The 59,486-nt window shown below is 39.9% G+C and overlaps 3 protein-coding genes across 5 annotated transcripts in view; 2 read left to right on the top strand and 1 right to left on the bottom strand.

Annotated features, from left to right (window-relative positions):
* LOC131892718 (transcription factor sma-9-like) overlaps positions 1-8,726 on the top strand; it is a 9,892-nt gene extending 1,166 nt beyond the window's left edge. Inside the window, exons 2-10 of one of the 2 annotated variants that reach the window (XM_059242550.1) lie at positions 262-2,134; positions 2,464-2,673; positions 2,750-2,897; positions 3,961-4,124; positions 4,231-4,437; positions 5,272-6,020; positions 6,209-6,415; positions 6,555-6,929; positions 7,817-8,726. In XM_059242550.1, coding sequence (XP_059098533.1) covers positions 269-2,134; positions 2,464-2,673; positions 2,750-2,897; positions 3,961-4,124; positions 4,231-4,437; positions 5,272-6,020; positions 6,209-6,415; positions 6,555-6,929; positions 7,817-7,901 — 4,011 coding nt within the window. In that variant the 5' untranslated portion in view covers positions 262-268 and the 3' untranslated portion in view covers positions 7,902-8,726. The remainder of the gene's footprint in view (positions 1-261; positions 2,135-2,463; positions 2,674-2,749; positions 2,898-3,960; positions 4,125-4,230; positions 4,438-5,271; positions 6,021-6,208; positions 6,416-6,554; positions 6,930-7,816) is intronic. The other variant, XM_059242551.1, reaches the window with a different exon arrangement.
* Positions 8,727-14,187: 5,461 nt separating this feature from the next.
* On the bottom strand, positions 14,188-16,496 carry LOC131892719 (uncharacterized). Its single transcript, XM_059242552.1, has 2 exons — positions 15,692-16,496; positions 14,188-14,965 (listed from the first exon to the last, which is right to left on the bottom strand). Exons 1-2 carry the CDS (start codon positions 16,351-16,353, stop codon positions 14,422-14,424), a joined length of 1,206 nt encoding a protein of 401 aa, XP_059098535.1. The 5' UTR covers positions 16,354-16,496; the 3' UTR covers positions 14,188-14,421.
* An 8,769-nt stretch (positions 16,497-25,265) lies between these two features.
* On the top strand, positions 25,266-31,362 carry LOC131893417 (uncharacterized). Of its 2 annotated transcripts, none has more exons than XM_059243440.1 (3): positions 25,266-25,598; positions 27,696-27,903; positions 30,855-31,362. In XM_059243440.1, the coding sequence occupies exons 2-3, from the start codon at positions 27,865-27,867 to the stop codon at positions 31,278-31,280; spliced, it is 465 nt and encodes a 154-aa protein (XP_059099423.1). In that variant the 5' UTR covers positions 25,266-25,598; positions 27,696-27,864; the 3' UTR covers positions 31,281-31,362. The 2 variants fall into 2 exon arrangements, with proteins under 2 accessions (XP_059099423.1, XP_059099422.1); XM_059243439.1 differs by having other exon boundaries at positions 27,611-27,903.
* The last annotated feature ends 28,124 nt before the right edge of the window (positions 31,363-59,486 follow it).

The raw sequence follows: 59,486 nt of genomic DNA, 5'->3' as shown, positions 1-59,486 counted from the left end.
GGGGTCAGATGAGAGCTAATTTTTCTCGAGGGCCCCGCCAAGACTTTAATCTAATCTTGATTAAGTTTTGCAACGACGTGATGATGTATTGATCTGGGCCACAATAACATTGATAGCAAAGAATGAATCGAATATTATAAATCTGCTTCATGATTTACTCAAAATTCATTGCGTCATTGAGGAATGTCTTGATTCTTGTAGCATGTCATCATGACATAATTCTCGAGCCTTAATGAACAATTTGCTTGTGTCTCTCTCTAGATAGATCATGAATCGAGGACAAGAAAGGGTCCCGCCTTCCCATCAGCAACAACATCATCAACAGCAGCAGCATCAACAACAACAACAACAACGACAACAACAACAACGTCAACAACAGCAGCAACAACAACAGCAGCAGTATCAACAACAGCAACATTTGCAGCCCTTGCCCGCCTATTCCAATTCCAATGCGGCTCAATTGGGCGGGGGTCTGCCCTTGACCCCGGTTCCTGGCACGCCCGTGGGCAACATCCCCCGCTCCATGGCCTCTAGCTCCATGGGCGGGGGAGTGGGCGTGACCATGAGTCATCACATCATGCCTCATCCCGCACCCAGATCCTCTCGGATGCAGCTGAAACACCCTCCTCCCTCCAAATACGCCCAATACGCCAATCTCAGTGGGAGTGAAACCGACGTGTCCACCTCCACCGAGAATCTGACGCAAGAAGAGCGTTACCTGCTCCGCCATATGGAGCGAGAAGAGCCTCAAGGGGAGGAAAATGGCGACCCTATGGCTCTGTTGCACAGCCGAGGGGTGGGCTCGTTCCTCTCCGGCGCCTCAGCCGCCATTGGGCCGGTGTCTGACTCCCAGATGTTGGCCTTGATGCAGCTCAGACACGCCTCCTCCTCACGAGTAGCCACCTCTCGTGGGTTGTTGGACTCGCCCAGTGGGTTCACGCCCACTTCTTATGACTCTAGATCTTCACTCCAAGACGAGATCATGGCGGCCAAAATCGCGGCCTTGACTCATGGCACGCCCGTGGGCAGTGGGAGTGGCCCGAGCACGCCGAATAGCTCCTCGATGAGCATGAATAAACTGAATCCTTCGGTGTACTCCCATCCCAACAATCAGGATCCGCTCTTGGCCAATCCGAAGAACTATTTCCCGGTTCTGGGAGGGCGGAAACCGGCCGTGGAATACACCTCGAGTGGGGCGTTTTTCGATCCCAAGGCTGTGAATAAAGGGAAACCTTCGGATCGACCTTCATCCGACATCATCTCTCAACTCACACGGGAAATGAAACGACAACAACAATTGGACCCATCATCGGCCAATGCGATTTTCTCGGAGAGCTCCGATCTGAGCTCACATGGAGGCTCCAACACTCAACTCCACAAAGTGTCTCACACCACGAATCCCACCTCCATCAATAACAGCAATATCATCCACACTAGCATTAGCAACAGTAGCAATAACCAGTTGGTGGCGACGAGAACAACGAGTGCCTCGTCTTCATCGGGTTACAAATCGGATAACTCCGAGTCCAAAGAACCGGTGATTGAGCATTTCCAGAAGCGAAACAATACACGCTTGGGGGTGAATGCTCCCATGGGTTCGAACACCTCTTCCACCGGATCAGTGGCCTCGATGCTCACCCGAGGGAAACGGGCCCCGGATAAACTCACGATCTTGTCGAGATCTCAACCGGATTTGTACTCTTCCGTGGAGAATTCCGAGCTCAAGCAACAACAGCAAGAGCTGTTGTTGCTGCAACAAGAAGAACAACGATTGATCCAAAAGCACAAGCAATCCCGAGAATTGGCCCGACAGAAGGAAGAAAGTCATGAGTCTCAGGGCGTCTTGCAAGGGCCAATCAATGCACCTCCTACTCCTGCTCCTCCTCAAGGCAATGGAGCCGTCAATTATTTGAAGATGATTGAAGCCCTGCAGAATGAGAACCGTGATTTGAGAGGGGAACTTACAGAGATGGTGAAGAAGGTGTCCAAAGTGAGTCTTTTGGAGCAGGAGGTCACCAAGATTCATGCAGCCTACCAATCATTGTTGAAACACTCGGAAAAACGGGAGGCCTTAGAGAAGGCCGCCAGACAGAAACTTCAGACCGTGATTATCAACCTCTCCGATGTGAACAAGGTAACTTCCAGTGGCTATTTACAATATGAGGAAGTTGGTCTATTTTATTGAATATTTTTAGCCCGTCACTTTAAAAGAGTGACACAATTGAATCTATAAATTTACTTTTTTGTGGGGGGGATCTCGTTTAACTAAAGACTAGTCATAAATGGACGTACCATAAACGAATCCTCTCTTGTCACTGTTGTATCTGTAATCAATTTTCCACACAGGCCGATCCCTGTCTAATGATTTTCCCATAGAATTGATGTGCATCTCTTTTATAAATCAGATCTAAGGGCCTTCTAATGGTCAAAACTTGTCTTTGAACGCGTTCACCAATCTTACAGGATCTCACGGAGAGACATGAGGCCATTATGGGACAGTTAATGTCGGGCGATCCTAAGAATCAAAATATTCCGGGTCTGGACAATATCCTGAGGGGCGAGATCGCTCGAAAGGACGCCCTGATCGCTCAACTCATGGGTCAGAATAAGATGCTCATCACCACCAAAGAAAGGCAAGACATCGAGGTCACGGCTCAACAAGAAACGCTAGAGGTGAGATCCACCACCATTTCAGAAGCAAACGAACTATCGGAAAATAATGGATTGATTTCTCCTTGGCTCGATCTAGGAACAACGATCTCACATTCAGATTCTGGACACGGCTTTGTCCAATGCCCAAGCACAAGTTCTCAGGTTGGAGGAGGATAATCGAGTGAAAGAAGGCTACGCTGAAAGAGTCAAACAGATGACCAGATCCTTAGAGCAACTCCAAGCGGGTAAGAAAATGTTGATCCAAACTTCCCAAGGAACTGAGATTGTTTGTTTGTTTCTTACAAAGTCACATAGCACTAGGGCAGTTCAAAAAAAGTGCAAAAAATGCAAAATAAAAACATAATTTTCGTTGTTTCTTTTTTGACCCGAATTCAAAGCAAAATTATTAAGCTTAGAGAAAAGATTAAAAATCAGTGAAAGAAGTCAAGGTTTTGAGTCAAAACAAAGAAATATATTGATTTAAAAGATTGTGCGCATCATATCGCAAACATCATTCGTTCCTACCCTACCCTCGAGTATGAGCGTAAGATCGCCCAATTTAAGTTGCTACAGGAGGAGCTCATGCTGCAACTTAATCATTATCTTTAAATAAGAAACTTGGGCTTGAACCAAGTACAATAACATTAAGGAACGCAGGAACACTGCGGCTGCTAGCCTCCATGTAATAAGTGATAGAGAAAACAAAAGAACTTTGATGTTCGCATTAATTTTTTGGATTAAAGTTTAACCATTTCTTGTTTGATTCGAAGATTTCGCTTGTTTTCACAATCCTGGACAACATCATTTTTGAAGTCTCTAGTGGGTATGATATACCTTTTCAGGTCAACTTCTCGCCAAAAAGACTAACTCGAAAGACGCTTTTGTTTCATTTTTCATTGGTTGATTTGAAAACTTCTTCTCATTGACGAGCTAGCTCTTCTATGTACCTCTAATGAATTCAGTTCCCTTTTTAACCTGAGCTTTACTTATTTGGATAAAATTTCGATGATATAGTCTTTGCCCCTTAAAAGCCGACAGCAAATACAGGTCGTAAGCCTACTTTATACCTGTCAATCCTTAAATGGATTATCACATTTTCGATGCGATTTAGGATCGCATCCCATTTATTGGCAAAGGATTTAAGCCCCTCTATCAGCTAGAGAAAGAACTGAACGGACTCGCCTTCCGTTTCGTATTAGAACTTTGAATGGTAAAACGACAGGTTTTGGCCAAGGAAAATTGAGTCAAAATCCTTTTCGTGAGTAAAGCAAATCGAATCACTCCGCTTTCTTCCTCTCTTTATGTCAGCATCGGAGAAACGTGAAGCAATGGAAAAAAAGTTGAGGGCCAAATTGGAAGACGAACTGCGAGAATATCGCGAAGCCGAGCGACTCAACGAGCGAAGATTCACGAATCTCGGTGATCAAGACGTGGAGGACCTCAACATTAAACTCAGTCAAGCGGAAGAGAAGGTATTATCATTTGAGCCATTCATGAAGAAGACCAAGAGCCCCCCCAAAAGACCCATCTGACGAATAAACACTCGAACGAACCCTTGTTTTTCCTTCCCAATTCCAGATCATCCGATTGGAATCCGAGCGAACTCAGTGGGAGCAACGCTATTTGGAGGAGTCAGCCATGCGGCAAGTGGCCATTGATGCGGCTTCCATCCCCAAAGATGCCCGTATTGCGGCTTTGGAGAAGAACTCGGCCGAGTCGGAGAAGTTCATCGCGGAAGCTAGATCTGAGAAACTCAAACAGTTCGAGGAGATGCAGAATTCACAAGTGAGTTAGTCAGTTCATGGGCTGGATTTATTTTAGTCCAACGTGGTTGATCTTTCCGTTGGGTTTGACTAATGTGTGTTCGGGACAACTTTGGAATGACTGGATTTGCGTTTGCATTTTTCGAATTTGGTAATATTATCGTATCCGACCCGTCATATTTTTACAAAATATTGACAAGTTGCTTGCATCATGGAATCTTGTGGCTTTGTCGATCAGTAATTTGGAGAGAGACTTGAACTGTCTCAGCGAAAGCAAAATAACGAAACAAAAACTTGTTTGCTACACCAAATAGTGTCTTAAAATAAACTACGTTTTCCATTGTCAAAGGAAAACAAGTTGTTATTTTTGCCGGATTTAGGACCAAGATAATGGCCCATATTTTTTTTAACTTTGCCGATGATGTGATTAAATTTTCAGGTGAAAGGCTTTCAACTTTGTCCTTGCTCTCTTTTGGTGGTTAATCACTGCCAGTTCCTCTTTATAGAACCACTCCAAAACTGGAACATGTTCCACAGATGTTATGCTATGTAGTGCATTATATCTGTTTTCTCATTTTGGGCTGATTTTGAGAACCATCATCATAAACCTGATGCTGGTAGAAACGAAATTGAAACTCTGATTTCGTTACGATTACGATTCGTTACGATATCTTGTGAGATATAACCGTTGTATAGGACTGAGAACCAGCCACCATTTCAAAGTTGTCCTTTGTGTTTGTGCACCACCTTGCTGCTTTTTCGGGCTACTAAGTGATTCTGTGTGTGTTTTCACCCGCTTTCCACTCTCTCTTTTCTCTCGAACTTGTTCTCCTTCCTTGTGCAAACAAATCTGCAGAGGAGATTAGCCGATCTGGAGAATCACATCAAGACCCTGGAGATCACCATCGCCGAACAGAGCGGCCTGCTCAGGATTGCCCAAAGCAATCAAACATTACTGGAGAGCCGAAACCTTCTCAGTAGTGGGCGAAGTGCCACTCCCACAAACCAACATCTGATGGCTCACCAACAACAGCTCTCCTTACCCACGTTGAAAAGTCAATCCTTGTCACTCCACGCCTCGCCCACTCACTTGCTCCATGCTCGCCAGTTGTCCCATCTGACCACGCCCTCGGCGAGCCACGCACACTCGCTTGCCAACAGCCCCGTGGCGAGTCACGGCAAGCAGTTGTCCACGCCGGCTTTGGGCTACAGCTCGGCTCCCATTACTTTGAGTCGGCCCATGGTGGGAGTGAGCCACGCCTCCTCCCGGACATTGGCCGCACTGATAGCCCAGGAGACGGGGTATGGTCAGCACCAGCAGCAACAACAGCAACATGAATTGAGCCGGCATTTGAATGCCACACCCACTCGGTCCCTTTTGCACCAAAGTGAGGAGCAAATGCTTCTGAAGCCCACCGCTCGACACTTGCCTGGACTCCATTTGTCTACTCGTGATTTGTTGAGGTCGGCCACGCCCTCAGCCGAGCTCATGAGGTCAGTCACGCCCCTGCAGGTGGATATCAATACGGGTAGAAGAGACTCGGCTCCGGGAGACGTCCTCGCACATACATTTAATATCCACTCTAGTGTCTCACCAGGTTCCACGTAAGATTGCTTTCTTTGTGTTTCTTGATCACGCCCATTTGAGCCAAATTATTATTTTTTTGTCTGTGTGTGTGTCATTCTACTGCTGGCCGTTGAAACTGTATTTCCAAGTAATCGGGATAGCGTAGCCCAGTACAAACTTTTATCGGTCCCAGCGGACTCTTTTAAGTTGAATTGTATGCTTTCAGTCGGATGAATAGCTCTGAAGTCATTCATTCGGAGTACCACACCCTTTCGAGGCCAATCTCATCATTGGTTGTGTCGGTCGCGGCTTCCTCCGCTCCCAACAATCACCAGAACACGCCTGTTTACTCCAGTGGGATGACTGTCACAGGAGGAGGCACCATGCCCGGCAAAATCTCCATGGCAGCCCTGAGAGAAAGTGCCATGAACAAGTAAGTCGAAGGGCACGACATGATTGCGCTGCTCGCCCCATTTTTTGCTTCGATGTCCCTGTTTCACGCCCTGGATTTGACTAAAGCGCCCTGCATGACCCTGATAAACCACCTCGCACCCTCCTCGCTTTTGTTTCAGGTCGAGTAGCAAATACACGGGTGTACATAATCCTCAACCGCACCACCCACAAAGTCCTCAGACACACGCCAAATCGCCACGGCATCGCCATCAGAACTCGGCCCCTTCCTCCACCCCATTCCCTGTGCCGCCTCCTCGACAAAGTCAAAGTCACACCCACCACCAGCAGCAGCAGCGAAATCATCAACAGCAACAACAGCAGCCACACCATCATAATCATCCTGTGCCTCCAGCCCCAGCCCCTGCCCCTGGATTCGGCGGAGGTAGTGCCCACTATCAGACCGGTCACAGCTTCATTGATGACTCGATTGACTCGATCATGGGACCGCTTACCTCCACCCACATTGACAGTCAGAGTCCCAATCATTCCGTCAGGTAGAGTTCGTCCTCACCCGAAATGGCGCCCCTCTCTTTCTGTTGATTGGTGGATGAGGCCAGGTTTCCATCTGGCATTTTATATTTGATTGAAGCATTGTCGAAGCATTTCCTTGATAGAGGGCTTTAAATGAGGGATAAATTGTCAATCTGAGAAATTACTTCTTGTTCACTTTCACCAAAAGAAAGGCTAGCGAGACATTTGTATCTATCTGAATGACTCTTTCTAGCCCAAGATTAAAGTATGGCGATATCTCATTGCGTTTTGAAATAATGAGATCGAGTGGTTCCCATATCATTTGAATGCGTTTGTAATCCAAGAACCACTCAGATTAGAGAACAAATAATCGTGCCAAATTTTGTGACAGCCATGATTTGCCATTTTTCTTAAAGAAATATGCAATCAAAAAAGTCTAGGTGATAACTATACCTGACATGATTGATTCAGTTCACGCTTAAGACGAAAACATAGAAAATATCCACTGGAATTTGAACCTTCTCCTAAGATCACCGTTAGCCCACGGGATCTCCAAAAAAGCGCTGTAATGAAATGCCAACTAATTCAGAGCCAAGTAAATATCGAATTATTAATTCATTTTGATTCACGTCCCGAAATGAAAAATAAGCCAGGACCTCACGTCCAACATGGTTTGTTACTTTCCTCCTCGTCTCCAATTGGAGAAAACCGATGATTTCCTCTCATGCACCTCCTTTCATTCCGATGCATTTAAGAAAAAGAGACCTAGCCCTTTGCACGATTCCTGATGTATAATCGAGCCCGAAGAAAGGTTTTCCTTATCCATCGGATATTGCTCTTTTCAATGCAACCGTCTAAAAGCTTCTCGTCAAGAAAATGTGAATAATAATTCGTCTTTCTCTCATTGCAGACACGACCATCAACACCACCCACACCAACCCCATCATCACGCACTCGATGGATCCAATACCTATATGGAAGTTTGGGACATTTAAAGCCAATGGAGGGTTGCTCCCACACAAACCCATTTGCATACAATAGTATCAGATGTATCAAAATCTCCACCCTAGTTACCTTCGCTTCTTTGCCTGCACAATTGTACCAAATTGTACCCTCACTTTGCCTTACTACCTAACCATGCTCTTATTCTCTTAAGGTGATTCTACATAGGTCCATGTGAGCGGAAGCTAAAGAGATATCTGAATGATTACCAAAAAGGTTTCGCTGGAGAATGATGAATTAATAGTTAGGGCGACTAAACCCTGGGTTTTTTTTGTTTCTCTAAATTTGGAAAGCTTTATCATGACCTGTGTAGAATAACCTTAATGCAACGAATTGAATCAGTACCACGCACCACTTGCTTCGGAAACACGAAAGTTGCAAAAAATCTGATCTTTCCCGCACTTGTTGAGAAAAAAAACAAATCTGAATTGTTATCTCATATGCCACTAAATAGTTCGTAGAAGAGCAATGCAATCCTGAACGAGCATTCGGATTTGTCACCAGATCTGAATGCTGATGATATCACCCAGATCTGCAATATTTGTGCCTAAATTTCAAGACGCACGCTGTCGCAAAAGAAGCCATAATACCCATGTCAGCCCTAGTCATATGAATCCATAAAATACCACTATTTGAGACCTATCACTATAATTATATCTATCCCATGTTGAACTAGTCAGTTGAAAGGGGTTAGCCCAATCAACCCTGAATATCTTGCGAAAAAAAGTAACTTATATCCTCGCCCTAATATTGCCATATTTGCCACTATGAAGTCATCATCCTCGTTCCATGAAATACAACGGACCTTCATAGCCAAACTTCCTGTTACTTGCTCTCTGTGAGTGTCTTTCACTTTTCCGTCTCAAAGGAGCTAATGGCAAAAACAGAAGAAAAACGTCTATCGATTCTCCAGCCTTTACTCCTGGCAGACAACTAGGATGTCCGAGATAACCTTTTTTTTGTTCTGGTTTTATATGATCTTGAATTTAGTACCAGGGCTTTTATGGATGCCCAAGATCAAATTTTCATGTACTATAAAGATGCCACATGTTTCTCAAGGTCTTGTTCGGATATTGAGTCTCAATAGCTTGTTGATATTCTGAACTTAAGAGTGTGTAATGATATTTAGTTACTAAATGTTGCATAAACAAGAGTCTGTGAACAAAGAGGCTTAATCATTACTTTAGAGAAGAAAGAGCCGTGCTAAGTTGTCAAATAAATACCGACACGGTACATGTGTACTCAAATACATCTTGGTATTTTTCTCACTGACAAAATCATAGGGAACAATTTTCTTATTTTGCTTCATATACTTATAGACCGGATTAAAAACTTGCACATGCTTAAAAGCCAGGGCAGTATATTGTTACTTAATTGCAGGTAACGAAATTACAATAATTCGTTCCGTTTTCGGAAAAGGAACTGTCATGCCAATGAATTTCAACATGGCGTAATTATGACAACCCAAAAATCCAAAAATTACTCGTTCCCTTTTTCAACCTCCAAGGGTGGCTTTTTATTTTTTCGTTTCTGTCTCAACAATTGAGGAAACTTGTGAAGCTTTTAGGCAATTTTAAAGTAAATTGCTATTTTCATATGGGTCCTAAGTAGGGAAGATCAGGTCTAAAACCTTTGCTTGCTCTTTGCAACATTGAAGGTAGTTGGAATTTCAAATTTTGTCATATTTGCTCTACAGTACTTTATTGTTTATTTCTCGATCACATTCCGTTGGACCAAAATCAGGGCATTAGTAAAGAAATTACAAGTAACGAAATTACAGTAATTCGTTCCTTTTTTCGAAAAAGGAACTGTAATTGCATTACATTCTAAATTTGTGTAATCGTAACGACCCAAAAACTAAAGGAATTACTCGTTCCTTTTTAAGCTTCCAGAATGTACATTAAATTTTCGTTCATCTAGTGACTGCTGAGGAACCTTAAGGCTCAACAGAAATTGCCATTTATTGCTAATTCCATCCAACATATTACGATCAAAGAAAGTCAGAGTTGAAAATCTTGCTCTTAACTACTCTCAGGGTGTCCTTGGTTTCGAATCTTGTTGCCTTTGCCACTTTATTGTTTGCATCTTATCTTCTCAATCAAATTCCGTTGGACTGAACAGTTGATTCAGCGCTATTGTCAAGTGACTATGAGACCCTTCCAAATGCCTTTTCGATCTGTAGATATTTGTTTCCCATAATAAGCTCTCTTGTCATTACGGACTAATAGGGTGGCGTCATTCCTTATGCGTTTGTAATTGTGGTGAAGGATAGTCTTTTCTGATTAAGTCAGACAGTTTTTCCACCACTGAAAAGCCGCATCACGTCGTTTCATTGCTGCAATAGTCTCCGGTCGCAGAGCCGAGCAATAAATCTTGGGAAGTATTAATTGTCAAAGAGGGGCAAATTATAGCCTTTTAGCCTTTTTAGCCTTCTTCTGCCGGAGTCATTCTGTGGACATTGAGAAACCACTATAGTGAAAGAGGAATGACAAAATTGAATCAACGAGTGCTTCTTGAAGTCTCGACAGTATCAAACGTTAAAATATATATCATATGATTACTTTTTGATCAAATGTGTTAACTGTTTTTGGCGAGTGGTAACTTTTATGTCCACTCTCCCCATCACCAAAATGGATAAGTCTTTTCTGCCTGTGGTTGGTCCCCCCATAGTCACTGGAAGTACAGTCCGACGTGACCTTCGGCCTCCTGCGCGGGGCAATCATTTTATTACTAATGCTGTCAGACTGTAGAATGCTCTCCCCGCTGAATCTCGAATTGTCCAAAAAATTAGCTCTTTCCAGTTCGCCATCAATCAGTGGCTGCCCATCTATCCCTTGTGCTATGTTATTTCGATTTTCATGCACAAGTCATTGATCCAAGCCTGATATGTGTACCATGTACCAAAGATGAACTCACCTTAAAAAGTACTTGTACGTATAAATACATTTAAATCAAATCAAGAACTCATTCTCAAAACCGGATGCTAAGATATTCTGTCACGGTGTTCAAAAAGCCCTATCAAGTTTCCAGAGAAATTCCCATACACAAATTGGCATTTTTCTACCCCAAAAAGTCATAGGGAACAACTTTAACTTTATTGTTTTATGGCATTCTAGTCCACATAAAAAACTTACATACCTAAAAACATTATAAAAATTATTATTTTCAAAAACCTACTCAATGTAAATTAGGAGCACACTTAGTTAGCTCTTGAATGTAATTTACGATATCATCTATTTCACCGCTACTTAGTTACATCGGATTTAGTGGTCCAAATTTCATCGTTTTAGCCCCAAAATGCCCCGGTTATATGTTAATTCAATGTCCCAAAGATATAATATCGATTTTCATTATCGCAAAAATAAAAGATTATTTTTCCATTTCTTGCATAATTTCAAATTAACTTAAAACCCTGCACAACCAGATCTAAAACCCTCAAAAAAGCAGATTTTTGAAAAATTATTTTGAAAAGCGTCTAAGGTTAATTTAGATGAGTGGTCACTGAAAATTTCACAAATATTAATGAAACATTAAAGAAGCATTTTTGATCAGTTTCAACAAAGTCTTCAAGAAACGACAAAATCTATAACATTGTTTGTTGTATGTATTGTCTTCAAAATTCAAGTGAATGCATAACTAAGTGAACACATGATGATTGTAAAGCACATTTTCAAAGATTACACTTTCAGTGTGTTTTAAGTGTCATTATATAGCATTTTTAGCTATTATGAGACTATGTAAGAAGAGGAAAAATAATCTTTTGTATTTGTGATATTGAAAATCGATATCAATTCTTTGGGAAATTGAATTAACATATAACCGGGGCATTTTGGGGCTAAAAAACGATGAAATTTGGACCACTAAATTCCATGTAACTAAGAAGCGGTGAAATAGATGATTTCATAATTTTTATTCAAGAGCTTACTAAATGTGCTCCCAACTTATATTGGGTGGGTTTTTGAAAATTTTATTTTTTATAATGATTTTAGGTATGTAAGTTTTTTATGTGGGCTAGAATTTCAGAAAGCAATAAAATCAAAATTGTTCCCCATGATTTTCTAAGGGAGAAAAATGCCAAGATGTGCTTGGGAATTTCCATCAAAACTTTAAAGGGTATTTTCACCACTGTGCTGTCTTATCAAAAAGGGCCATTGCACCAATGTCTATTGCTTTCCTTGAAATTGTTTCTGAAATTTTCATTTCATCAGTTGTATAGGGTTTTGGAATAGATGGCTTCAAGGTGAAAAAGAAATTACGATAATCTGACCGCGATAACGCTTTTGTGCTGGAGTTAAATCCGAAGAGGCAAGTAGGGCAGGGCGTCTCCTTCCCTCTTTTCTCTAGGCTAGCTTCCCCTGAGGACCCTCATGTCTGAATTAGTACATAAATCCAAAAAAATCCATTAATTTGATAATGCATCTATGGTAAAGGACTAGTGCTTAAACAAGTGAAAACCTATATTACCTTAACCATTCCTTGATTACGCTGAAGGGAATTGAATGCCAGATTCGTTTGAAATGATGCCAAATTTGTCATTTTTAACAAGCTGCTTTGTCAAGAAACCGGCCAATTGAACGGTAGATGGTCACAGCTTCGGAAATTGATGGCGCAAACTTGAAAACGTCTATTGAATTGACTGTTTCTAGTTGAGTACAATTTGAGGCATCTGAATTGCAACCTAAAGCCTTTGAACAACCTAACCCCTTCGTCATACTGAAAGATAATTAATTAATTGTTTATATAAATGTTGTATTCTTTCAACGCTTAGCAATTCAAAAACCTCAACATAAATCAAATGGAATGGTTTGAAATCGTGGAGCATAGATGTTATTTGCACAAAATTTTATTTTCCGTTGAGATTAAGTGATTAAATTGGAGATGAAATAATGACCACAATCGGCCGTGAGTTCCCAAAATTGTTGCTTCGCATTGCTGGAATCTAATTTTGAAAGTGTTAGCGGTAATTCAATAAAAAACTCGCCCCAAAAAATGCCACTCTACTAATAAGCTGGCACATTTGAACAGAGGGTTGCCACACAGAAAATAAGTTACCATAAAGTTGCTGCTCAAAATCACACTTGCGTAGAAAATCAACCAGTTGCCATTTTGCCTAAAAGTGGCACCCAACGTTGCCATCTAACTTTTCCACATGTTCAACCATTTTAAGAACAGACAAAATGACAGTTTTTGTCCAATCATATGCATTGTGAGTCAAAAACGGACGTCAACTACACAGGATATGAAAAAAAAGGAAACACAACAGTGACCCATTTCTAGGTGGCCTAGCTGACTTGAAAGATGTAACCGGATCAAAAAGGCCTACGTATTCCCTACGAAAATTAGAGGGAAGCAAATTGAACAATGAAGGAGCCTGAGAAAGAAGAGAAGTGAACTTCATTGTTCGAACTAGCCTGGATTCTTGAGGACTTGAAGGTGCTCTCAAAACGCACATTAAGCCTCTACGGTCACTAGAATTGACCCTAAATCCTGGGTTGGGACAAAGCTCATGTATTCTTTTGAAGATGTACAGTATCAGATACCTTTCTTACCTTCTCTGAACACTGTACAGTCCCAACTTTTCTAGTCTCGCCCAATATGAGAGCTCTCTCATTCCTGTGATGTTCCTAGTGAAACATCTTTGGACTTGTTCGACCTTTTGCGAACCTGCTGAACGCATTGGAGCCCAAATGGGTGAAGCATATTCAAGATGTGGCTGGACAATCGACTTGTACAGAGTTAGCATCGTGATGCTGTGTCTGGACTTAAATGTGCGATATATCCAACCACACATTTGAAAAGCTTTACAACTGGATATGCTCATCGACCTTTCCATTATTTTGGAGGACTACACCTAAATCTTTCATAGATGAGACCTGCTCAATATCTTTACCTCCATTATCTAGGGGTGGAGTATTCAAAGGAGTTGACCCAAAGGTCATTGAGCGGAATTTCATTCCGTTCACGGCCATATTACTCTTAGTAACCCAAGAATATATTATTTCTAGGTCCTTTGCAACGCTAGTAGAATTTGGCCATTCCTACCAGAAACTAACTTTGTATCGTCAGCATAAGAAGAGAGACGGACAGTAACATTAAGCTTTTGAAGCGGGGCAACGAATATCATAAAAAGGAGGGGCCTATAGATGGAGCCCTGGGGAACATCTGACTTGACATCATGTATGTCACTAATAGATCCCTCAACCTTAACAATTTGCTTCTTATCATGAATGAGGCTTCTTATCCAATTGAGAACCTTGCCTTGGATCCCAATGTCATGAAGATCTTTAAACATTTTTTTTATTATCCTGAGCATTACTAGTGGCCAAACTAATAGAGAAACACTTCCTTTGGAGTTCAAAATGCCTCAAAACTTCAGACCATGTGGTCTGAAATGAGGTAAAAAAGGAATTATCACATGAGACGCTGAAAAAAGTCCTAATTCAGTTCAACACATCAAATGATATTTTTGGTCCATATCTTCCTCCGGTTGAGCTTCCTCCTGCCTGGATAGTCTTAGCATTTATCTCTGGCGCTTTTCGTCATATACCAATCAATGAGAATGTTGTTCATCTCCGTCAATTTGAACAAGGACATTCCCAAAAGAAGCCCCACATAACCTCCAATTTCAGCCAACATGGACAAAGGCGAATATAGAAAGTATTCTGTAGTGGTCTTGATATCTCTTCGGAAATAAAAAATGGCGCGGCCAATATTAGATTCCTCCTCATTCGCCATCCCTGTTACAGGGGGGCCAAAATACATGTTAGTAAATAAACAGCTGTTAGGGCAAATGTTCTTCTGGTTCCGCCGGTTAGCTTGGTAGATCACGGTCACATTCTTCCGATCCTCTTCCACTATGCAAATTTTGGATTTATCTGGCAACCATGGAACTGTGCAGCCAACTTGTGCCAACATCAAATCCCTCAGAGTTTGGTAAATACACGTGTCATAATCAATCTTCACGTTTACACAAGATCCGTCGTCCCCGAGAAGTTGGACCACCTCATGATTAACAGCAATCTTGACGAAATGTCCTGTATCGACATCCACTCGAGATCTGATAAGAATATTACAATTTAGTTGATTAGGGCTATGGGTTGAACACATAGAGTGGATTGTCCACTGACCTGCTGTAAAAGTTCATCAAGTGGAACAATTGCTTATTAGGGAAGGAAGAAAATGTGTTCTTGGCCCCATGACACGTGCCCATGCATTGAAATGTGCCCGATCCTTTTGAGGCAGGTTCAAACCCCATTAGAAATTGGACCACCAGGGGTCTCATAGCTAGGGTTAAAAACCTCAAAGCAAAAAAGTCATAGTATTAAGAAGAGAGAAACGAAATTTGTTCTACGTCAGCTTCCCCTTTTTGCTTAGGTTACGTTATAGAAAATGAGTTTTGTTCAATCTTAACGGTAAAATAGCAAGAAACGTTTAGTACAGAGGGCGTATTTTCAGTTTGATCGATTATCACGTCAAAGAAATCTTAGTAAAGAACTTTGATTGTCTTATATTGATTTTTTTATATTATTTTGATTTGAGGCTATAGAGGATGTAAATGGCGTTAATTGAAACTGCTGACAGCTAACCGAATCCTTAATGATACAAGAGTAACAATTGGAATTATTAGTTCAATTATTGGTTAGGTAAAAAAACACTTCCATATAACATCACGTCACTCCAATATACGAGTATAATTAGTTCAACATGTTGTACCGCTTTCAAATTCCTAAACCTCGAGCTCTTACAAAGAGTTTTATCATGAAACAGAATGGCTCTTATGTACCGTGCATTGGGACTGAGAAACTGGCCCTTATGATGGATGAAGATATCGGTTTTGGTCCGGAAATCAAAAACAATCTCCAACACCCCCGCTTCAACGAGACAATCCGGCAACTCCAAGGCGTAGCAATCCCCGTTATAATAGTATTGCTCGATCTGGAACAAGCCTTGCCCGCAGAATGTGGAATTCCCATACAACATGAAACTGTTCGTTCCATTAATCGGTACCTCGGCATAAATCAGAATATCTTCCACAATCTCTTCCACCCCCACCACTATATCCTCGTAAAAAGTGACGGGGTCTACCGTGGAGTCATTGGAAGTCCATTGGGAATTGAATTGGATATCGCTCTTAGTCATGATCCCGTGATACTGAAGCCGATCCAGTTTGTACGGATATGAAGGACAGATGGTCATAACTGGGAAACTGGTTCGAGCCACGTGGACATATTTATCCCCGGTTCCGGTGGATGCGTCCAAGTATTTGATTACGCATTGAGAAGCTTGGAATATGAGAATGCCCACGCAAACGAAGAGGATGGTGAAGAATTGGCATTGTTTGACTCTACCCCAAGTAAGGTCAGGACTTGGTTCGCTCTTGGGATTTGGATTCGAAAACGAGCAGAGTTTTTCTGCATCGTTGTATGGAAGGACAAACACTCTCATCCCGGAGGGAGCCCTGACGAAACTAAAAACCGACCCGAGAAAGCATATTCCACGCTTGCCAAGAATACCATATTTCGACCACAGTTGCTCACAATGGCGAATGGTGCAAGAGGACTGATGAATAATTCTAAATCCAATTTAGGATGAAATGAGATATCCGATCCGTCCAATGTTCTTCCAGGTCTGCAGAGGGGCTGCCACTGCAATGTCGCTTAAAAAGAAAGAGCTAGAATTTACTTGCTTTGAGATGCAAGTCTCACTTTGAAATTGGTACACGTTTCAGACTCTCGTGCAGAGAGAGCAAAAGCCACGTATGATTAGTGCTCAAAGCTATGGTTTCATGGTAACAAGGGCCCTTATTTGCAAACGTCAGACAACCTGAACAAAACGGGAAGACACACGGCAGATTGCTAAACAAACCACTTGTGACGTGCCATGAAAGTGATTTCTTTTCCGGACATTACGTGACCCAGGACACTAACTATATATTAAGATTTTGAAAGAGTTAGCCAAAAACAACACAAATGCATTATAATTCATTAAGAGAGAGAACTCTGCCCAATCTGCCCTTCATGTGGTAGAGGCTGACTCACAGAGCGCCCTCTGAAGTGCAAAACCTAAACCATTTTTCTTGCAGCGTAAGAGGGCTATGGCAATGCCATTTCCGAGTAAATTCAATTGCCATTAATTGTATTTGAAAATCAAAGTAATTAACTAATTAATTGCATTTAAGCCGATGTAACTGACATATTTTGAATACAAGTCCTTCGCACCAATATTTCATTGATCCATCAATGGATCTAGATTTGGGTCCCACTACATGACATTGTAACATTACTTTTTATTCTTCCTGTTAATATTGTTCAGACTTTTCAAAAGAATAAAATGATTTCGAAATTGGTTGTTCACTAAAGGAATGTAATTTCAAAACGATTACATAAAACTATATATAAAAACCCAGTAATTGTAGTTAATGATATTTTAAACCTATCAAAATCATCTCAGAGAGAATTGACAAGTCTGTAAGTTTTGGAATTGACATGGACTCAGATGGAAAGGTGTTTTTCTTCACTCCAAAAAACAGTACTTTCAAAGCCTTTCTTTTTTGTGGACTTCCTTACCGCTACTCGGATTGGAGTACCAGCACTTCAAGACGAAAAATGTATTCATGTTACTTAACTTGTAATTTCATACATTATTTGATTGACCAACGAATTACAGTTGGCGGATCTGGCTAACCCTTGAATATAAGTTTCATCGGGAATTTGAGTCAAACTTGTCCAAGTCTGACTTTATTTTTGATTGCACACAGATGCAAGTCGACTTTCAAACAAATTGCTCTACCAAAAATAAGCGTCGTGTACCATTAGTCTTAGCCTAACGTTTGTCGGTTAAAATGCCTCTTTCAACTTCAAAACTCGCTCTATGGTCATCTATTTTGAAGAAATTGAATCCGTTGCAACGATTCTCCTTTTTGCAACAATTGTGAAGCGGCCTGAAGACCAGACATCGGCAGCTTTTTTTAAGGTTCAACAAGCAAAAAGGTGTTTTGATTAGTTCAGTTTGATTGCATATAAACCTTCATTTCAAATAAAATTCATAATTCCAGAGCAAATTAGAAATATTTTCGGACTTACTGAAACCTATCTGATTTAGCAGGGTGGAAGAGCATTTTATGTGCTGGCAAGACAAATCAAGTTGCAGAAAATATCAAATTGACCATTTTGTAACGTTTAAAAGCAATTTCATGCTCACATATTAGGTACTAAAATCAATCTCAGTTCGTTTTTTCAAGCTCTCTCGGCGTGCTATAAAATCTTCAAAAGCCCCGCTGCTCTAGTGGCCTTGCTTAAATACCGTTAATGACCATGGATCTAAACACATATTTACAATCAAATGGTTTTTTTCTTGTTTCACCGATCCCTTACCGTAAAGGATCTAACTTTGGACTCATTGAGCTGTAAGGGGGATATTGACCGGGTTGTTTTGAGGAATGATTTATTTATTTCAGTCCTTCACCACCCTTTCCAGTGGCGCCCCTTGCGGAGAATTTGGACCCTATTTTAAGCCCTTTTATCCATTGGAAGAACGGAATGAAATGTCCAAATTCTATAACTTTTGGAAATCCATTGGGTGGCTTGCAAATTTGTGGCGATCAATTGGAAGAAAATTGGCGACTAAAAGAGCGCCTTTAAAGCAATATATTTTGCAATCCTCGAATGGTGACTATGAACACCAGCAAAAGTAGCCGCTAGAAATTAAATCGAAAAAAATGAAAAATAGACATCTTCTGACTAGTTCTTTTGCATTAGAAAATGTAGAAAAAGTAAATAACTTCGATTGGTGTCTGCGCGAAGGAAAACAATATTACATTCTAAATATAACACCGACTTTGGCAGCTGAAGGTGGCCAATACCAAAGCATTCATTAGATCATGGGAGCCCAAAGAGATGTGAAGCATTCCAAAAGGCGTGTACTACATCTGGAAATGATAGTAAACTGGGGTCATTTGCAAAAATAATGGTAATTTGGAAACAATATTCCACGGGGACGAGCATCGCCCGATACTAAAAATCAAGAACGTTCATCGTTTGTGAGCAGATATGTTTTTTTTTCTGTGCCTGAGGTACATATTTGGTTCATTCCATTATTAACGCATTGTCCAAACCCTAGTACAAACAAGTTCATTATGCATGAAAGCATTCGTAACATGTTGTGAATGGACCTGTCGATGATGGAGACGAATTGAGCCATCGCCAGCTCATCAAAGGTTGCCAACATCGGATTCATCGCTCATTAGTTGTCAATCGATTTGAAATGCCTCAGCAATGTGCGAAGAGGCCTCCATTGTCATTGAGGAATATAAGTATCAATTCAAATGACGAGGACAGTAGCAATTTAGATGATCCAGATTGGGAAAGTGCCAAAAGGCGTACTCGTATGTTTCAATGGCAAGTTCCTTGAAACCATACTTGAAATCGATGGCTCCTATAGATACTTGTCTTCGCTATTTTACATTGTACTTTTACTTATAGTTCGTTAGTGAGGGAGTGAATGGAGGTCCTCGTGGTTGATTGATCAAGATAATATTAGGTTTACATTCCCAAGGGCACTCATTGTGCGGAATATTCGGCTTGAAGTATTTGAAGCGCTTCAATTGTAAAGAATGTGCTTGGAACCTTGGCTTTAGCTCAGCTGTTTAATGAGTTGCATTCGCATGGATTTTCAACGTCAAGTTTCCATTTTACGAATTGCAGACAACCAACACCTAAAAGTGGAGATGAAAGTCCTGACCCTAAAGGAAAATCGAGGCTTTCGGAACCAAAAAGAATGCATCCTCATTTTGATGTCAAGTGGAACACAAAGCCGTTCCTTTCTCCAATCCCGTAATATGTTGTAGGGACCAAGTTATCTTATGCATAAAGAGCGAAGAAGGAAGACAAACGGTCCTCGATCTGATCCGATCCGGCTCAAGAGCAACAGGCATTATAGTATAGTTCCAGAAAGACTAACGAAGCTATACCTGACAAAAAGATTGTTTGTGATACGGAACGCCATTGCGCTTAATTTCGTGCGTTATGGCTCTTGTGTTTGTGGTGGTTGTGGTTTCTTTGCTTTATTATTTTGCCCATTCTCCATGCGTTTACATTGCACTGCGCCAACACCTTTCATTCTTTTTCATAACGCTATTGCCAAACAAAGGTCTGTAAAATAAATCAGTGTCTAAAAGGCCACTACGAGGTGAGATCAGGAGCCTAAATTGACAAAGCTCATGGAGAGCTTGGACGTTAACCGGTATCAAACTTCTCTCACCAAAGTGGGGAGCACATGCTTATTCTGAGTAACGTCCAAGTCTTAACACGGAGATACGAGCATTTAAAAACTCACTTCTGGTCTGGCAGAGCAGAATAGATGAACTGACTAATTCAAAGAGTTTTGGTGAGGGGGAGGGGCAAAATTGGAACCCTGGATGGGAATAGGGTGACGATATTTTGATCTGTGAGCGTAAGGAGCGTGCCACTTTAAGACAGGATGTTGTTAAAGTACAATGGTTACGACAAGCAAAAAGAGAGGTAAATGGGTAGAAAAGAAGACATCATTGGAATGTGTGAGGCTTTTGAATCGCAGACTTCATGATCTTCTTACTTGCTTTGACCCTTGATTTGAGGTTTTCTCAGTTCCGTTCATCTGGGCCTGTTCTAGGGAAGACAACCAATAGATAACTAAATGTATGGATTGCTTAAGGGCGCTGTAATCGCAAGTTTTTTCGTCTCAGCTATCGTTGAGAGTCAAAAAGTTCAATTTGCAGTAGAGATAATCCTGAATACAATGGTAAAGATCTCAATCGTTGACGGTAGGTCATGTCCAAATTCTGAAAAGACATCCCAAATACACCCTTTGCCAAGCATTTGTAATGGTTACCGATCGTTCCTCTACTGATTGAAAAATGTTCAAATGAATTTCAATGTGAAGCAAATATTTTATAGACATCCATGCTAAAAACTCTCTTTGGCCCTCAAAAGGCAAAGCAATTTTGATCCTTTTCCCTGTCACGCTTATTTTCTCTTCCAATTTCAAGACAAAAATTATGTATTCGTGTATCTTTTTGGCATTCCAGAGTCTTGTGTTTGCAAAATCAGTGGCTCGTTTTCAACCCACGACACCGACTGGCGTCTTCACTATGTTCTTTTCGAAACTCTGCGAATTCGCCCTCCCCAAGAATTTGTTTTCCTCACATTCTTTCAGCGAAAAGCACTGAGCCAACCATGACTGGACAATGAGATCCATGAAAGTAGGATGAAATCGAGTTAAGCCTTATGAATTTCTTTCAGTGGCTTCGCCGAAATGCCACTGGCGATTTTGTACCAGTTCTTGAGAGACACAACTAAACAAGGATGTCTTTTGATATGGAGAGTGATCCTTTGGAGGATAACTAATTTTAGATTTTGAGGAAGGTTCTATTTATTTTGTACTAGTACTACATCTAACTCTAGCCATTTTGGAAAGAAATGTCTACGAGCGCCATCTAGTGGTAAGTTTAAAGTTTTGATGGAATATTGACATGTAGCTTGATGAGGGAAGAGATTATTGCCTTACAATCAATCGTAAGTAAAATTGACAGAAATTAGCTACATTGGAGGGCGTTTTACGTTAGTGTTTTCCTCAATTTACGTTTCATTAAATGGAAGAGGAAAAAGGATGTATTAAGATTGTGATTCGACTTTCTAAAAGAACGTAGTCACACAATTTTCTTTTTTTCAATTGATTTTGTTTTTGCTACTTTCAATTTTGTTAACCTTTCACTTACGGTGACATGACAAAAATGTGCTAGCAAGCTCATTTTTGCATATGTTACTATGTTTGATCTAATTAAGAAATATATTGGATAGCTCTTTTTTATTTATGGTGTTATCATCCTTAAATATTATGTTCCTATAATGGGAAAATTAGAACCTTCATAAACCCTAAATCAACAAAGAATGAAGCACAAACCTTTGGCTATATAATGCATATTCTTTATTCTTTTTTCATTACATTGCTCTTGGTAGCAATGTAAAGTTATTAAGAAATATCTGAAGAAGGATTTAAACATTCTTGGTTGCCTTTTGTACCTACCAAGAACAACTTTTGAACATTTTCATTCTCATAATTGTCTTGCATGTTGAGGAAAAAGAGACTATAATTATTCAGCAATACTTTCCCAAACAGGTTTAACCATTATTTTTGCTTTCCCCACGCTCTTATAACAGTTACTGCATCTTTTAATCATTTGGCTTATGAATTTTATGTTATTGATGCCATTTTTCATCAATATCACTATATCAAAAAGGAGGATCTCCCACTTGGGACAGACTACCTATCTCCTTTGGTTGAGCTTTTGCATTTTCCCAGCAAGCGGATCAAGAGATATACAAAAATAGTTTAGATACAAAGTTAGTCACAAAGCATTTTTAAAAGCATTTGTGAGCTTTGTCCCAACCCAGGTTTTAGGGTCAATTCTAGTGACCGTAGAGACTTAACGTGCGTTTTGAGAGCACCTTCAAGCTCTCAAAAATTCAGGCTTGTTAAAACAATAAGTCCTCCTCTCTTCCTTGTTTCTCGGGATCCATCATTGAACAATTTGCTTCCCTCCGATATTTGTAGATGTTTATCCGGTAGCAAGATTTAAGGTAGACTTGGCCAAGTTTTTGACTAAACTTCCTCATTAACAATATAGTGTATATCTTCACTCTCCGAATGCTTAACAATGAATGATGCTGACAAATGCCTTCCTTATTGCCATTCTTTACATGCGTTATCAATATGACACTGTTCAAATGTGGGGAGTGATAAAAAGGATATAGATTAGTCTGTCTGGAGCGTCCGGAGCGAATTGTCAACATCAGAACTTTTCAACAGTTTGACATGGCATCTGAACCAAATACTTCGCGGTCTAGCCACCCCAATAGCCCAAATGACAGTGACGACGAAAGACAACCCAGGTCATTTCACCGCCAGCACTACTGTGACGGCTCGACCTCCATTACCATTAATTATAATTGTGGCATCAATGGAGATCCTCATAATAACTGTGGTTCCAATAGATATCCTCCAATGGCTTTTTCTTGTTGTGCCAGCGCTGAGTGCAGGGGAAGATGGAGGCAAACCAGATCCATTGGGGACAGAAACGTGGGCGATATTCTTGGGATTGACCCAAGCGATGCAACATTCCTAGAAGAAGCTGGCTTTAGAAAAGCCAAGCAAGTTGTGGGAATGCTCATGAGCTTCGAAAGTGATCGAGAAAAATTCGAAAATTGGCTCCAAGGTCTGGGTATATCCCGACGCAATGCAGAAATAATATTTAATAGCATTGTAAGATATCTCGACCATCTATGACCTATGTTTGTTTTGTTTTGCAAATTGAAATCGAGAATAAAGAAAATATCTCGTGCATTGTTGTGTGTGTTCTTTTTGCTCTTTGGCTGTGATGTAGATCTATGGATCTACAAGCCAATTAAAATTATTGGCTGTCTAGATTTCCCTTAACATGGCGTCATCTACTGCATTGATGAAATCTGAATGCGCGAATTTTAAGGATCAAACTAAAATCACGAAAAGTCATGAAAAGCAGAAGTAATGCAAAAAGTCGCCAATCAAAAAAAAAGTATTTAAAGTCATTTATGCCCCTCATGCATTCGTCGTTTTTTTAGCTAACAATTCGCCAGTGTGAGCAGCATTCCTTCGCCAGTTTGAAGGACTCAAAGGACATCAACCGAGCACGCAGTTCATGGTGCTTATTCATTGACCTGTCCTGTGTTGAAAAATGAAAGTTACCAGGTCTTTCAGTCCACCTCCCCTGGTGTGTAAAAGTAGGGTCCATCGCCGTGCAAACTGTTTAAAAACCATTGTTCAAAATAGAATCCCACAAACATTTTTTCCCTCTCATCGGACAGACAAATTGCGCATGGCAACTCTTTTTTGGTTCTACAAATCAGACCTATCGTGTAATTCCCAAGACATATGCGAACTGATGAATAACTCTTTTTGGCAATTTGACGACTGCATGGTGAGATGGGGAAACTTTTGACCGGCCAGCTCACATTCCTTTGAAGATAGTACACTGCCTTCGGTGATTTCGGAAGATCAGGCAATCGGGTAGGCGGTCTCCGTGATGAATCATTTTGAAAGTTGGGTACATACATACACACAAGATGAGCAAAGGGCTCCCAAACAAGTCTTGAGGAGACGGAGCCAAGAATGCCCCCGAGTCCTCTTTCAAGTCAGTTGAAGACGAAAAAGAAGGGAGAGGCGAGAGTTGCAAACTTGCACAGGTGGATGGATGGATGGTTGGTAGGTGGAAAATTATTCCGAGAGCCCTGCGATTGCTACACGGACTGAAAACGTATCCTCAGGTACATAATGATACAATACACATCGGACCAATGGTTGGTAAAGCTGGAGGAAAAAGAGCTTGACGAGAAAAACAAAAATATCTGTTGAAAACAATGAGTGACCTGCACAATCTTCATACTCTTCTGATAGAACTGTATAGTCAAGCAATAATCAAATCAAAATTGAGTTGAAATATCTATCCTCTCAGGCCTTACAATTTTAAAACGTTGCCCAAACATCCTTGGCAATTTAAGATTTAAAGAAACCCAAAGGAGCATGAGATAGATTCGTTATTTTACCTGAATCATAAAAATAAAGCCTAAGGAATATGAGCAAAAGTTACTTGATAACAAGGTTGCTTATCATTTCATTTATTAATTAATTGTTATTTTTGTTAATACTTGTAGCAGACTTTTAAACCGCTACTGGAAAGCAATCAGTGAAAGAGTTATCATTTCATCTTTATTTATCTTTACGATAATGATGTAACTGAGCCAACAATGAATTTGAGTTGTCAGATCTGCTTATTTGTAGAATGTTAATAATGTTCAAATTTGATTTTAAGTATGCGATTTGAAATCACAAATTCAACAATTCAATAAAAACGCGCCAAAGTTTTAATCGAACTCGTTTTAGAAACACTTCTCATAAAGTACCAAACAGTATGTGTAAAATATCTGATCAAACAGAAAGGAAAAAAATTAATGACAAGGTTTCGTGGGTAAAGATGCGTAGTCCTTACGGAACTCAAATTTGTGCTCACTGAAACCTAGCCCTGTAATTTTTTGACCACAAAAATACTTTCAAATTTTAACATCTTGTGAAAAAAAAAATTACTGATAAAATGCCTTAGATGTCTTGAATTGAATCCTAATTGCAATGATAAAATACTGCAAACAGTCCCTGACCCTTAAACGACGAATTCAACTTAGGAGTGCTTTCGGTTTTATGGCGTTCAAGCAAGATCTGGTTTGGCTTGCAAGCCCACCTACATCTGGTCACTTGAACATGAATCCTGGAGATTTGAAGCGATGGTGCGTGGATTCCCGAGGAGGGCAGAGCACTCAACCTGCTTCTACGCACATTCACGACGCAGTACATACGTACCTACGGACCATCTACATACATGGGATACCAAAAAAATCACCAGGCCCACAAACCAGTCGTCATTTTAGGCTCGCCGTGAGCCCACTCTTGTCAAGAAAGAAGTTCAATTATCATCTCAGTGAAGGAAGCAACCGACAAATTCATTCGGATTCACAAGGAACTGAAAACGAGATATTACCGTCGGAAAATTGACATTGATCCCAGTTTTGTCAGTTCGAAACCAAGTGCCCAACCAACCAACCAACCGACCAAGCAATCATTTGAAGGTAAATTTTGCAAATCCAAGTGTTCGTCTTGAAAAACGCTTTAAATAATTATGTGTGATTTGAGCTCAATGATTTTAATTTCATTGATGCCAGATTTTTAAACGATTACCACTTCCATTTTCGAGGAATATGTCGACTCTTTCATACATTCAATGTAGCTCGTGAATTTTTCAATGTACCATAATCCCTAAAGCATAACATATTCAACTTGGAATGATCAATACCCTCACAAAAACAAAGTCTCCACCAAGGTTTCTGTTGATTCTACTCCGTTGAATGTAGCACTCTACTGCAACATTCTTTTAAACCCAAACTCTAACCTACAATGATTCAACTTCTTCAAGAACTCTACAGATGTCACGTTAATGTGCTTGCGGTCGGTTTGAACAGGTAATTACACCAGATTAGAATGAATGAATGTTGTCGAAAAAGTCTGTGAAGTTTCCAATCCTCTTAACGAGTTCTCTGCAACTCCACAACTGATATGAATAGGAAACAGGATGGAGGGTTGTTTTCGGGAGGATTCTAGACTGCTTTTGAAACGTGATTAATTGACGACCACCACAAATTAGATCATATTTTCTCCGAGTAGATTGGCAATCACTTTCACTTGAAAGCAGATGACCAAGGGGGATATTTTCTCGGCTGGAAAAGTCCGTCTTTTTTTCACACACTTGTAGAAAACACGTTTTCTTTTCTTCGTGCCACAACAGACCCTTAATTGCACTCGGTGACAAGACAATCAAGACGAACAACAGCTTTTTGCAAGCCACAGTCATGCACTCACCACAACGAGATAGAATTTATGTCTTCACTTTCTTGATCCTATGACAACTCGAGTAAGGAAGATGGCCAAGATCGTAAATTGAAGTGAAATCTATGGCCTCTTTGGGAGTCTCCAGTACGTTCTTAAATATGCGAAACACCTTCAATCTGTTGTCCTTCTTTACCGATGACTTCGTAAAAAACAACGTTTGGGAAAATGTCTTGAAAATGTTCAAGTAAATACATTAAGCGAGCTACTTGTAGGATACTTATGGTTGACACTGCAATCCACTTAAAACCATTAGACAAAGCATGTTTTCTCATTCAGTAGCTTCCGGCATTTCTATTACTTCTTAAACCTAAGTGAAGTGTCATTGTAGAACAAGGATATAGGAGCAACTGTCATTGAAGCAAGGCAAGTTCATGAATTCAATAAGGCATGAGAAAAATGATAGAGCTATTAAAATGACTAGGCCCGTTAAAACGGAATGGTTTTGATATTCTCAATTAAGCATTGTCCAAAATTCTAACTGATTGTTCATACATTGTTCCATCACAGAGATGTTATCAGGCATGCAATAATGACAAAACATGATAGAAAAAGGCTTTCAAAATAGAGGTCCTAAATATTTTACTCCTCAACCAGATTAATGAAGTTTTTTTTTCATGAAGAGTGGAAAAAAGGCCTTGATCGTAGTCTAACCGGAGGCTTCATAACTTTGAAGAATAACCTTTTTAGTCAACGATTCGTGCCACTTTGTTTCATGCGGCAAAACCCATCTAATATTTAAAAATAAGTTTCAACTTCTCAAGGTTTCACATGACGATCTGAAAACCATAAGAGCTGGGTAAATCCTACACCAATCACTATTAATCCAGTGTGCATCAAATTCCTAATATAATATTATTTTTGTTGAAGTAAAAACTCTGGAACACATTTTTGACATTTCAACAAAACTATGTTTAATTTTTAACTTATCATAAAACTAACCAAATCTATTAGAATAATCATGGTACTACGTTCTTCAATTCTTCATTGAACCATCTCAATCTCCAAAACCGAAACAAAATCATCCCCCTGCAATTAATGTGATTATAGCCAACTTGTGTCCCCGTTTTTGTAGCAGATTTTGGATTGCCTTTGTCGTGTTTGTATTCTTAACTGTCTGATGCACGGAAACCGGATTAAACGAACAACAATGTGTTCAAATGACCTTCCACATTGACATTGAACCGTGTCTTTTCAGGCTCGAGTGGTTTTTCAAAAAATCGCTTGCTTCTAAACCATCTAACAACAATCAAAGAATAGATGAGTCGTCTGTCTCATTATAGAGCTATCGACTGCACTTACCGGTAATAGTACGAACAGCCATTCCCCTCTTCGATCGTCAAACAACGTTGAATAGAGGACAAGAGGAATTCCCAAGATTTTTAAAACCTTTTCCCACTTCCTCCTCAAAGAAGAGCGACAAGAAAAAGCGGACTTGCCCTTCAACTCACTATGTCTAAATATCAAAAGATCATCGCTGTCTTTCTTTTGGTAAGTGTCTTTCTCGCTCGCTGCTTAATTCTTCAATGCATTAATGGCGTGGGTGAACATGGAAGGGGAGGCATGCTTCCATTCATGATAATGCTTCATCAAACTCAGTTTTTAAGCTTGTCATAAATAGCCGTAAGGATACTGAAACATCGATGTCTCTTCTAATAGCCTTAATATATACAGGCGATTATGACAAACTTGAAAGTAGTCGTCTTCTTCATACAAAACCTACCATATTCAAACTTGAATGCGCTTCAGATCAACTTCCAGTTAAAAAGTGGGCTCCTATCGCCAACAGAACTTGACTTAATATCGATGGGAAGGTCGGAGTCCTTTTCTCTGGATGAATCACCATCCATCTTCTGAAGATATTCAATGAAAGGGATGATGATGAGGCCTGCAAATGGGACTGATTTCAAGGACTCGGCGGAAAATCGGAAGATTGTCTTCTTTCAAGTGCATTCCATGAATCCATGCACATTACTACATTACTGCCACCACAATCAAGGTTGCATCCATCCGTCTGGATCTGAATGGCCACTTCATGGTCGTTGAAAGTGGCATTTTGACGAGAAGACGCTAAAATCTTTTGGGCCGGGATTCCGGGATTTCACACTTTGATGCTTCTACATGCTCTTGAAGGCTTAGTAATGGGCAATTTTTAGTTATTTAACGTGCGCATCCTAGATAGTTCAATACTTTCTGCCAGTTTCGTTGCTGTCAATGTCTGTTTCAACTCAGGCACATCAAAAGACCTTTTTGTCATTGTTGGCTGTGGCGATTGAAACGAAACGTTGGATTATTATGTAATGCCATAAGGTACAGGGTGGAAGATCAGGTATCCCAGAGCATTGAAAGCGACGCCAGAGTTTGTTGGTGAACAATGAGCTGCTTTATCGGTGAAGGTGACGTAAGCTCAATAAGGAATCCGAGGAACTTTAAGGGCCTCTTTGGGCATGAAGTGAATTAGAAGAATGAGGCTGCTGCCCTTCGTTTCCTTATCGTTTCTGGGGCTTAATGCCAAGACTTGGGACAATGCTGAGTTAGTAGTACGTTTGTCATCGGACGTGATGGACTAGCTGGGGGTTTTGAAACAGCTACTAGTTTATGATTTTATCGATAGAACCACTCGCGTGTTAGCGAGCAAAAAAGAAATACGAAGGCCTTTTCACCGAGTGAGTTTTAATGAAGTTCTCGTTCAATTATTGTTTTAATTTTTTATGAGAATTATAGGCAAGTCAATGCAAATTGCAAAGTTACTTGGTCAACGTATAAAGTACGTACATGATTGTTTGGCCCTTTGCAGAATACTGAAAGTTGTTGAAATTATACAGGAAATCGTTTTAAAATCAGAATCTGTTGCCAAAGGTTGGTTTTTATACACGCTTCAGTGTGACGGAAACATAGCGCACACTTTTTGTGGTGCGAAAGGACGCAGACGGTGAACTGAAGCCGTCATATCCCATTAAAACCCAGTTTGGTTTTAAAAATGATCAACTAAGCATCTCACATTTTTCTTAGAATTGTGACACTAAGAAATCGTAGCGTTCTTGGAAACCTTGATTATGGAATGTTTTGGTTGCTGTTCTCAAGTCAAAGTAACTTAGGGAGCAGATCTATTTCAATGCTCCATTGTCTAGTGACGTTGTTGGTAAAACGTTAAAAACGTTAACCATGTCAACTTTCACAGAATATAAAAGCTTTAGTTGTCGCCTAGGGGACAGAACTTTAAGCAACATTTCATAACCTGGATTCGAACTCGAAACCTTCCAGGTTATCCAGTTGTAATACAACATACTTCTCTCATACGTCATCCTTGAATTGGTGAACGTGTGACTGAAACCAATACAACATTGCTTTGGCATTCCAGGCACATCTCCATTCACGTTTTATCGTTAGAATTCGTATGGTTCTTCTGACGTCGTTAAAAACCCAAAGGGATTGTATTGTCGGTGGTGTCTGATTCACTAGTAGCTTTTGAGACTGAAATTGCATGAATCATGAATTTATTGCTGCTCAGAGCAAATCCAATATCGCCATTGTGTGGAAAAGAATGGCTAAATCATAAATGTTCAACCCAAAAAGTCAGACCTAATTTTGCACTAAAAACTTACACAAAGACCTTATTGTGGTGTAAGCAAAACCATTTTGATTGTCTCTTGGGTACAATAAAGTTAATGAACAAGGATATTTTCTCTCATAAAGGCTTGGTTGAGGTGGGATCTGAGTTTTATAACAAATCCTGAGGAAGTTGATGACATTTAAAAGTTGATTTAAACATGTTTTCTGACACCAATCAAGTCTAAGGATGGGCAAATACTGCATTCAAAAAGGGCAGGTGTTTAAACATTTAATCGTCATTATTTATCAATTAGCTTGCCAGATCCTTTTAAATTAGATTGCTCGTTGATTTCGATCTGAATGAATCATTACTTGGTTTTGAGTCAGTTTTATCCAAGATTTAATTAGATAAGTTTTGGGTAAGGCTTTAGACATTAAAGAAAGGAGCTACCATGTAAGAGTTGTCAAAAACTGTCATTTCGTGTCTTTTGAAGACAAAGAAATTCAAATTCTTTCAAATCTGCCAATAGATGACGCCACACACTTTAGTGTTTTCCTCTCATTCCTCGTCAAAACTACAGCAAAGAGACATAAAAAACGCGAAATGATATACTTTACCTCAAACATCTAAATATAATATAGCCATATTTCTAAACTCTTGCAGTTGACGTCCAATTTAACAAATTCGCCATGTCATTGCTGGTGTAATACACAAACAATTTGACCATAAATTTCACCCATTTTTAAAAAGTATCACATTACGCTCTCACATGTTCCCCATCTCCTCTTTGGTTCTTTTCTTCGAGGTCTTCTTTTAGTCCTCAACTTTTAGATAACACCATTCTCATCTCAATTGTCTAAAGCCTTTGTCTCCTTATTATTTTTTCTAGTTGGCCGGGATTGTGATCTTCTCGTTGAGCATCGTCGGGATCGTCCACGCCCAATACACCCTTTCCCAACACTTGTTCATCGTGATCCTCGTGTTCACCATCTTCACCGCCATCCTCTTCCTGGCCTCCCATTGCATGACCACGGGCAACGACAACTACAACGTCAATCAAGGTGCGGCCAACAACGTGGTTGTCAAGCCCAGTAAGAAGAAGACCGGGCAAATCAACGCCGGATTCCCAGGAACGGATCCCAAAGAGAACAAGACCGACCGATGGGTCTCCAACTACGTGCCTTATGAGGGTTATCCATCAGGACGGAAAGCGGAAATGAACGTTGTGGATGAGCAGAAGAATGGATCTTCCAATTGGAAGAAGAACTATGTTCCCCATGAGGAGGAGGAGAAGAAAGATTCCACCAAGGATTGAATGCATAGATAATATCACTCTCATTGTACGTTAGATTTACCTATCTACATGAACCATCTCTGAATAAACTGTCAGAAAATAGGCTAGGATGAAAGGTTCTTACAAGTTGAAAGCTGAAAGTTGGAGGACTTGAATCCAAGACCGGAACACGTTCATTTAAACTTGGGAAGACCAGAGAAGATGAAAAACTTCCTGCCACCTTGAAGGTTGCAATTATTTTTCAACAAATCTGCAGATTATATTACTTTTGAGGTATGGAACATGTCTCTCGAGTGGAGAAGGATCATCAACATCCCTCGCTTGAAACTTCGGAGCGAGAATGATGGGGGTAACTTTGTTCGAGTGCCAGTGAATTGTGGCAAACAATGAACTTGAGATCATTTTTAGAGTCCCATGTCCCAAGAAGCGACTACTCGAGTTATGAAAGGACTCGATGGATCTTGAGAGGGAAAGGCAGCACTTAAACTGTGAATGACTTGTACTCAAAAGCTGAGGCGAGATAAGGTTTTTGGTAGAATTGTGTTAGCAAGTAAGATAAGATAAGAGTTGTGTAGTGATCAAGAATGGGGGTAATAATTTGATTTTATTGCATGTACACATTCAACACATTTTTTTAACTCTTAAACATGGCTGAAGTCATGCACGTCTTCAGCGGAATTTCCAAGTCTTTTTCGTGAGCTATTTTTTTTCAAAAAGAAAATGTCTTTGTATATGATTGGACATCTTTTATTTTTAAGACAAGAAAAGTGACATGATTTATGAGTGCATTCTTTGCCTCACTTTTCCCATTTTAAGTAAGATTCTATCGATTTCCCCTCTCCTGAACTTTGGTGATCTAAGGTTAGAAATCATCCAAAACGAGTTTTGATCCAAAAGCCACGGAGATGGGTCGTTCTAGATAGAGGAGGCAGTGGTGGCAAAAAGCGACTCTGAAGGAATTTCTGCCATTTTCTACCATGTCATAGCAGAAAGGGGCGGAAAATGGCAAAAAATGGCAGACAATGGCAGAAAATGGCAGAAAATGGCGGACGTTGGTCCAAAATGGCCACCTGTGCTCTATATGCTTGAACTTAATGAAAAAACAATTGTCAATGATATAAGACAAAATGGCATGATCCCAGCAAACCAAATGGGCCCAATTTCGAAGCGCACATTTCTACACTAAGTTAAATCTGAGCAATTTCCTAAGCATTGTGATAAATGAGATTTTTTTCTACATAGCAACTAAATTATTATCCACGAGCTTCAAATTGCAAGCTTGTCTCTTTTTGACGTCCCCTTCTGAGTCACAAGGTTCAAAATTACGAGAATATAAAAAACTCAACTGCATCAGTTCTTACTTCAAGATTTGTCTTTGGTGTTTTTCAATTTTTTTTCTTAAATATAATTTTCAAAATATTGCCTGTACATAACTTGTCAACGAGTGCCAATTATAATTGAATGGTACAAGTTGAGAGTTATTTTGGCAGTCAAAAGTCGCGCGGGAGGAGAGTACCTAGAAGCCAGGGTGACCCAAAGACCAGCTCCCAAAATCTAAAGATTTGTTAGCAAAACCCACAGACGCGGGGATTGTTTGAAAACAGACCTACAGTTTGAGGTACAAGAAGCTAGATTGTCAAATTAACGCCTCTGGACATAAAACAGGCCCAAAAAGGTAGCTGGTTTGGAAATTGTCTTCCCAAAACTTCTGAAATGGTCTTCCTCTCAATCTGGTCAACCTAAAGAAATTTTTATCAAAGTACTGTAAGTTATTTATGCTTAAGTGAAGCATTTAATCAATATCAGATTCAAGTGGTCTTGGAGAGTAAACTTCAATACATGAGAAAAGGAGAGCAAGACAAGGCTAAATACCTATGCAAGGCGCTTTGTTCAACACATCACTTCAGTGGTGCGCCATGCAGCTTTGAGCTTTGTTGCAACATCTAAACCCTAGCTCCCCCTGTTTTTTTTTTTTTTTTTTTTTTTTGGTTTGGTTTTTCACGGGCTTTTCTAACCGCTACAGGGAATGCAATCCCCAGTACTATTAAAATGAAAGATTATAATTCGTCTATTTATTACCTTTCAATTTTTATATGATATTTGGTCTTACCAACGAATTTGAGTTGGCAGACCGAGCTAATCCTTGAATGTAGGGTTGATCTGGAATGCTATCTAAAAAATGTCCAAGTCTGACTTGAAAGATGCTACCGGATCAACAAGGCCTACGTATTCCTACGAATATCAGAGGGAAGCAAATTAAACAATGAAGGAGCCCGAGAAAGAAGAGAGTGGACTTCATTGTTCGAACTAGCCTGGATTCTCGAAGACTTGAAGGTGCTCTCAAAACGCACATTAAGCCTCTACGGTCACTAGAATTGACCCTAAACCCTGGGTTGGGACAAAGCTCATGGATACTTTTGAAAACGTACAATATCAGATACCTTTCGTACCTTCTCTGAGTACTGTACAATCCCAACCGTTCTAACCTTTCCCAATACGAGAGCTCTCTCATTCCTGTGATGTTCCTAGTGAAACATCTTTGGACTTGCTCGACCTTTTGCAAACCTGCTGAACTCATTGGAGCCCAATGGGTGAGGCGTATTCAAGATGTGGCTGGACAATCGACTTGTACAGAGTTAGCATCGTGATGGTATCTCTGGAGCTTAAACGTGCGATATATCCAACCACACATTTAAAAGCCTTACCCACCTTCAGCTGGATATGCTCATCGAACTTTCCATTATTTTGGAGGACTACACCTAGATCTTTCATAGATGAGACCTGCTCAATATTCTTTACCTCCATTATCTATGAGTGGAGTATTTAAAGGAGTTGACCCAAATGTCAATGAGCGGAATTTCATTCCGTTCAGGGCCATATTACTCTCAGTTACCCAAGAGTAGATTCGATTTAAGTCCTTTGCAAGGCTACGGAATCTTGGCCATTCCTACCAGAAACTAACTTTGTATCGTCAGCAATAGAAGAGAGACTGGCAGTGATACTAAGCTTTTGAAGCGGGGCAACGAATATTATAAACAAGAGGGGCCCTAAGATCGAACCCTGGGAACACCTGACTTGACATCATGTATGTCACTAAGGGATCCCTCAACCTTAACCAATTGCTTCCTACCAGAAATGAAACTTTTTAACCAATTGAGAACCCTGGCTTGGATCCCAATTTCATGGAGCCTGTTAACTAAAAGCCCATGATCTACCTTGTCAAAGGCCTTGGCAAAGTCGAGATAAACTACATCAACTGATTCATGACTCTCTAGTCCTCAATAACCCGCTCAATATGTTCAATCAGTTGGGTAACCGTGCTAAAATGTGCTCGGAACCCATGCTGGCTAGGAGGAAGGACTTCATGAATATCAAGAATTCAACAAGTTTGAACTTCATGATCTTCTCAAAACACCTTCGCAATATTCGAAGTGAGAGAAATCGGCCTGTAATTTACTGGGAGCGACTTATCTCCCCTTTAAAAATTGGAACAACATGAGCTAACTTTAGTGAAGATGGAAACTTGCCCTGATCCAAGATGCAGCGCATCAAGTACGAGAAAACAGGAGCGAGAACCAGTGAGCATCTCATCAGAAACTGAGATGTCACACCATCAGGACCAGGAGAGCTCGGAAAGCCTCAAGTCCCTTATGGCCTCTAAAGCATCTTGATCTGTGATTACAAGATCATCTAAACGCTCAGCTTGACTAACCATGTCAATCTCAACAGACTCATCTTCAGAGCAATGAGCTGTTGCTTCCGAACTCAGTGGGGTTGAAAACACACTAGAGAACTGATCTCCAAGCATGTTAGCCATAGTCCTTACATTGCTAATGGCTGCCCCATCAACCTCAAAAGGCCCAACAGAGTGTTTCATTTTTCTCTTAGAGTTCGCATAAGAGAAAAATGCCTTCGGATTCGACCTGACCTCCTGAACCACCTTACTCTCAGTTTGTAACTGGTCATATTCGATGGAGGCCTTAATCTTACCCTGAACTACGTCCAATTTTTTTGGAGACTAGCCACAATTACTGGATTCGAAGTGCTCTTCAGCCTTTTGCTAGTTTGCAACTCTTTTGAAACAAGTCTTCCTATATTTTGGAATTTTGTCCGTGTACCACCTTCGGAACACATTCAGAGATTGCTAAACTGGAGCAAATTCCTTAAAAACTGAAACTAACTTATCAATGGCTGCATCTATGGACGATTCCTGTTTCAGAATTGAAATCAGGTCAAGTTCTTCTAATCTTTCTATAATCAACGGCCAATGTTCATCTTTGAACTTGAACTTAGCCAAACGACCTTTTTGGGCGGTTTTACTCTAGAGCACGCCGGCTTTTGACTAATGGTCGACCCTATCTCAAGAACATGATGATCTGACAGATTAGTAGGTGTCACATGGACATACTGGATCAGATCAGGGTCATTGGAAAAGACCAAGTCGAGAACGCTATTCTCTCTAGTGGCTACACCAACGTGCTGGAGAAATTGCGCAAGATCGCGAATTCTTCCAGCTTTTCGAACGACTGAGATGTCGATTTCGAAATGGGAATATACCCATCAGGACTAACCTCCCACTCTACAACGCTAGCCGGAAAATTAAAGTCCCCTACAAAGAAACCTTCGAGCAAACTGCCAGGTCCAACTCATTCCAGTGAATTGGAGAGCTGACGAAAAAGAGCTTGCTGAACAAGAAGGGGGTCTATACATTGTAACAATAGACAAATCAAGACCTCGAAGATGACAAACTAAGACCTCTACTTCTCCATTCGACATTTGTACATGACTAATGTGCAAATCATTCCTAACATATAGGCATACGCCCCCATGTGGGAATATGGGATTATCAGGGCGTATCCTATCACAACGAACTAAGTTGAAAACAAACAGGTTAGTTCTTCATCTAAGACCCCTGGCGAAGCCAGGTTTCTGTTATAGAGATGAATGCAATCTCTCTCTCAACGGTAGTTCTTCTAAGATCTTAACTTTTGTGCTGTCTTTTTAGAAATCAGACAATGCACGTTCAAATATAGCCCCTTACGGCCTCTCTTTTGACGACACAAGTTCACAAGATCTTGGACCATCCTCTCCAACCGTAAAAAATCCCTCTTATCAACAAAGCTACGTTCTACTGAAGGCAATGCATGAGCTAATGGATGGTGGGTTTGAGGAATGGGTTGGGCAGCTACATTTGAATAGGAAACGTATTTTGGGAATAGGGGTGGGGCAAGAATATTAGGGAGGAGAGTTTTTATAGGAATATGGATTGGGTATTTGAAGGAAGAGGAGGGAATTGGGAGAGAGGGTGGGGGTAGGAGGAGAGGGAGGGAGGAAGCTAAATGGGTTAAGGAAGGGGGTGGGGTGGGATTAGGTTTAGGAATAGGGTCAGCTCTAAAACTACGAAACTGAGCTATCCTATTTCTCGGCTTTCTTTGCGTCCCTTCACATGGACGGAGGTACACCGTACATTAAAGCACGTCTTAAGTCTCATGGACTGACGGCACATGTAGGGTGAAAAAAAGGACAATCTACCTTTGAACATCCCTTCTACTATTGTACTTCTCAAGGCCGAACTTGAGAATTTTGACACCATTTAGGGTGGTCAAACTGACAGCCTTTTCCTTCTTCAGGACAAGACTGCTTTCGATAAACAGGACAGACTATTTTCTCTACAACTGTCTTATCCTGCGCTTTTTCAAGAGGAGCTACTACTTCAACTTCTACGTTGGTCAAATTAGTCGACTTCTCAACTACTGGGTGAGCCTGTTCTTCAAGCAGCACCCTGGTTTCATTGACCCAAGCAACTAAAGCCTCTATAATAAACGGCTTATTGACTATGGAAGGATCCTTTCCAGCTAAGACCAGGTCCAAACATTGTCTAGCCTCTCTTGCTGACTTTTCCTAAAATAGCTTCCATCATGAATGCAGGAGGAACTATCTATTAGTAACAAAATCAACAGGCCAAGAAAAAGAGAAGAAAAGAACTAAAGAAGCTGTGCAATCTTGTCCTGAGATACAGGACAACAGAGCAAAATAGGAATGAAATACTTCACATCAAACTAACATACAAATCAAAGATGGAGATAGTAAACAAGAAGTAAGTGACGAGAAAAAGCAAGGAATCAAGAACATATGTAAACTAGGACATCAACAAGAAAACACAGAAATAAACTCAAACTAACTGGTCGAACACAAAATAAATCAATACAGTAATGAACAATAAATTCTAACTCCAAAGGACCAATACAATCAAACTGAAGAACTACACATAACGATTTGGAACTAGAAAAACTACACTACAAATCAGAAAGAAACTGCTAAAGCTAGACATAAACATAAATGAGGAATAAACTTATTAGGTTTTAAAGTAATTACGTCTTACCAAAGAGCCGTGAAAAACCAAACCTAATTGAGTGAATGAATGGCAATTCCCATTCATTCACCCACACACAAACACCACGAACACTACACGTGCACAGCAACCAAGGAGCAACAGAGGAAGTCACACCTTGGTTCGAAATTTCTGGGAGATAAGAACGAGAGCAAACTAAATGCGTCTGTTCTCAGCGAGCTCCAAAACAGGAATGAAAAATGAATTAAAACATAAAAACGTGATCTCGACTTGTGCCATTGTGAAACCGAAATCCTTTATAAGCACCATGAATTAAATGCTTTTCTTACAAAAGTACCATTGTTCTAGCATTTTCCAATTCCAATTGGGATTTTTTAGCATTGAATTTACCCCTGGCTGAAAAAAAACCTGGTCAGCCTGGTTCTATATTCAGAGAATCACGTAACTAGATGTGTTCAAAACCAATCCCCATTGCACACACCAAGCAGCCGCGAGGGAGCCAAAAAAATCTCTAGTGAAAACGTATGTAATTATGATAAAAAAAGTGAAAGGTTCAATGTGTCAGAAGATTTCTATCTTTTGCCATTTTCTGCCACTTATCTCGGACCAATTTCTGCCATTTTCTGCGAGGTGGTCAAAAATGGTCTGTAATAATTTCCCATCCCTGAAAGGAAGGGTAAGAACAATGGGCCTGAGAACCATTGCCATGGAACGTGAGAATATCCAGCCTTCAAGGCTTAGATCTAATTGAAATGAATGTGTTGCATGTAGAGCCAAGGGATTTTCTTGGCGATGTCTCTGAAATTATTGGGTAAGGTATATCTCCGCTGCACTTTCTTGCCTCAAACAGGAACCCTCGAAAATGGCCTGTCAAGCTTAGGGTGAAAATTACCAGTCGAGTTCAGCTGTCAAACCTCTTTTTATTGGTCTTGGTAGTGTCCTGTTTTCCATAGTCCTTCGATCAGTTTCATATTTTTATGCTTACAAAGGCGGCACAGTAAACAATCATTAGTTAAAGATTGGCTGATGTCGTTAAGACCACCCAAATGTAAGTTCAAGCATACACGAAGGACTTAAGTAACAAAAAACAAGTATCCGCTACAAAAAAGTAATAAGTTACCTTTACCGTTATCCTTACTCTTGGGGGGAAAAATATGGCTCGAAATTGCAAAATGGTTAATACGATTTATGTTTTGCAATTCAACGCTTAGGAAATTTTACATGAAACGAATGTCGACTATACGATGGTGTGAATAGGCAAAATATTCCACCATTGCAGGCCGTGCCCCAACTTAACTTGTTTTTTCTTTTGCCATATTTTTCCAGCGCTCCTTTTTGTTCCTGCGGGTCAAAGCATTTAATTTAAATGAAAAAAAAGATATTTTTGTAACAAAGAGGGCCGCAAGGCCACTCAAGATGTAGTGAGTAGATTGGTTAACATTATACTGGTTTTGTATTTCTCATACGACGGTATATATAGTGAATTTGGGCTAACGCAGTAGCTCAATTAGCATCTCGCTACACTTTTAATATTTTGGCAATTTTCTCCAAAAAAGTGAATATTTAGACGTTTTCAATCCTGTGGGTAATATCTTACACATTTTTATCATATTTTGGCAATTTAAGAGCCAAACACGTGAATTCGTGTTTTTGATCCAACTCTAAAGCGCTATTGAATCTTTATTTAAAACATCATGGCCTCTAGCAGAAATATGGCAAGTTCATCAAGAGGGATGACCATTGAAGAGAAAAGGAAGAAGGGTATAAATGAGCTTTGTGCTTTTTTATTGAAGTCTGGCTATCCAGTAACTAGAGTAGTTATGATGCAGATAAATTTTCTACTATGGCAGATTGATGGTTGCGCTATCTACCGGGTGTTTCATAATGATCTGGATTGGTCCCACATGGTAACCCCCTGGAGGTTAGGCAACAACAGAGAATTGAGCTTTTAGCGTTTCATAGACATTTTCAGAAATTTAAGAATGTTAGGGCGGATACACCCTGGGTCTAGTGCTGGAGCGACTCCAGTTCTTCACTGTACTGAAGTCGAACAAAAAGACTCATATGGCAACGAGCTCCAGGGCTAGCGCTAGACCTACTTCCATCCTCAAACCGGATTCAATCCTGGTTTTCAATCCTAGCGTAAAGCCGCCCTTATTCATTGACATGTCCTGAAATCCACTTCAAGTGACCCTCAAACAAGAAGAAAAGTTGAACTTTGTTTGATTGGTACGGAATGTGATTAACAAGCTGGGCGTTTACTAATTAGCTCCTTCTTAGGTCAAATCAATCCTATCCTGAGGAAGCTAACAACTTGAGTGATATTCTGCTCTCCATCTTGAGTTCTCAAACTTTTAACTTTTTAACTTCATAATTTTACAAATTAGTTGGTAAGTATCCCCGCGTCTCGACTTTTCTTGCTGATTGCTATGCCGTTAGTTTAATGAGGCCATCACTTTTGGTTCAGAAAATTGCTTAGTTTTGAAAAAAAACGCACATGTATCTATGAAATGTCATTTGAAAAAGAATGTTATTGTCGATGCGAATCGACAATGTGTTGACATAAATTCTAGTCCTTTGCCTAGCTTCTCTGTCCATATTACAGAGCTCAATCCCTTAAATAACGTAAGGCTGTATCCTTCTGACTTTTTAACAAACAAACCTACTTGGGGAAAAGATTCTTGCATTGTTCAAGGTGCCTCTCAGACCAATCAGCTTGACCAGCATGTGGTATATATTCAATATTGCATGGTTATAATCCCCTAAACATTAACTGATTCCCCCATGAAACCATTTTAAGAAATGTCTGACTGTTAAAGGAGAAAAATGTTGCACAGGCCAAGTGGGTTCCAACTTTCAATACAATGTATCTCCAAAAACTGCCATGATAATAGAGACTGAGCTATTCAAAATTGATGGACGAAATAGATATGCAGGCAGTTGTCAATATATCTGTTACCTATTTTGTACTTTCATGTCAAACAAATTTCTAGAAAAAATGACAAAAATTCAAAACTCACAATTGTCCCCAAAATTCCCCAAAATTCCCCAAAATTGTCACAAATTTATCTAAAGAGATCCAAAATAGCAGATGTATTAATATTGTTGTGCTGAAGTGGCTGAAATTGCATAATAGATTGGAGAAAAATGTCAAATATTGGTGACAAAATTTGAAGATTTGCAGATGTATCCGGGAAATGCAAGTTTTGGCCGGCCCAAGTAATCATACTAATGTGAGGCGTGAATTGTACGCTATGTCTCTCTTGAACCAACTCACAACATTCGGGGAGTATGACATTCTTGTTTTAAAAAAAATCAAGGCCTTTTCAAAATAGAGGTATTCCTAGATTAGTGTTAATAAATATTCTCAATGTATTTATTTGTTTCCAATATGAAGTACACCGTCAGATTTCTATTTTTGAACTAAAGGAACGGGGGCCAGTTTTTTATTGATTGAAAATGTATGTATTGAGAAAAACGCGCAGAAAATCGAAACAAAGACATGGAATTATTGGCCAGTTATGTGCAGTCAGTTGAAATTTTCATCTATAACGAATTACGAAAACATGATATTCGTTGTATCTTTGTTGATTCATTTAGGTTGTCATTGTTTAGCAAATGCCCTAATCATTTGTACACCATCATCAAAGTGTCATGATAGTATTATAATAAAATCTAGCTCTTGTAACTGTTATCAGTTTGTTCTTAATTTGGGTTCGTTGAAATTGACAGTTTCAACAAATAGTGAAGTACATGTAACACTTTGTCCTTCCGAGCTTAATGCAAGAAAAGCCCAGCTTTGCAAAGTTCCACGGAAATGTGCAGGGAAGGTTTTCGTAACCCTACTTCTTTTTTATTCCTTTTATCGATCCATCTTAAACGCGTTTAGAAGGGGACTTGACAAAATAAAGTCATCAAGATCTCTCTCCCGGCAAAATGGAGGCTTCTGAAAAATAGAACTTGTCTGTCTTTCTGAAATGAGGGCAATAAGGACCAATGACGTGTATACATATTTTATTAGTATGAGAATTAATCGGATGTTCCGAATGCCATTTTTCTCTTCGACAAGATTTTGCAATTCAGATGACATTAAAACAATGACCTGCATAGAATGGTCTTTTAAATTGTGACCACCCTGGATTTGATTTCTCACGACAAATTAAACAGGAAAAGGCATTACAAAATGAGGGTGGAGTATTGAGATTTGCTTCTTTGAAGTAAGTTGGAGGCAATTAATTTCATTTCGGACAGGTTTGATCGACCGTATTACGTTTGATTTCATTTTGATTGATGGCCGCAAACGTTGACAAAGGTTCGGCCTTATTAACAACAGACTTTGAAGTCCCAATCACAATGTTGGCGAATCAACAATTAATCTTACTTGAACTACATTGAGACTTTCCTACTAAAATAAATGTCCTCGGGTTCTTTTGGGCAAGAGCTGGTGCTCGCTCAATGAAATCCATAAAAATTAGTTTCAGCTTCCTGATATTTTAGTTTTAGAAATCCATTGAAATGTGATAACAATCAACTCAAACTAGAAAAAGTGGAACTGAAAAGATACATCAAAAATTAGGAGGATGCAGTTCGTGCGAAGGTTTAATAATATTATCTTTTTCGATTTAAATGCGGATTTGGTTCACAGTAATCAATGGACAATGGCAATGAATGTTTTTCCTCTGTTTTGTGAATACCAAAATATTTTTCAACTTTTTCATTCCTCTTTAGGGTAGAATTAGACGAAGTTGATTCCATATGATTCACCTTAAAAACTCTTGTACACAATGGAAATTCGTCAACTTTCTTCTAAATTATCTTTTGCCTAGTTTGTGGTTGAAAATAGCAACAACGTGTTTTTGCCCCAAAAGTGGCGGAAATAGTTTAAAACTTAAGTTAACATAAAAAACTGTCTTTCCGAACTCTATCCATGACATTCATCAAAAGAAGTCAACAATTCCACATTCATTTCCTTGAACCAATGATTCACTTGTGACATTCCATGTTCAAATTAATTTTCAAAATCTTTAGACAACGCATGTCATATCAAATTCCTTTTGTACGAATGATTTGCAGAGAAAAACAAAATTACACACCAAAATGAAGCCAACAGTCCTCGTCTTTCGAAAAGAAATGGTTACATGGATACGCGACTGAGATATTACTTTGTTAGATATAAATATCCAAATACTTCCCAGAATGAGTGGCGAAACCTTGGAATGAAATCTTGAATGGAGTTGGAACCCCATTTGATCCTCGGGCCCGGCTCTAAAATCGAACCCGAATGGAAAAGCTTAGAGAACAAATAAATCAATTTGTTTCTCAATATTTCGTGCGAAGGAGCAAAGAATGATGACGTAAGTTTCAGAGCTCTGGGAGATGTAATTTGTCACCTCTAATCAAGGGTTCTTCTGAAAGGTGAGGTTTGTGAAAAATGATCTTGATCAGTGAACCTAGTTAACAAGATGAACATGTGTCTCATCAATTGGCGAGTACTGCGGTCTCAGGGCTGAGCCGTGCCCGACCCACTAAAGCAACCATCATATAGAGCAATGATTGAAATATGAACTGTCCCTGTCCGCCATCTGATTATTTTCCCGCCCTAGGGTGAGAATTCAGTGACTAATTGGCTCTTTAGAAAGGTCGAGGTTGAGTATGAAAGCCGGGAGCTCTTACAAGTCATGAGACTGTGCTTTTGGCACATTTACGCGACCCTTGTTTCGGCAACTATTGCCTTCAAATTAGTCTGGGTCGAAACAACGCTTTTTTGGAGGTATTCCATTAGGTAATGCCGCACATATTGCCTTTTACACTAAGAAGAGCATGTAGTCGAATGGTTTTGTCAAAATAAGATGATTTCCATCTGCCCAAATCAATTTGAAGTAGAAGTAGTGACTACTGATGTGATCTAATTTACTCATAATTTGGAAATTTGCCAAATTTTTTAATTTCCCAAACAAATTAGCAAATTTCCAAATTATGAGTCAATTTGATCACATCAGTAGTAGTGACGCAATTTATTCACCTTCATGGCACAGAGCTTCCGAATACGTGGCAAAACGGGCATAAATAAAACACAAATGTAACACAGATGATACTCTCTACAACATTACAATCAAGCGAAAAAATGGTGGCATTTCGTTTACACGGAAGAACTCAAAGAATTCGCGGGTGGAAAATTTGTTTAAGTAGACAGTCGTTTTCACCACCTGAACTCTGAGTAATATGGAAGTGCAGTTAATGGTATAGCTTTGGAAGAATGTGTCCAAGGATTTTGTGTTGCTTGGAAGGCAAGTGGGATGTTCGTAACCACCAAGGTGCATCTCATCTTAGATTGTCTACCTTCTTTTGTCACAGCAAGAGGCGGGAAACATAGGGAACAACTTGTTGAACAGTCCAATGAAAGCTATCACGCCCAATTTGACTAGAACCCTGCCCATTATTCCAGTCTCTTGGCTAATGCCAATGACTTTAACAGTGTCCATGCAACTTTACGTAATCCTCATCTGTGAACTTATCTAATATTTGAATTCACTTTCCTTCATCAGCTGGTACATACATTTTGCTTTTTAGTGACACACATTTCATTGGCAAGCGTGGCCGGACTTATGAGTGAGTTTGTCACTGACTGCGTTCGTTGAAGACCCCGCAGTCATAGATCGTTATTACTGATCAGGCGGTCACCCTTCTCTCTTTTGGTGCACAGATCTGTTGACGCAAAATTCATTTTGCTCTGCACTGAGGTCGGGCCAATGTGAGATCTAGTTATATGATCTGCGATAGACCTCCACTTGACCTGAGCGTAGTAGCGGCACAGATCAATTAAGGACTAGATCTTGCATTTGCCCGACCTCAGAGGGAATCTCGTAGTATTGATTCACGGACACGGCACACTTTCTAAGGCGTTAATATAGTATATTCTTTTTGGACCAAGTATAGGTCTACAATAGCGGTAGCTTTGGCCTATTCCAAAACAGCATAATGGCCCAGATGAAATCGATCTGTGGTTTGACATAGTGATGGGATTGAATCAAATTTCAAATTCAAGGTTGCCAGAAAACAGGTAACGCAAAACTTCAGTTTGAGCAGAAAGCAACTCTGGTTTGACGGAAGAAAAATCAGGTTACTTTTTGAGGCTAACTAACTGGTCTCTGACATTTCACCAGTATTGTCATAGGTAGGGACGGGCACAATGTGCAAAACAGCAAAGCCTTTTTGAGACTAAAGGGTGCAAAAATAAGCCAAAAAGTGTAAAAGGCCATAAAGTGTAACAAAAGGTGCAAATAAAAAAGGAGGGATATCCAAAGCTATTATTCAAAGTAGTACAAACTTCACATCAATTTTGTCTCAGTTTTGGACCAAATTGATAAAATTTTAGGCCAAGGATTGCTCCCCCTTGCGCATTTATCCTCTTTTCCCAGCAACAGATCTGCAACATTGATTTAGTTTCTACATTAATCCAACTGAAACAAAAATTGGGATTTTTCTTCCTCAAAAAGAGAAGATCGTTAGCCTGGAGGAGGTAAGGAAAGCAACTAGTTTTTTTGTGCTGGTTAACCATCTTAGCGCCCTGCTGAGCTTGTCTCTTTTTACTTGAAACTGGCTCTTTTTATTTCAGTTTTCCCTTGTTTCTTAACCAAAAAGAAGTATTTTTGGCCTCCACAATTTAATAATTGACGTCAATTTTTCAAAATTCAGCTTTTCACATCTATATTTTGGCGGTAGCTTTTGATTCCAAACTTTGAAATCAATTCTAACTCCATGAAAGCTCTGATTTCAACCAAAACAACAGTTTTCGGCTAAGTGTGCAAAAGAAAAGAAAAGAGGTGCAAACAAGGGTGGAAAGTGTAAATGTGCAGAAAAGTGGTCTTTAGTGACAAAAATGATTTTTACACAATTTTCCTGTCCCTAGCCATACAAGCCATCGAAATTCAAATTGGTAGCCTTAGTCGCAACCCACGTGATTATCAATTTGATCCCCATTAGTAGTTTGGGGAGGTTCAGTAGGTTCAGTCTGGTTCCAGCATGCAGTATTGGTGTCTTCACTCTATCTACTTTCTTTTCTTTTCGCTGAAATCGGCGGCTCATGTCAGGGTTAAACTGTCCCGTTTTCAATGTGCGATTGAATCCTTCCCGTTTGTCTCTGGTCGGCCAGGAATTCTTCTTTCGGCCCTTCCAGCACCCGCCCACCTCCCCGCCTCTCTGGAGGACAAGTAACAGTTGTCGGATTTGATTGAGGCAGATCCAGCACTTACCCACTCTAAATCTCACTTTTAAAATCAACGAAATTTGCATTCGGAGTCTGCTTGGGTTGTGTTGAGCAAGATATGGCCGGTAAACGTTATTCTCCACCGATTAGTTGGCGGTGCTACTTTTTTAATTTTAACCTAACCTTATCAAACCTAACCTAACCTTACCTAACCTAACCCAACCTAACCTAACACGAAATTAATAGCCCTTAAACTCTTGTACGAGTCTGGGTGAGTGGAAGATCAGGATGCCTCGGATTTACGTATTCTGATTTATTATTCTAGACTTCTTTAGACTTCTTGACATCTTTCAGTGTGACCGATTATCCTACAACTCTCTTTCCAAACCTTTCTAACAGTTTGTCACAAAATTAAAAATGATCACCGCCAGCTAATCGGTGGAGAATAACGTTTATCAGATATGGCCTGGGCTTCCCGTGCTAGATGAATGGTATTTGACCAAATGATTTGAGGTGGTCATTGATATGAAGTCATACTAGTGTTCCATTAGGCCTGGTTGACTTTTTCAGGTCAAAGAGCAGGGCAGAGCTATGCCACAGTGCTTGTAAGAGAATGAAGCGCCAAATTTGAATATGATCTTTGACGAGTTATCCTCACTTAAAAACTTCTGACTCAGATGGGTAGGTCTAAAAGTAATTTAAATGAATTGTTTTGACTACATCTTTTTGCATCCAAACCCAAAGTAATCCACTCTTCTACCTTTCAGAAATTCGACCAAGCCCAAATCATACTTTATTTTTTGTGTTTGGGATGCTAGGGTCGGAGAGGCGAACCTTGCCAAAGCTAGCCATCACATTGTTCTTATATACGGGCATGTGGGAACCCTGAGGAGGCAGCTACCCCGTCTCTAAGCACAACAATGAAAAAGGGGCACGATGTTCTTGGTCGAATAAATGAAAGACAACCTTTTCCGTGACTTCACAGGCACTTATTTTCAACGTCAGACAGGCCAAACAAAGCGAGAAGACGCACGGCAGATTGCAAAATAAAATACTGGTGATGTGCCATGAAAGTGATTTCTTTTCCGGACATTATTTTACTCAGGTCATTGATTATGCATAAGATTTTGAAAGAATTTGCCAAAAACAACGCAAGCACATTATAATTCAATAAAGAGGAATCGGCCCAATCGGCCCTTTATTTGGTAGAGTCTGACTCACAAAGCGCCCTCTGAAGTGCAGAACGTAAACCATATTTCGTGCAGCGTAATGGGGCTATTCAGCTTCAAGTACATTGAGGCTGTCTGTAGAAACTTTCGTCCGATTTGTTAGTCAAAGTATCACGGCTGCCAAGCATACGTTGAAAAATTGCGTTTTCTTGAACTTCAAGAAAGCTATGGACGGGACGAACCTGCATCATGACAAAACTAATGGTGCAGGCCTGATGACTAGTTTTGGTCATCGAGGCATAGAGGAAGCAAGGCCTAGAGATTGGGATGAGAGCTAGCCAGTACTGATGGCATCATATAAAAATAACGGAAGGTTGCAACTAGGGCTACCTATTAACATTTCCAGTGGTATATGGCATCACAAGCAGAACATCGGAAACCCGTTACTTAGTCACAAAAAGTAACCCTGATTTGTCTTCGCTCAAACCGGGGTTGCTTTGACTTTCCTAGCTTTCTGGCAATCCTGAAATTTCGTACGATTGTGACTGGTTTCTTGACCAAGCATTTAGAAACACTAAATGCCGAGTAGAGGAAAATTCCAAATCTTCGATGAATCAATAAAAGAGGCCTGTTGGCATTGACCGAGATTTGTAGATTTTCAAATAGCTTTCCTCTCCAGGCCTGACGGTCTCCTTGTCTCAACAAAAATCCTTGGACAAGGGCCTTTATCATTGTTTGAAGAAGCTAGGTTTTAACAATATCTACCCGACAAGCACGTTGGCCAGACAGAAGATCAACACTCTTTTGAAAAAGGTATTAAGTTTTCAGCAGTAAGACCCATCCAAAATTTTCGGGATCTTACAAATGCCGCTAATCCAATACTCCATTTCAGTGCAATGTTTATTCAATATTAAAATAGTTGACTTTGGAAAACTGCAACTATTTTAAAGTGACAGACAGGAACAAAAGAAAAAGCTTGTTGCCGTACAATAATTTCCTAGTGCTGAGACTTCTTTAGATGTGGACTGCGAACAAAGCAAAAAATTCTTATCCCCTAAACCGTCCACTTTATTTCAAATAAGAAAGTGGCCCCAACGTGAACAAAGGCGATCGGCAAATGATTTCTCAGTGGGAACACAAAGTAAAAGAAAGAATCTGTTCAAAAATTGATTTAAATATAAGGCAAACATTGAATAAAAAGTGATTGGATTCTCGTGATGTAATGTATTCTTGAAAAATCATAACTGACTCTCTTATTGTCCCAAAAGAAATTCCAGATGCATTGGTTGCTCACTTTTCCAAATTAAGAATCAACTCTCCTTGGTGCACCTCTCAAATGAAGGACAGGAATTGATCGATTTACCCCGGATTGCGAGTCAAAGTGGCATTTCTTGGACGACAATGCATTCCAAGAGATCCCCCGGAAAACGACTGCCTTTTGTTCAAGTTCCACCTCATTACAGTTCAAGTGTAAGTGTTGATAGAAGGAACAAAGTGGGATGAAGCCCGAGGATTGAGAATGAGAGAGGGAAAATATTTGTCTTAAGGAGTGGTGGCAAAGTGCCCCAGCTTAACAGAGCCCCCTCAACACCTCAGCATTTGAAGAGGAAACAATAGGTTTGCAGATAACAATAAATTACTCACAAATCGGTTTTTTGAAACATTTCACCAAGAGGGGATGTCAGGTAGGTCAGGTGGGACCTAAGCTGGAGTGATAAAATGACTTATTCCGATATGCTATAAATGAAAAGTGAGTTTTTATCTTATTGTCTCATCGTCGACATTGACTAGAAATAATATTTGAAAATATTATACTTTTGGCTTTTTTAAAAACTATGGATGATTTTTAGCTCCAGAATTCAAGTTCATAACATGACAAGTGACAAGGATTGTTTTTAGAGCAAACATATCCATTTTCTTCAATTTTGGTAAAACTTATTGGATTGAGGGAATGAAAAAAATTGAATAGCTACATTGTTGGGATTGGCTCTATAACCAGGAGTGTCCGAAAAAGAAAATCAATAATTTTTCAGTGATAAAATGTTAAAATGCCATCATGGACTTTGTCTTAATCCAGGTGCCAAACAACTGCCTTAGCGGTAGGGCAAGAATTATTGGACCACAACTCTTACACAGCCTCGTTTCTTCCGTTTTGAAGAGAGACCTTATTCTGTTTTACCTTTTGCCCCTACATCTTCGACGATTCTACGCAGTCGATGAATGCATGATAACTAGGCTCCAACAAAATATGTTGGATTTTTGGCCCAAATATGTCATTTTTATGTTGCTTAAAGCAACCCAAATCCGTTGATTTTATGTTAACCAAAAACGTTTTGGTTTGTTGTTTTTGTCCCGTTTATTTTTCCCTACCATATAAACTTGGGCCGGCCAAAACTTGCATATGAATATGGTCTTTATTGACAGCAAATTTGCATCAAAAATTGCAAATAAGCTTTCCAAGACCTAGGAGATATTGAAGACATAGGCATTCGAGGAGAGAGGCTATTTTTGCCTTCAATATCAAGCAACACAAACATGAAAATGATTATTACATTATAATGTCTTCAAGTACAGGTCATTGAACCTGCCATTCCTAGGGAGCAGATTCTCGCCATGTCCATGCTGGCTCCTGATTAGTAGACCTTGAAAAAAAACAGTTGCCATTTTGCCCGGACATTTTTATAGTTGCATGAAAATGAGGAAAAGTTGGAAAATTTGTAAAAAAGTTGAAAGAATATCAAAAAATTAGCAAGTGTAAAAAATTCGAGAAAATGAAAGTGAGAAATGAAAGAAAAAAGGTGATGAATTGCAAAAACGTTGCTACCATGAAAGGTCATTGTTAGTCCTGTTTGTTGCCTTTTTTCTGATGCCAAATTCTAAGCAAACAATTGCATATACCGCGTGATCTTTTGAATTCCTTTATTTCTTTGACAAGAAATTGAATCTTCTTTATTACAATGCTGGACATTACGACACTTTTTAAATCATTCCAATGTTATGGTACAGGATACAATTGATTCTTTTCGAGGGTCTAGTGCTATTGCTTAGGGCACTTTTGCTCACTGAAAAATTTTTAGTGTTTGGTTGGATCAAACCCATAATGATAATTATGCCAAGCTCAACTTCAGCTCCAATTTTGCTGACTTTCATATGACATCTATAACAGGGAGAAGAGGAATCTGGAAAAGCCTTACACCTCTAACCCTAGGAAATAACGAGTTCTTGATTGGCCATATTTTTGTCCTATTTGATCCAAAATTGAATGAAGTCCTTGTTCTCAGAAGTTATATCATCACGCATCTTCACAGGGAGAAAAGAAAAAAGGGCAAAAAAAATGAAAATGGACAAGAATACTTTTTGGGGATCCAAAACCCCAAAATATGTGAAAAACATGTTTTACCTCGGTCTGACTTTAATCATAACGGGCAAGGATTAAAGGAGATCTTGATTGTTTAACATAGGATAACTTAAGGTGGCCACTTAAAATTCATAAACAAATTTATAGAAAATGACGTGACTTGCCGGAAAGCCATTTCCAAATATATGTAAACAATTCGAAAAAACATTCAAAACTCCAAAAGAGGTAACAGCTGACAAATGATTATGATATACTATACCATACTTTTTCTTTATTAAAGTATCTTCAAAACTTTATCTAGTTCTGAAAGATACATAGTTCATACACATGTTCAGATCACAAATGGTTGATATTTGAAATCCTTCTCTTTTTTACGCCATTGAACGGAATGAAATTCCGTCCAATGACCTTTGGGTCAACGCTTTTGAATACTACACTCGTAGGTAATGGAGGTAAAGATATTGAGCACGTCTTATCCATGAAGGATTTAGGTGTAGTCCTCCAAAATAATGGAGATTTCGGTCAGCATATCCAGTTGAAGGTGGGTAAAGCTTTTCAAATGTGTGGTTGGATATATCGCACGTTTAGTCCAGAGATAGCATCACGATGCTAATTCTGTACAAGTCGATTGTCCAGCCACATCTTGAATATGCTTCACCCATTTGGGCTCCAATGAGTTCAGCAGGTTCGCAAAAGGTCGAACAAGTCCAAAGATGTTTCACTAGGAATATCACAGGAATGAGAGAGCTCTCATATTGGGAGAGACTAAACAAGTTGGGACTGTACAGTGTTCAGAGAAGGTACGAAAGGTATCTTATACTGTGCGTCTTCAAAAGTATCCATGAGCTTTGTCCCAACCCAGGATTTAGGGTCAATTATAGTGACCGTAGAGGCCCTAAATGTGCGCTTTGAGAGCACCTTCAAGCCCTCGAGAATCCAGGCTAGTTCGAACAATGAAGTCCACTTCTCTTTTTCTCGGGCTCCTTTATTGTTTAATTTGTTTCCCGCTAATATTCATAAGGAATACGTAGGTGTTATTGATCCGGTAGCATCTCTCAAGTCAGACTTGGACAAAATTTTAGATAGCATTCCAGATCAACCCTACATTCAAGGACTAGCTCGGTCTGCCAACACAAATTCGTTGGTGTGGCAAATATCTTAAAAAGATTAAAAGGTAATAAATAGGCGAATTATAGGTCTTCATTTTAATAGTACTGGAGATTACATTCTCTGCAGCAGTAAGAAAATCTTTAACTTTGAAAAGATTTGTCCTTGAGCCTTGGGTTCGCAATTGCCAATGTTTGGAGGATACTCCAGCGACCTAGTGGTTTGATTGTACTCTTTCTTATTCACTTTTTCGTAACAATTTCCTGATACTCCCCTAAGATCCTCAGAATCAATTGATTAATTAACCTTCAAAGCCCAAAATTGATTATTGAATGCTTTTTATTTGCTCATCAGAGAGGACAAGGAAGGCCACTTTCATAGTTCAATTCAATATTCTGTAATTTTCGTAGAAAGTACGTAGGCATTGTTGATACGGCAGCATCTTTCCAGTCAGGTTTGAACATTTTTAATAGCTTTTCATATCAACCCTACATTCAAGAACTAGCTTGATTTGCCAACTCAAAACTGTTGGCTGACAAAAAATTTTGAAGAAAAAAACAATAAACGCTAACAATCAGACAAAATTTGATCTTCCATTGTAATAGTATCGGGAATTAAATCTCTTGTGGTTGTTAGTCAGTCCCAAAAAAAAACCGAACCGAAAACATGCATAATAAGAAGACCTCGGAAAAGAAGTTAAAAACCTAAAACCTAAGTTTTTATCTTTTTCGGCCAATTTTTGGCCAAATCATCTCATGTCTATTTCAGACTATATACCAGACCAGTTTCTGCATTGAAAAAGAAATTTGGGTTGGTACTTATAATTAACACGTGAAAACAAAAATGAGAGGCTGCCATTATCTTTGTGAAATTTGAGAAGCATACTTAGGAGGGGGCCTCTTGTTGCTTCTTCTTCCTGTCTGTCAATGTGCTTAGTAACAGGGCATTAGTCGTTCCTCAATAAAAGGAACGAATTACAGTTACATTAGTCAAAAATAGTAATTCGTTACACAACCATTACTCGAAAAAAAATGTAATGGCGTTACTCGTTACAATTACTTTTACAAAAAAAATAGATAACTAATACTTTACGGTTCACCCCATCCAGACCATTCTTCTCAAAGTTTTGACTCAAGCAGTCCTAATGCGTAACATTTGAAGATTTCTTGTCAACCTTTTTCAATAATGAGCCTTGGCATAATTGGTCAAAATGTATTACATCATAATACTTTGAGGAGTCAAGATTGGGACCCTGGGATAATGATTGTTAAAGGTTTGAAACAATGTCGCAAAATTCATGATGGAAAACAGTATTAGACATTGTGAAGTCGGTAAAGCTTCTCTGTAAGAAGTCCATCCCTTAAGTGAAGTGAAGTGAGGAGGTTTGGAAATTTGAAGCATCATATTCAAGCCAAGGAGACATTTTCCGTGCTTGAGTCCAACGGAATTAGATTGAGAAGATGTAAACACTAAAGTAGCAAACGCATCAAGATTCTAAACCAATAACACCTTTAGAGCGGTTAAGAGCAAACACACTTTTTAACCCTGACTTTCTTTGATCAAAATATGTTAGATGGATTTGTTAAAAATGGCAATTTCTGTTGAGCTTTAAGGTTCTTCAGCTGTCACGAGATAAACGAAAAATTAACGGCCATTCTGGAAGCTGAAAAAGGAACGAGTAACGAGTAATTCTTGTAGATTTTGGGTCGTTACAATTACACAATTTTAAAATCTCATGCAATTGCAGTTCCTTTTTCGGGAAAAGGAACGAATTACTGTAATTTCGTTACAAATGCCCTGCTTAGTAATGCTTCATTGTACTTGAACGAGTTTTCTTGGACCATCACATAAGATAAGCTTTGTTATCATATTGAAAAAATGCACTGAAAGCTTAAAATCAACATGAATGTTTTCACGAAACTTCAACAACCTATTCCGATATACACTGAACTCAAGTCAATGTTGAGAGTTCCTTCAAGCATTGTTTGGGCACAACCGTTTTGCTCCCATCAGCTGCAAGTTTTGTCCGGCAAATTGAGCAGTAAGTCGGATCTGCATAAATCTGTGATCCAGAGATGACAGGGTTACCTAGACTCGGGAATCCAGCACTTTGGACTCCGCATGTCAAAAGTGGTATGTGCTGTTGGTTTTGGCGGGAGTTTTGAACCTGTTTTGGCAACACAGTAGTCAAGTTTCACGAAAATCTCCAAAGCCCATTTTCAATTCTCTCACTTACAATAAAGCAATTCCAGTCAACGTATCTGTGTTAGCACAATTTCGATAATTGATTTGAAGTCATTCCTTTCTTTTATTGTCGACCCACCCTTGCATATGTGTAAACAATTTTTCACTTTCCTTTAAACTATCTGACATGACTGTGAACCGCCACGGTAAATTTAATAAAATAGTTGTGATTGATTAATTCATATTTCGCGAGAAAAACGTCCAGTTTTTTAAAGTAAATCAAAGTTCGATATTCAATTCAATTTTGGATACAGTGGAGCAAATCGAATTGGGGATCTAGAAGTCAGAGGTTTGCTTGTGTACTGGTGTACGCATAATTCCAAAGCCAAGGAGCGAAAACAGACATTTTCTTTATTCACGGTTTCAATGTGCAAAACAGAACAAAGATAGTTCATAGATGGGTGACATACCATACAATGTTGTGATAGATATTTTCTGCATTGCCTGGGGATATCTCCTGAACTTGGAGCAAAGTTTTGAATCCATCTCGGCCAAGTTGGATAAGTTTCTCCACAAGTTTGACTTTTCCGTAGCCATTTTCTTTTAGGCGTGCTGCATCGCATGGGTCAATCCCAGGAATATCGCCCACGTTTCTGTCCATAACGGGTCTGGTTTGCCTTCATCTTCCCCTGCACTCAGCGCTGGCACAATAAGAAAAAGCCGTTGGATGATATCCATTGAAACCACAGTTATTATGAGGATCTCCATTGATGCCACAGTTATTATTAATGGTAATGGAGGTCGAGCCGTCGCGGTAGTGCTGGCGGTGAAAGGACCTGGGTTGTCTTTCCTCATCAATGTCATTTGGGCAATCGGGGTGGCTAGACCGCGAAGTATTTGGTTCAGATGCCATGTCAAACTGTTGAAAAGTGCTTATGATGACAACTCGCTCCGGATGCTCCCGACAGACTAATCTATATCCTTTTTATCACTCCCCGCATTTGAACAGTTTCATATTGATAACGCATGAAAAGAATGGCGATAAGGTAGGTATTTGTCAGCATTATTCTTTGTTAATCAATCTTAAAGTGAAGATATAGGTACTATATATTGTGCAATACCTTGAGTACGTCTGGCCAATTTTGTTCAGCTTTTGCAAATACAAACCTATGTATTTAATAGCGATTAGGGGCACACTTACGTAGCTGGCATTTGAATGCAAATCAGGATATGATCTATTTTATTACTAGTGAGTTATTTGGTTTTGAATGGTCCTTGTCATTGGTTTGAACTCCAAAATGTCCCTATCATGTTTTTGGACTCATTTTTGTTACTTTTAAGTCTCATATTGTGACAAAAAACATCGAAACTAACGTTTTCTTGTCTAATATTGTAAAAAAAAATGGTGATGCCTCATCAGACAACTACCACTCAAAGGACCTATTAGAGGCAGCATCAGATCACATTTACCATATGTCCCATATCAGGACTTCAAATCACGGAGTCCAGATGTTCATGACCTATTAAATACTTAACCAGCGTGTACATATAATGTACCTATTTGGGTTGAAAGAGGAATGCAAAAAAGAGCATTAGGAGTGATGAGGAAAATTGTTGCTTGACTGGTCTTTTGGCAATTCTTCTTTGTATCTCATTGGAACAAAGCCCAGAGCTTTGATCATCTACTTTGTTTCAAAGCGCAAGTGTTGAAGATTTCGATAATTAAGAACCCTCCTTAGCCTAATATTGTTGAAAGCAGGTCTGACCTGGTATCATCCTTGAGAATAATTAGTTTGTCAATCATTGGCAAGCGTTCTATTTGAATCGACGGCAACCAAAAGATTTGTACAAAATTGACCTCGAAATGGCGTGAAAAAAAGCAAGCGATGTAACAGCACGGTAAAATGACATAAGAAACATGTGTAAATCTCAAACTGCCTCAGCATGCCTTTTAATGCTATGGAAGATCATTGAGGAATGTATCTCTGCAATGCCAAGACCTTGGAGCCAATTTTCGAAAGCTTCCCGATTGAGGTTGAACTCGAGAAATTTCCCAAGAACTGTCCTGGCTCTTGTGATCCCAATCCCGTTCAGAAGTTCAGCATTATGTTTGCCAATCCCAGGAATGGCCTTCACACTTTTGTCTCCAACGGGCGACGAAGCAAAAGCGATTTGCTTCTTTGTTACAGGGCACTTGTTGTGATTGGCAAAATCGTTGCCAATGTTGTTGCGGGGGATGCCAACGTTGTTGTTGATGGTGATCTTGGGGTGGCTTTGGCAGGCACTTTCGTCTGGTGGACAAGTTGAGCACGGACGCTGTGGAACTCTTGCCCTGCTAGGTCGGGGCATTTTTTGGAAATGTTTACGGGGATGCAAGCGCAAGCCCCCTGTGATTTGCCGTCCGAACTCACATGACCGACTACCTTATCGTTTTTAACTTTCGTATTCAAACACTTTCAGTAAAAAGAGATTAAAATTGATAGCTCACGTAAAGACCTACGATAAGGAAGATATTGCATATTTGACAGCGGCGTTACTCTGTGGTTACTCATAAAAATGAAGGAATTTTGCACCTTAAGGCAATAACTAGAATTTTCGCAAGGTTTTGATCATGAGATAAATAGCCGAGACACAATAAGGAAGCGGAAGAAAATCACGAGAAGAAAGTTGATCTTGAATTAGTAAAGCATATGTCATCATCGTTGACTAAATATTTCTTTTGTTGTCATGAGCTTTGATTTGTTGACTGGCGATCTCTAAGGTTCTCAAAATTATAGATAAGGCAATAAACTCAAGATGCAAAAAGATGCAAAAAACAAGCCCAGGATGCAAATAGGGATGCAACTAAACTTCAAAGATGCTTTTTATTGTAATGGCATACTAAGGTATTTTAAGCAATTTGTTACGTTGCGCACATTTTTTCTTATAACAGTACGCTATGATTCCAGTGGATCAGCATCTGAAGCATAGAAGACTGTTGTCCAGTGTGTTGTACAATCATCTATGTGTCTTAGGAAAGAGATGAGTGGCGTCACCCCACCCTGACTTGTCAAGTGCCGACATGCGTCAGGTGTGCCAATTTCTCATCAAAATAGGGAAAATACAATTTATCGTTCCACACAAAATCAGCCAAAAGAAGCCTAAAATGCTTAAAAATGTGAAAACGGACCAAAAAAAGCAACTGAAGGTCCACGATGCAAATAAGGGTTCAGGATGCAAATCAATTTTATTTACGTAATTTCGAGAACACGAGTGTTCACTCTTCTAATCATTCTTTGAATTATACCATTGGTTGAAAGTTTACAAACCTTGTACAATCTTGTTGGTTGCAAAGTTACTCAGAAAGTTCCATGAATCATGCTGCAATCTCGCAATTTATTTGCTCTTGTGACAGTTTCTGCAAAGAACTGTGTCTTGTTGAATTTGCCGATACTAGGAACGCATACGGTAAACATTGTGGTGATTGATTAAGATATCAAAATTCACCCCTCCTTTTTTCAGGTACCTGATCAGATTGATTAACAAGTTCATGACTGCTCTTCCCATTTTTACATTTAAAAACTGGTCTTCTTTTAAACCTTGGCCATGGGTGCGTTTCATTTCACATGAATGGCCTTCTTGACATCAAGTACTGCTTTTTCAATGAATTATGATAGTATTACAACATGATGGACCAACACGAAGTGTAGACAAGACAGTGTTTCACACTGGACACGGGGATATTTCTTCCAGTAAAGCTTTTTAAAAAGTTACAGCATGAGAAGTCACAATTCCTTTTCTGTTGGCACAATTCAGTACTGATATCAATTTCTTTGGACTTCCTTACCGCTACTGGAAATGGAATCCCAGTAGTTCAAGACGAATTGCTTTCAAAAAAGACGTTTCCAGAAGCATTAATGGCCATCATGTCAAGTCTATGATCTAATCTTGATCGCACTTCAACATATCTGGCAAATAAAACTGGTATTTCTGCCGAAGTATATCAAATTTAGGCGAAAGAATTGCGGGGCAAAAAATGGAAACAGATTAGTAATGCTATGAAAAATTCGAAAGGAATGGTGCTTTAAGAGAAAATCTAAGAGAGTCCATCTTGCGTTTTTTCATTATTTCAGCACGGGCCTGGAGAACATTTTTGCATGGATACAAGTGCTGGGGTGAGCCTGGCCTCGTACGAGTCCTCTGATTTTTTTACCTTTTGCCTAACTCGCCGAGTCTTTTCTTTCAATCACTTCTAACAAAAAGGTTTGTCTTGGAAAAACCGAATATTTTTTCTTGACGAGTCCGAAATCGATTCCGTTCTAAAAGACTCGAATCCGGGCAATTTCTCCAAAATCGAGTAAAGGACTCGAGTGCACTCGGACTTGAGTCCGGACTCTCCCCAGCATTAATGATGGTTACCCATAGATTTTTAGACACCGGACGTCGGACGACCGACCACTCGGTTGGCTAAACAGAACAATAAACCGGTTCGAGATCAATAAGACATGCTCAGGGAGGTATTTGTTTACCCTGTCCTCCCCTGCAATCCTGTCAGCTATTCTAACCATAGATTAGTACATGTATAGATCGATCGAGGGCGCTGCTATCGCATGCTTTCGTATCAGCTGTCGCAACCTCGCAGGGGGTCAAAAAGTTCCATTCGCAGTCGAGAAACCTTGGACAACTACAGGGTGGAGACCCAAAATTTAGAACTTTTTATAGTTGAATTACGCGCCAATTAGCAGCCGTACTGAAAATCTGTTTACAGAATCGTAATTTACTGACTTTCAGCTTTCATTTGATATCAAAACAACTGTTTTACTACCAAAAATGACCCCGGAAGAGGAGAAAAGGCGTCAGATATCCAACCTTCTGTCTGCCCTGGTCGCATTAAAGGAGATCGGGAAGATTGTCAATGTGTCCCTGGCCACCGGGTACAATGTCAGATGGAACCTGGACGGCGGTAACAGCTGTGCGAGAAGTTTAGGAAGTGGTAGGAGCAACAAAAAAAGGTCAAATGAATTCGTGGCCAATCTGGAAGCCAATGTGAAGAGCGTCCCAACCAGATCGATGAGGAGCCTTGCCAGGGAGATGAATGTGACCCCCCAAGACCATGAGGAAGGCATTAAAGGTGGATTTGGGCCTCAATTCATATATCAGGACCACAAGGCACCTGTTGACTGACAGGATGAGAACCATCAGGTTGGAGAGGTGCAAGAAAGTATGCAGTTGTCTTCGGAAGAATGGCGACACCCTAAAGATCTTCTCAGACAAGAAACTCTTCGTGGTGGACGCCGTGCACAAACGCCGAAACGATCGATTTTTGGCAAAATCATCAGCAGAAGTACAGGGGCTCTATAGGACCAAACATCCAGCCAAGATCATGGTCCTGGGTGTTGTGGCAAGCGATGGCTAGAAGATGCCTCCATACTTCTTTAAGCCAGGTCAGAAGATTGGTACCCAAGAGTACTACAAGGTACTCAGGAACACTGTATTGCCCTGGCTAAAGGCCAGCTACCCTGCCAGTAACTATGTATGGACTCAGGACGGCGCCCCCTCACACAAGGCCAAGAAGATGCAGGATTTCTGTTCCGTCCACAATCGAGTACATCATCCTAAGATGACATGGCAGCCTAATGCTCGTGAAGACGTCGTGATCCATCACAAGTAGCTCCTCCAGCCCTTGATCATCCTATCACCAAGGAATAGCTCCAGTACCCGAGGGGCTGGTCAGCCCAGCTACAACCATGGGTGAAGAATGACGGATACATGTTGAAGGGAGGAGAAAACAGGAAATTCTCGGTCATCGAACGACATTCTCGTGATCATTTTGAGAAGGGGGAAGAGAATCTGAATAAGCAAATCTCATCCC

Source organism: Tigriopus californicus, chromosome 2 (genome assembly GCF_007210705.1).
Source record: "Tigriopus californicus strain San Diego chromosome 2, Tcal_SD_v2.1, whole genome shotgun sequence".
Classification (NCBI taxonomy): domain Eukaryota; kingdom Metazoa; phylum Arthropoda; class Copepoda; order Harpacticoida; family Harpacticidae; genus Tigriopus; species Tigriopus californicus.
This window is presented reverse-complemented; position numbering and strand designations above follow the sequence as displayed.

Excerpts from the sequence above, each read along its gene's own strand:
- LOC131892719 (XM_059242552.1), bottom strand. The coding sequence starts at position 16,353 with ATGAGAGTGTTTGTCCTTCCATACAACGATGCAGAAAAACTCTGCTCG. Across the intron at positions 14,966-15,691 it reads TTTCTCAGTCCCAATGCACG|ATCTCGAGTGGATGTCGATA; the intron begins GTACATAAGAGC and ends TATTCTTATCAG.
- LOC131893417 (XM_059243440.1), top strand. The coding sequence starts at position 27,865 with ATGTCTAAATATCAAAAGATCATCGCTGTCTTTCTTTTG. Across the intron at positions 27,904-30,854 it reads TCATCGCTGTCTTTCTTTTG|TTGGCCGGGATTGTGATCTT; the intron begins GTAAGTGTCTTT and ends TATTTTTTCTAG.